Here is a 72089-nt window from a genome sequence, read left to right as displayed (position 1 = left end):
TGAAAAGTCTAACACGTGTCCCCCCCAGCTGAAAATGGGGAGCAACTACCCAAATTCATGGGAGTTCTCATCACTAAGGCAGAAGAACCTGGACAGACCATCAGCATTGGCGTGTTCTGTACCAGGACAGTGTTCCACCGTAAAGTCCATCCCCTGTAGGGAAATGGATCACCTTAACAGTTTTGGATTCTCACCCCTCATCTGCATTAACCATCTGAGGGGCCTGTGGTCGGTCTGAACTCGGAAGTGAGTCCCAAACAAGTAGGGTCTTAGCTTCTTCATTGCCTAGACCACAGCAAACACTGCATGTTCTATGGCACTCCACCTACGTTCCCTGGGTAGTAACCTCCTGCTTGTGAAGGCTGCGGGTTGATCTAGGCCCTCTTCATTAAGCAGTGAGAGTACTGCTCCAATACCATGCTCAGAGGCGTCTGTTTGCACAACAAACTCCTTGGAGTTGTCAGGTGCCTTCAGCACAGGTGCTGTGCACATGGCAGCCTTCAGGGCATCAAAAGCGTTCTGGCAAGCCTCTGTCCAGATCACTTTCCTGGGTTGCTTCTTAGAAGTCAACTCAGTTAAGGGGGTAACAGTGGTACCATATCCCTTAACAAACCTCCTGTAGTATTCTGTGAGACCTAAAAAGGCTCTCACTTCAGTCTGGGTCTTGGGAGGTTCCCAAGCCAGAATCGTGTCAATCTTAGGCTGTAGGGGTGCCACCTGGCTACTCCCCACCTGGTGTCTTAAGTGCACCAGAGAACCCTGCCCTATTTGGCATTTGCTCACCTTAATAGTGAGGCCTGCCTTCTGCAGGGCCTCTATAACTCTCCAGAGGTGTTGCAGGTGTTCCTCCCATGTGGAACTAAACACAGCAATGTCATCCAGGTAGGCGGAACTGAACTCATCCAGCCCAGCCAACACCTGGTTGATCAACCTCTGAAAGGTGGCAGGGGCATTCTTCATCCCTAATGGCATCACTTTAAATTGGAAGTGGCCATCTGGTGTAGAGAATGCTGACCTCTCCTTGGCCCCCTCAGTTAAGGCAATCTGCCAGTACCCAGATGTTAAATCAAACGCACTGAGGTACTTGGCAGTGCCTAACCGGTCAATGAGCTCATCAGCTCGGGATGGGTGTGCATCAGTCTTGCTGACCGCATTGAGTCCCCGGTAGTCCAAACAGAACCGGAGTTCTGGAGTGGCACCAGCTGCAGCAGTCTTTGGGACCAATACCACTGGGCTGGCCCAAGGACTGCTGGAGTGCTCAATAACCCCTAGGGTAAGCATTTTGATCACCTCATCCTTAATGCATGCCCTGACCCTGTCAGTCACCCTGTAAACCTTCTGTTTAATGGGTGTACTGTCCCCAGTGTCCACATCATGTATGCACAAGTGTGTGACTCCTGGAATCAGGGAAAATAGTGAGGAAAACTATCCCAACAAGTGCCGACAGTCACCTTGCTGCTCCTCAGTCAGGGAGGGGGAGAGGATCACTCCCTCCACTGACCCATCTTTTTCTCCTGCAGACAGAAGGTCAGGAAGAGGCTCACTCTCCTCTTCTACCCCATCATCTGTCGCAAGGAGCATGGACAGTTCAGTCCGCTCAAAGTGAGGTTTGAGGCGGTTGACATGCAGGACCCTTAAACGGTTCCTTGGAGACCACAAGTCCACCAGGTAGGTGGCTTCACTCTTGTGCTCCACCACCTCAAATGGCCCAGTCCCCTTATCCTGGAGCACCCTAAGCTCCACTGGTGCCATCACCCACACTTTTTGTCCAGGTTGAAACTCGACCAGAGTAGCATTCTGGTCATACCAGCATTTTATGTCCTCCTGGCTTGCTTCCAGGTTATCCTGAGCGAAACTCCTGAAGGGGGCAGTCTGGTGTCTCAAAGCCAGCATGTAACTGAATACATCCTGGGGGGTTTACTAGGAGTTTTCTCCAAAGCTTCCTTAACCAGACTCAAAGGTCCCCTCACAGGGTGGCCATAAATCAGCTCAAAGGGACTGAACCCAAGTCCCTTTTGAGGCACCTCCCTGTAGGCGAACAGAAGGCATGGCAAGAGGACGTCCCACTTCCGCCTCAAGGGCTCTGACAGGCCCATGATCATGTCTTTCAAGGTGCGGTTGAATCTCTCAACCAGACCATTACTTTGGGGGTGGTAAGGTGTGGTGAACTTGTAGGTTACCCCACAAACATTCCACAAAGACTTCATATAGGTGGATATTAAGTTTTTACCCCTATCAGATACCACTTTTTTGGGGAAACCCATGTGGGTAAAAACCCCCATCAGTGCACGACCCACCACAGGGGAAATGACTGACCTCAGAGCAATGGCTTCTGGGTACCGTGCTGCATGGTCCACCAAGACCAGGGGGTGAACCTGTGGCCCAAGGCTGTCTTGGGGTCCATAGGCCCCAACATGTCAAAGCCTACCCTCTCAAAGGGAGTACTGACAACAGGCAAAGGCTTGAGGGGAGCTTTACATTTCCTCCCACTCTTGCCACTTGCCTGAAAAGTTTGACAAGACCTGCAATGTGCATCTGATTGTCTGCACATTAGGGGCTAGTAAAAGTGGGTGACAAGCCTCTCAAAGGTCTTGTCCTGCCCCAAACGTCCAGCTTAAGGCACATCATGAGCCAACCCCAGTTGGAAGGCCCTGAAGCACTGGGGTACCACCAGCACACAGTCTGACCCAGGCTCAGGAAACTTAGGCTTGCTATACAGGAGGTCATCCTCCCAATAGATCAGGTGTGATCCTGGCTTCTTGCCAGCTGCCTGGTCTGCAGCCTGCTGCCGCAAACCCTCCAAAGTAGGGCATGTCTTCTGTGCTGCACAGAATGCTTCCCTGGTGTGGCCCCCTTCCTGCTGCCACTGTGACAGCTCAGGGACCTTCCCCAGTTCAGCCACCTGTTCCCCTGTAGGCTCCAGAGCATCACCCTCAAGGCTCTGTCTCCTCCTGGACCGTGGGAACTTCTGGTGCTGGTTTCCCACGCCCCTTGCCCTTCCTCTTCTTGGCGGTCCCCTGGGCCACTGTTTCAGGCTCCAGGGGCTCTTGATTACCCTGACGGGCTACCATTGACCGGGTGGATACGCATACCCACCCAGGCAGACCCCACATCTCCAAGTGAGACCTGTGTTCCACCTCTTTCCAAGGGGAATCCTCCAGGTCATTGCTTAGCAAACAATCAACAGGCATGATTGGACTCACAGCTACCTTCAAGGAACCTGAGACCCCTCCCCCCCCAATTTAAAGGGAACCTGCACCACTCTGCACAGGCGCTCTGAGTTGTCCACTGCAACTACTTGGTGAAGTACCCGGGGATCAATCTGCTCTTCAGACACCAGCTGACTCCTCACTGTAGTGACACTGGCTCCTGCGTCTCTCAAAGCCTTCATCCTCTGGCCATTAATGGTCACCCACTGCCTGCACTTCTTAGTGTTTTCAGGCACTAGGGGGTGAACCTGTGGCCCAAGGCTGTCTTGGGTTCCATAGGCCCCAACATGTCAAAGCCTACCCTCTCAAAGGGAGTACTGACAACAGGCAAAGGCTTGAGGGGGGCTTTACATTTCCTCCCACTCTTGCCACTTGCCTGAAAAGTTTGACAAGACCTGCAATGTGCATCTGATTGTCTGCACATTAGGGGCTAGTAAAAGTGGGTGACAAGCCTCTCAAAGGTCTTGTCCTGCCCCAAACGTCCAGCTTAAGGCACATCATGAGCCAACCCCAGTTGGAAGGCCCTGAAGCACTGGGGTACCACCAGCACACAGTCTGACCCAGGCTCAGGAAACTTAGGCTTGCTATACAGGAGGTCATCCTCCCAATAGATCAGGTGTGATCCTGGCTTCTTGCCAGCTGCCTGGTCTGCAGCCTGCTGCCGCAAACCCTCCAAAGTAGGGCATGTCTTCTGTGCTGCACAGAATGCTTCCCTGGTGGGGCCCCCTTCCTGCTGCCACTGTGACAGCTCAGGGACCTCCCCCAGTTCAGCCACCTGTTCCCCTGTAGGCTCCAGAGCATCACCCTCAAGGCTCTGTCTCCTCCTGGACCATGGGAACTTCTGGTGCTGGTTTCCCACGCCCCTTGCCCTTCCTCTTCTTGGCGGTCCCCTGGGCCACTGTTTCAGGCTCCAGGGGCTCTTGATTACCCTGACTGGCTACCATTGACCATGTGGATACGCATACCCACCCAGGCAGACCCCACATCTCCAAGTGAGACCTGTGTTCCACCTCTTTCCAAGGGGAATCCTCCAGGTCATTGCCTAGCAAACAATCAACAGGCATGATTGGACTCACAGCTACCTTCAAGGAACCTGAGACCCCCCCCCCCAATTTAAAGGGAACCTGCACCACTCTGCACAGGTGCTCTGAGTTGTCCACTGCAACTACTTGGTGAAGTACCCGGGGATCAATCTGCTCTTCAGACACCAGCTGACTCCTCACTGTAGTCACACTGGCTCCTGCGTCTCTCAAAGCCTTCATCCTCTGGCCATTAATGGTCACCCACTGCCTGCACTTCTTAGTGTTTTCAGGCACTAGGGTTCTCTGGACCATCTCACTGTCCCCTAGTGAGACAAGGGTCATCTCAGCTGGTTCCCACCCACCTGAAACTAACTCCTCCCCAAGCGCTACACTGGCTAAACCCTGGGACGTCGCACCAGTGGGTGCCGGTGTACTTTTGGGGCATTTGGGGTCCCCCCTAACATGACCCATCTGGTCACATGCATAGCACGTACGTGGGAGACCCCCTGCCACTGGCTTTCCTTTGGAGAACTGTAGGAGGCTGGACTGGCTTGTAGTGAGTACCAAGGGGTACTTCCACCTTGCACCAGGCCCAGTTATCCCTTATTAGTGTATAGGGTGTCTAGCAGCTTAGGCTGATAGATAATGGTAGCTTAGCAGAGCAGCTTAGGCTGAACTAGGAGACGAGTGAAGCTCCTACAGTACCACTAGTGTCATATGCACAATATCATAAGAAAACACAATACACAGATATACTAAAAATAAAGGTACTTTATTTTTATGACACTATGCCAAAAGTATCTCAGTGAGTACCCTCAGTATGAGGATAGCAAATATACACAAGATATATGCACACAATACCAAAATATGCAGTAATAGTATTAGAAAACAGTGCAAACAATGTATAGTTACAATAGGGATAGGGGCAACACAAACCATATACTCCAAAAGTGGAATGCGAACCACAAATGGACCCCAAACCTATGTGACCTTGTAGAGGGTCGCTGGGACTGTAAGAAAACAGTTAGGGTTAGAAAAATAGCCCACCCCAAGACCCTGAAAAGTGAGTGCAAAGTGCACTAAAGTTCCCAGAAGGACTTAGAAGTCACGATAGGGGAATTCTGCAGGAAAGACACAAATCAGCAATGCAACAACAATGGATTTCCAAATGAGGGTACCTGTGGAACAAGGGGACCAAGTCCAAAAATCACAAGCAAGTCGGAGATGGGCAGGTGCCCAGGAAATGCCAGCTGTGGGTGCAAAGAAGCTGCTACTGGACAGTAGAAGCTGAAGATTCTGTAGGAACGACAAGGGCTAGGAACTTCCCCTTTGGAGGAAGGATCCCTTACGGCGAGGAAAGTTGTACAAAAGTGCTTTCCTGAAGAAAGACCGCCAACAAGCCTTGCTAGCTGCAAATCATGCAGTTAGGGTTTTTGGATGCTGCTGTGGTCCAGGAGGGACCAGGATGTCGCCAATTGCGTCTGGGGACAGAGGGGGCATCGAGCAAGACAAGGAGCCCTCTCAGAAGCAGGCAGCACCCGCAGAAGTGCCAGAACAGGCACTACAAAGTGGAGTGAAACGGTGCTCACCCGAAGTTGCACAAAGGAGTCCCACGTCGCCGGAGGACAACTTAGGAGGTCATGCAATGCAGGTTAGAGTGCCGTGGACCCAGGCTGGAATGTGCACAAAGGATTTCCGCCGGAAGTGCACGGAGGCCGGAGTAGCTGCAAAAGTCACGGTTCACATTAATGCAGTCTGGCGTGGGGAGGCAAGGACTTACCTCCACCAAACTTGGACTGAAGAGTCACTGGACTGTGTGAGTCACTTGGACAGAGTTGCTGGATTCAAGGGACCTCGCACGTCATGCTGAGAGAAGACCCAGGGTACCAGTTATGCAGTTCTTTGGTGCCTGTGGTTGCAGGGGGACGATTCAGTCGACCCACGGGAGATTTCTTCAGAGCTTCTAGTGCAGAGAGGAGGCAGACTACCCCCACAGCATGCACCACCAGGATAGCAGTCGAGAAGGCGGCAGGATCAGCGTTACAGAGTTGCAGTAGTCGTCTTTGCTACTTTGTTGCAGTTTTGCAGGCTTCCAGCACGGTCAGCAGTCGATTCCTTGGCAGAAGGTGAAGAGAGAGATGCAGAGGAACTCGGATGAGCTCTTGCATTCGTTATCTAAGGAATCCCCAAAGACAGAGACCCTAAATAGCCAGAAAAGAGGGTTTGGCTACTTAGGAGAGAGGATAGGCTAGCAACACCTGAAGGAGCCTATCAGAAGGAGTCTCTGACGTCACCTGCTGGCACTGGCCACTCAGAGCAGTCCAGTGTGCCAGCAGCACCTCTGTTTCCAAGATGGCAGAGGTCTGGAGCACACTGGAGGAGCTCTGGGCACCTCCCAGGGGAGGTGCAGGTCAGGGGAGTGGTCACTCCCCTTTCCTTTGTCCAGTTTCGCGCCAAGCAGGGCTGAGGGGTCCCTGAACCGGTGTAGACTGGCTTATGCAGAAATGGGCACCATCTGTGCCCATTAAAGCATTTCCAGAGGATGGGGGAGGCTACTCCTCCCCAGCCCTAACACCATTTTCCAAAGGGAGAGGGTGTAACACCCTCTCTCTGAGGAAGTCCTTTGTTCTGCCTTCCTGGGCCAGGCCTGGCTGGACCCCAGGAGGGCAGAAACCTGCCTGAGGGGTTGGCAGCAGCAGCAGCTACAGTGTAACCCCGGGAAAGGCAGTTTGGCAGTGCCAGGGTCTGTGCTAGAGACCCGTGGGATCATGGGATTGTGCCAACTATGCCAGGATGGCAGAGAGGGGGCAATTCCATGATCATAGACATGTTACATGGCCATATTCGGAGTTACCATTGTGAAGCTACATATAGGTGGTGACCTATATGTAGTGCACGCGTGTAATGGTGTCCCCGCACTCACAAAGTCCGGGGAATTGGCCCTGAACAATGTGGGGGCACCTTGGCTAGTGCCAGGGTGCCCACACACTAAGTAACTTAGCACCCAACCTTTACCAGGTAAAGGTTAGACATATAGGTGACTTATAAGTTACTTAAGTGCAGTGTAAAATGGCTGTGAAATAACGTGGACGTTATTTCACTCAGGCTGCAGTGGCAGGCCTGTGTAAGAATTGTCAGAGCTCCCTATGGGTGGCAAAAGAAATGCTGCAGCCCATAGGGATCTCCTGGAACCCCAATACCCTGGGTACCTCAGTACCATATACTAGGGAATTATAAGGGTGTTCCAGTATGCCAATGTAAATTGGTAAAAGTGGTCACTAGCCTGTTAGTGACAATTTGAAAGAAATGAGAGAGCATAACCACTGAGGTTCTGATTAGCAGAGCCTCAGTGAGACAGTTAGTCATAACACAGGTAACACATTCAGGCACACTTATGAGCACTGGGGCCCTGGCTGTCAGGGTCCCAGTGACACATACAACTAAAACAACATATATACAGTGAAAAATGGGGGTAACATGCCAGGCAAGATGGTACTTTCCTACACAACCCCCCCCAAACGAAGGACAATAAGACTAGCCATGACCTGATGAGTCTTCATTGACTAAGTGGAAATATCTGTAGAGTCCATCTGCATTGGAGTGGCTACTCCCAGGTCTATGTTCCACTGTATAGTCCATTCCCTGTAGGAATATGGACCACCTCAATAATTTAGGATTTTCACCTTTCATTTGTTTTAGCCAAAGTAGAGGTTTGTGGTCTGTCTGAACAATGAAGTGAGTGCCAAACAGGTATGGCCTCAACTTCTTCAGTGCGCAGACCAGAGCAAAGGCCTCCCTCTCTATGGCAGACCAACGCTTTTCTCTAGGGGTCAACCTCCTACTAATAAAAGCAACAGGTTGATCCTGGCCCTCAGAATTAAGTTGTGATAGGACTGCCCCTACTCCTAATTCAGATGCATCAGTTTGGACATAGAATTTTTTAGAGTAACAAGTGCTTTTCAGGACAGGTGCAGAGCACATGGCCTGCTTCAGCTCCTCAAAAGCTTTCTGACAGTTTGCTGTCCATAATACCTTTTTAGGCATTTTCTTGGATGTGAGGTCATTAAGAGGGGCTGCAATGGAGCCATAGTTCTTAATGAACCTCCTGTAATACCCAGTGAGGCCTAGGAAGGCTCTCACCTGAGTCTGAGTAGTAGGGGGAACCCAATCTATAATAGTTTGGATTTTCCCCTGAAGTGGTGCAATCTGTTCCCCACCAACAAGGTGTCCCAGATAAACCACCTTCCCCTGCCCTATCTGGCACTTTGAAGCCTTGATAGTGAGGCCTGCCTTTTGCAGGGCCTCCAAAACTTTCCATAGGTGGACCAGGTGATCATCCCAGCTGGAGCTAAAGACAGCTATATCATCCAGATATGCTGCACTAAAAGCTTCCAGCCCTTGCAGGACTGTGTTCACCAACCTCTGAAAAGTGGCAGGTGCATTTTTCAATCCAAAAGGCATTACTGTGAATTGGTAATGGCCTCCAATGGTTGAAAATGCAGTTTTTGCTTTTGCATCTTCTGATAATTTGATCTGCCAATACCCTGCAGTCAAGTCAAAAGTGCTTAGATACTTGGCATATGCCAGTGTATCTATGAGCTCATCTGCCCTGGGTATAGGGTGAGCATCAGTTTTGGTTACCTGGTTGAGACCTCTGCAGTCTACACAAAACCGCATTTCCTTCTTTCCATCTTTAGAATGAGGTTTTGGTACAAGTACCACAGGAGAGGCCCATGGACTTTCAGAGTGTTCAACCACTCCCAGTTCTAACATTTTCTGCACCTCTTGCTTTATGCAGTCTCTGACATGGTCAGGCTGCCTATAGATTTTACTTTTGACAGGCAAGCTGTCTCCAGTATCTATAGTGTGCTCACACCAAGAAGTGGTACCTGGCACAGTAGAGAAGAGTTCAGAAAACTGACCCAGGAGATTTATGCAATGGTCTTTCTGCTCAGCAGTAAGACAATCAGCCAAAACTACACCATCCTCTAGAGCATCTTGTTCTGTGGAAGAGAAGAGATCAGGGAGAGGGTCACTCTCTTCTTCCTGTCCCTCATCAGTTGCTTTGAGCAGGGTGAGATCAGCCCTGTCATAGTAGGGTTTTAGGCGATTGTCATGGAGCACCCTAAGGGGACTCCTGGCAGTGCCTAAGTCAACTAAGTAGGTGACTTCACCCTTTTTTTCAACAATTGTGTGGGGTCCACTCCATTTATCTTGGAGTGCTCTTGGGGCCACAGGCTCCAAGACCCACACTTTCTGCCCTGGTTGGTACTGAACCAAAACAGCCTTCTGGTCATGCCATTGCTTTTGGAGCTCTTGGCTGGCCTGAAGGTTTTTACTGGCCTTTTTCATGTACTCAGTCATCCTTGATCTGAGCCCAAGTACATAGTCCACTATGTCTTGCTTTGGAGCTTTTAAAGGTTGTTCCCAACCCTCCTTAACAAGTGTTAGAGGACCTCTTACTGGGTGTCCAAAGAGGCGTTCAAAGGGGCTGAAGCCCACTCCTTTCTGGGGTACCTCCCGGTAAGCAAAAAGGAGGCATGGTAAAAGAATATCCCATCTCCTGCGGAGTTTTTCAAGGAGTCCCATAATCATGCTTTTGAGAGTTTTGTTAAATCTCTCCACCAGTCCATTTGTTTGTGGATGATAGGGTGTAGTGAACTTGTATGTCACACCACACTCCTTCCACATGGCCTTTAAGTAAGCAGACATGAAATTGCTTCCCCTGTCTGATACCACCTCTTTTGGGAAGCCCACCCTGGAAAATATTCACAGGAGGGCCTTTGCCACTGCAGGTGCTGTAGTGGTCCTTAGAGGAATAGCTTCAGGATATCTTGTGGCATGGTCCACTACCACCAAGATAAACCTATTGCCTGAAGCAGTAGGAGGGTCAAGGGGGCTAACTATGTCAACCCCTACCCTTTCAAAGGGAACCCCAACCACAGGCAGTGGAATAAGGGGTGCCTTTGGAGTGCCACCTGTCTTGCCACTGGCTTGACAGTTTTCACAGGACTTGCAAAATTCTTTTATGTCCTCTGACATTCTAAGCCAATGAAACAAGGGAACAAGTCTGTCCCAAGTTTTCATTTGTCCCAAATGTCCAGCTAGGGGAATGTCGTGGGCTAGAGTTAGGAGGAACTTTCTGTGCTCCTGAGGAATCACTAACCTCCTGGCAGTTCCAGGTTTAGGATCCCTTGCTTCAGTGTACAAGAGGTTGTCCTCCCAGTAAACTCTGTGAGAGTCACTGAAATCCCCATTAGCTTGTTTGACAGCTTGCTGTCTCAGACCCTCTAGTGTGGGACAGGTTTGCTGTGCCACACTCAGCTCCTCCCTGGCAGGCCCCCCTTCACCCAAAAGCTCAGCAGTGTCTGCTTCCAGTTCCTCTGGTGTAGGTTCTTCACAGGGTGGAAATTCTTCTTCCTCAGAAGAAGAATCCACTGTAGAGGGAGGGATAGTAGGTAGTGCTTTACTTCTACTAGCCCTAGCTTTAGGGAGCACTTGGTCCATTGTTCCAGGATCCAAGTTACCCTGTCCTTTTTGCTTTTTGGCCTGAGCCCTGGTTAAAGCAAAAATATACCCTGGGATGCCCAGCATTGCTGCATGGGCCACCAACTCCACATCTGACCAAGCTGATGTCTCCAAATTATTTCCTAGTAGACAGTCTACAGGTAAATCTGAGGCTACCACAACTTTCTTTGGACCAGTAACCCCCCCCCAGTTGAGATTTACAACAGCCATGGGGTGGCTAAGTGTGTTGTTGTGAGCATCGGTTACTTGGTACTGGTGACCAAGTAGATGTTGTTCAGGGTGGACCAGTTTCTCTATTACCATTGTAACACTGGCACCAGTGTCCCTGTAGGCCTGAACCTCAACACCATTTATTAGGGGTAGTTGCTTGTACTTATCCATGTTAAGGGGACAAGCAACTAAGGTGGCTAAATCAATAGCTCACTCAGAGACTAACACAGCCTCTGTGGTCTCCCTAACAAGACCAACCCCAACTAAGTTACCAAAAGTGAGCCCAGCTACTCCCTTGGATTGGCTATTAGTAGGTTTGCTCCCACCACCACTGCTATTAGTAGAGACACTAGTTGTAGCAGTAGGGGTTGTAGTGGTAGGAGGCTTGGTGCTTTTCTTTGGACAACTGGGATCTGTTGTCCAATGGCCTTTTATTTTACATAAATAGCACCATGGTTCCTTTTCTTTTTTTTTATTAGAAGAGGATTTGGGCCCACCACCCCCCACCAGAGTGTTTTTGTGGGCCTGATGAAGACTCATTTTTAGATTTGTCCCCACCCTTGTCAGAAGACTTACCATCCTTCTTCTTGTTGCCATCTTTGTCACCCCCTGTATGAACTTTTCTGTTCACCCTTGTTCTGACCCATTTGTGTGCCTTCTTTCCCAATTCTTGGGGAGAGGTCAGATCAGAGTCTACCAGGTACTAGTGCAACAAATCAGACACACAATTATTAAGAATATGCTCTCTCAGGATCAAGTTATACAGGCTTTCATAATCAGTAACTTTACTGCCATGTAACCACCCCTCCAAGGCCTTCACTGAATGGTCAACAAAATCAACCCAGTCTTGTGAAGACTCCTTTTTGCTCTCTCTGAACTTCATCCTGTACTGTTCAGTGGTTACATTCCATCCATCAACTGTTGTTTTTGCATTTGTCACCCTAAGTGGGAAGGGTATGCCCAGACGTGGGTCCCGTGCTCACTATGCCACCAGATTCAAGCTAGCCTGGCTGAAGAGGGGTGATACCCCGAAACCGGTCCCAGGATGTTTGTTTCTGGTCCAGGGAGGACATGGCCTGGCAGTTCGGGCTGGACTGTTCCTATTGGGAACAGGGTCAAGACTGATTTGCATATGGCTGGGTCCAAACTGGAACGGCATGGTGAGCAAAAAAACTGATGGATTAAACCCAGATCTGTGACTGGGGGTGAATGTTTGATTTGGTCTACATTCCGTCCATCAACTGTTGTTTTTGCATTTGTCACCCTAAGTGGGAAGGGTATGCCCAGACGTGGGTCCCGTGCTCACTATGCCACCAGATTCAAGCTAGCCTGGCTGAAGAGGGGTGATACCCCGAAACCGGTCCCAGGATGCTTGTTTCTGGTCCAGGGAGGACATGGCCTGGCAGTTCGGGATGGACTGTTCCTATTGGGAACAGGGTCAAGACTGATTTGCATATGGCTGGGTCCAAACTGGAACGGCATGGTGAGCAAAAAAACTGATGGATTAATCCCAGATCTGTGACTGGGGGTGAATGTTTGATTTGGTCTACATTCCGTCCATCAACTGTTGTTTTTGCATTTGTCACCCTAAGTGGGACGGGTATGCCCAGACGTGGGTCCCGTGCTCACTATGCCACCAGATTCAAGCTAGCCTGGCTGAAGAGGGGTGATACCCCGAAACCGGTCCCAGGATGCTTGTTTCTGGTCCAGGGAGGACATGGCCTGGCAGTTCGGGCTGGACTGTTCCTATTGGGAACAGGGTCAAGACTGATTTGCATATGGCTGGGTCCAAACTGGAACGGCATGGTGAGCAAAAAAACTGATGGATTAAACCCAGATCTGTGACTGGGGGTGAATGTTTGATTTGGTCTACATTCCGTCCATCAACTGTTGTTTTTGCACTGTTCAGTGGTTAAGCCATAACCATCCAGGAGTGCACTCTTAAGAACTTTGAAATCATTGGCTTCACTTTCTTTCACAGTAAGGAGCCTATCCCTACCCTTTCCACTAAATGATAGCCATAGGATAGCAGCCCACTGCCTTTGAGGGACATCCTGTACAGCACAGGCCCTCTCAAGTGCAGCAAACCACTTGTTAATGTCATCCCCCTCCTTATAAGGGGGAACTATCTTCTGCAGATTCCTGGAATCATGCTCTTTTGCAGGATGACTATGGGGAATACTGCTGCTGCCACCATGGGTTTCTAAACCCAACTTCTGTCTTTCTTTCTCTAGTTCTAAGGACTGTCTATCCAAATCCAGCTGTTGCTTCTTGAGCTTCAGTCTGGTTTGTTCCACTCTCAATTTATTGAGCTCCCTTTCTAACAATCTGTCATCAGGGTGGGTGGGAGGGACATGTCTTGAAACAGAAGTATGATGAGAGAGGACAGAAGGAGACCTGTCCCTAACAGAAGGCACCCTAACAGCTTGGCTCACAGAAACAGCACTTCTACTATGATGAGAAGGAATACTCTTACTGAGATGTGAGACCACACTGTCTGTATGATGTGACTCAACATCAGTTCCAACTATGCTAGGTTGTCTGCTAGGGGGCAGGCTTGGAAGTTTCCCTCCCACTTCTTTAGCTAGGGGAGCCCCAGAGTCAGAGTGGGAACCATCAGCTAACTTTTCAACAGGAGTGCCAGCTGTGGCCTTATCCTGTTCAACAAGCATATTCACTAACAGTTCTCTAGAAGGATTCTTCCTTACACTTAAACCTCTTTCTATGCAGAGACTCCTTGCTTCTTTCCAGCTAAGGTGATCATAAGCAAGTTTGGACAGATCAACAGTTTGGCCAGTGCCAGACATTTTGAGAAAGTGTTTAAGTGATAGAAAAAGGAAAAAAGTTTTTCAGAACTTTTAGAAAGACAGAGAAAAAAACCTTTTAAAACTTTTAAATAACTTTTTAGAAAGTTAGAGATACTTTTCAGCATTTTAGAAAAGAAGTGAGAAAAGAAATGCAAAACGTTTTGGTTAGGTGTACATACACTGAACTTGTTTTGTAAGTTTTTCTCTTATGCAAAGTACAATGACAAAAGTGGTAAGTAGTTACAGAGCACTTATCCCACCACTGCACAACCAATGTAGGAGGCTGGACTGGCTTGTATTGAGTACCAAGGGGGACTTACACCTTGCACCAGGCCCAGTTATCCCTTATTAGTATATAGGGTGTCTAGCAGCTTAGGCTGATAGATAATGGTAGCTTAGCAGAGCAGCTTAGGCTGAACTAGGAGACGAGTGAAGCTCCTACAGTACCACTAGTGTCATATGCACAATATCATAAGAAAACACAATACACAGATATACTAAAAATAAAGGTACTTTATTTTTATGAAAATATGCCAAAAGTATCTCAGTGAGTACCCTCAGTATGAGGATAGCAAATATACACAAGATATATGTACACAATACCAAAATATGCAGTAATAGTATTAGAAAACAGTGTAAACAATGTATAGTTACAATAGGATGTAATGGGGACACATAGGGATAGGGGCAACACAAACCATATACTCCAAAAGTGGAATGCGAACCACGAATGGACCCCAAACCTATGTGACCTTGTAGAGGGTCGCTGGGACTGTAAGAAAACAGTTAGGGTTAGAAAAATAGCCCACCCAAAGACCCTGAAAAGTGAGTGCAAAGTGCACTAAAGTTCCCCAAAGGACTTAGAAGTCGTGATAGGGGAATTCTGCAGGAAAGACACAAATCAGCAATGCAACAACGATGGATTTCCAAATGAGGGTACCTATGGAACAAGGGGACCAAGTCCAAAAGTCACAAGCAAGTCGGAGATGGGCAGGTGCCCAGGAAATGCCAGCTGTGGGTGCAAAGAAGCTGCTACTGGACAGTAGAAGCTGAAGATTCTGCAGGAACGACAAGGGCTAGGAACTTCCCCTTTGGAGGACGGATCCCTCACGCTATGGAGAGTCGTGCAGAAGTATTTTCCTGAAGAAAGACCGCCAACAAGCCTTGCTAGCTGCAAATCATGCAGTTAGGGTTTTGGATGCTGCTGCGGCTCAGGAGGGACCAGAATGTCGCCAATTGCGTCTGGGGACAGAGGGGACGTCGGGCAAGAAAAGGAGCCCTCTCAGCAGCAGGCAGCACCCGCAGAAATGCCAGAACAGGCACTACAAAGTGGAGTGAAATGGTGCTCACCCAAAGTCGCACAAAGGAGTCCCACGTCGCTGGAGGACAACTTAGGAGGTTGTGCAATGCAGGTTAGAGTGCCGTGGACCCAGGCTGGACTGTGCACAAAGGATTTCCACCGGAAGTGCACGGAGGCCGGAGTAGCTGCAAAAGTCATGGTTCCCAGCAATGCAGTCTGGCGTGGGGAGGCAAGGACTTACCTCCACCAAACTTGGACTGAAGAGTCACTGGACTGTGGGAGTCACTTGGACAGAGTTGCTGGATTCAAGGGACCTCGCTCATCGTGCTGAGAGGAGACCCAGGGTACCGGTGATGCAGTTCTTTGGTGCCTGTGGTTGCAGGGGGACGATTCCGTCGACCCACAGGAGATTTCTTCAGAGCTTCTAGTGCAGAGAGGAGGCAGACTACCCCCACAGCATGCACCACCAGGAAAGCAGTCAAGAAGGTGGCAGGATCAGCGTTACAGAGTTGCAGTAGTCGTCTTTGCTACTTTGTTGCAGTTTTGCAGGCTTCCAGCGCGGTCAGCAGTCGATTCCTTGGCAGAAGGTGAAGAGAGAGATGCAGAGGAACTTGGATGAGCTCTTGCATTCGTTATCTAAGGAATCCCCAAAGACAGATACCCTAAATAGCCAGAAAAGAGGGTTTGGCTACTTAGGAGAGAGGATAGGCTAGCAACACCTGAAGGAGCCTATCAGAAGGAGTCTCTGATGTCACCTGCTGGCACTGGCCACTCAGAGCAGTCCAGTGTGCCAGCAGCACCTCTGTTTCCAAGATGGCAGAGGTCTGGAGCACACTGGAGGAGCTCTGGGCACCTCCCATGGGAGGTGCAGGTCAGGGGAGTGGTCACTCCCCTTTCCTTTGTCCAGTTTCACGCCAGAGCAGGGCTGAGGGGTCCCTGAACCGGTGTAGACTGGCTTATGCAGAAATGGGCACCATCTGTGCCCATGAAAGCATTTCCAGAGGCTGGGGGAGGCTACTCCTCCCCAGCCCTAACACCATTTTCCAAAGGGAGAGGGTGTAACACCCTCTCTCTGAGGAAGTCCTTTGTTCTGCCTTCCTGGGCCAGGCCTGGCTGGACCCCAGGAGGGCAGAAACCTGTCTGAGGGGTTGGCAGCAGCTGCAGTGAAACCCCAGGAAAGGCAGTTTGACAGTGCCAGGGTCTGTGCTAGAGACACGTGGGATCATGGGATTTTGCCAACTATGCCAGGATGGCATAGAGGGGGCAATTCCATGATCATAGACATGTTACATGGCCATCTTCGGAGTTACCATTGTGAAGCTACATATAGGTGGTGACCTATATGTAGTGCACGCGTGTAATGGTGTCCCCGCACTCACAAAGTCTGGGGAATTGGCCCTGAACAATGTGGGGGCACCTTGGCTAGTGCCAGGGTGCCCACACACTAAGTAACTTAGCACCCAACCTTTACCAGGTAAAGGTTAGACATATAGGTGACTTATAAGTTACTTAAGTGCAGTGTAAAATGGCTTTGAAATAACGTGGACGTTATTTCACTCAGGCTGCAGTGGCAGGCCTGTGTAAGAATTGTCAGAGCTCCCTATGGGTGGCTAAAGAAATGCTGCAGCCCATAGGGATCTCCTGGAACCCCAATACCCTGGCTACCTCAGTACCATATACTAGGGAATTATAAGGGTGTTCCAGTATGCCAATGTAAATTGGTAAAATTGGTCACTAGCCTGTTAGTGACAATTTGAAAGAAATGAGAGAGCATAACCACTGAGGTTCTGATTAGCAGAGCCTCAGTGAGACAGTTAGTCATAACACAGGTAACACATTCAGGCACACTTATGAGCACTGGGGCCCTAGCTGGCAGGGTCCCAGTGACACATACAACTAAAACAACATATATACAGTGAAAAATGGGGGTAACATGCCAGGCAAGATGGTACTTTCCTACAAGAACCACGGCTTCTTTTCACTGGGGGGTTGGGAATACTTACCCTGAGAATCAGTTTGGGGCCCTTTAGAGAACTCCCCCTGTTTACCCTTACCCCCACTTTCTTCTGAGAGGGACCCTGCTCACCTTTGACGTGGTCTCCCCCATACCTTTTTTGGACCCTGGTGCTCTCCCAGCGGTCCGTTTCCTGCTCAAGCTTCCTGGGGTCAGTCAGATTGCTGTCAATCAGGTGCTGACGCAGCTCTGGAAAACATAAACTGTACAAGTTCTCCCAAGCAATCAGATTGTAAAGCCCCTCATACGTAGTTACCTTACTGCCCTTCACCCAACCATCCCGTGACCTGAAATAAGAATCAACACATTCCAACCATGTTTGGGATTCCTTCTTCTTGTAGGACCTAAACTTATCCTTGACCAGCTCAGGGGTAAGACCATACATTGTAAGCAAGGTATCCTTTATGCTAGAGTAGGTGAGATTCTGAGCATCCCCTAAGGCTGTCAGTGTATCCCTCCCCTCTACCTCAAAGTGCTTCCACAGATCCGCCCGCCAATGAGCTTCACGGACCAGATTCACGTAGAGAGCCGACTCATACTCCTTGAACCACAAGAATATGTCATCCTCCCTCTTATAATCTTTCACAAGGTCTTTATTAATGTGTACCCTCCTCTCAGGCTGCACTGTAGGGTTGCTTCCACCATCTCTACTGGACTGGCTTCTATGATCCATCTTTCTCAAGCTAAGCTCAATTAGCCATCGCTAACCTCCTCTCCTCAAGGGCTAGTCTTCTCTGCTCCAATTGGTACTCCCTTTCTGCCTGTCTGTCCCGTATATCTTCAGGTGCCAGACCCTTGGATGAGACACTGCTACCTGCCCTGGAGACCTTCTCCCTGGACATAACAGGCCCACCCACAATACCATTGTGTACTGAACACTCTTCCTCCTCCTCCTCATCTCCCTCATCCTCTGTGTGCCCTTCAGTGCTCTTGGCTGTCACCCAGGCCCTCAGCTCCTTTTGCAGCTCTTCCTTCCTGGATGAGCTCTAAATGGGACAGTAAAAGCTTTTACAGAACTGCTTCAACTGAGCCTTGGTATAACTCTCCAATTTCTCATAGTCTAAGTCAGCTCCAACTGATGCATCTCCAGCTTGGGTCATGATGAAGATTCAAAAACAAGTGCAAAGTTCCAAAGGCAGAAATTCAAGTTCGCAAATTAAGTTTCAAATAAAGTCAATCAAGGAATCAATGAAAAAATGGAAGTAGAACAAAAACAGTCCCAAAGAGAAAAAATCTAAAGATCACCAAACAAGTAGTATGTGGTCACGTAGTGGTCTGCACTCAAAATAGTAGTGTACACTTAATCACTGTATGTCACGTACAAATACAAGTCCAAATCCCAACCGCTGATCACCAATGTTAGAAATGGGGTTTTTAGTTGACAGTCAAGTTAGCCCCTGTTCAAGCAAGGACCCTCACTCTAGTCACGGTAAAAGAGAATCACCCTCAGCTAACCCCTGCTTACCCCTTTGGTAGCTTGGCAGAGCAGTAGGCTTAACTTCAGAGTGCAAGGTGTAAATTATTTGTACCAACACACACAGTAACTTAATGAAAACACTATAAAATGATACAACACCAGTATAGGAAAATAGGAAATATTTATCTAAACAAAACAAGATCAAAACAACACAAATCCGACATACACAAGTCAAGTTATTGATTTTTAAAGATTAAACTCAAAAATAGCGCTTAGAAACACAAAATGCTTCTATGAGGTGTTAACACGGTGTTGTGACGGAGTCGTTTCCAACAAGCCGACACCAGGGGTGCCGGACAAGGAGTCGCGTAGACCCCCAAGTACAGTACATTTGGTGAAGAGTGAAAACAAGTCAATGCGCGAAGTCGGGGATCGCGGCATCTGTGCAAAACATTGAATCCGCGCACTTCGAGCGGCGTCGGTCACAACGTGGTGCGGCGACTTCCACGGATTCGAGGACTTAAGCTGGGCTGCAGCGGCGTAGGGCCTGCGAAGGTCATCACGTTCCAGCAAAGATCACGGAGTCGATTGCAGGCAACGTCACCGGATTCAGCAGCGGCGTCGGTCCGAAGTCGTCCGAAGTCGATTTCCTTGGATTTCTACCAGCTTTCCCTTCAAGGGCCCAGGGACTGGATAGGACACCACTTGTCAGAGCAGGAGTCTCTCCAGAGACTCCAGGTGCTGGCAGAGAGAAGTCTTTGCTGTCCCTGAGACTTCAAACAACAGAAGGCAAGCGTTAAATCAAGCCCTTGGAGACTTCTTCACAAGATGGAAGGCACACAAAGTCCAGTCTTCGCTCTCTTACTATGGCAGAAGCAGCAACTGCAGGATAGCTCCACAAAGCACAGTCATAGGCAGGGCAGCACTTCTCCTAAGCTCTTCTCCAGGCAGAGGTTCCTCTTGTTTCCAGAAGTGTTCTAAAGTCTGTGGTTTTGGGTGCCCCTCTTATACCCAATTTCTCCTTTGAATTAGGCCTACTTCAAAGTAAAGTCTCTTTTGAATGCGAAATCCTGCCTTGCCCATGCCAGGCCCCAGACACTCACCAGGGGATCGGAGACTGCATTGTGTGAGGACAGGCACAGCCCTTTCAGGTATAAGTGACCACTCCTCCCCTCCCTCCTAGCACAGATGGCTCATCAGGAAATGCAGACTACACTCCAGCTCCTTTTGTGTCACTGTCTAGTGTGAGGTGCAACCAGCCCAACTGTCAAACTGACCCAGAGAGGGAATCCACAAACAGGCAGAGTCACAAAAATGGTATAAGCAAGAAAATGCTCACTTTCTAAAAGTGGCATTTTCAAACACACAATCTTAAAATCAACTTTACTAAAAGATGTATTTTTAAATTGTGAGCTCAGAGACCTCAAACTCTACATGTCCATCCACTCCCAAATGGAATCTACACTTTAATCAGATTTAAAAGTAGCCCCCATGTTGACCTATGAGAGGGACAAGGCTTGCAACAGTGAAAATGAATTTAGCAATATTTCACTGTCAGGACATATAAAACACATTACTATATCTCCTACCTTAACCATACACAGCACCCTGCCCTAGGGGCTACCTAGGGCCTACCTTAGGGGTGTTGGACATGTAAGAAAAGGGAAGGCTTAGGCCTGGCAAGTGGGTACACTTGCCAAGTCGAATTTACAGTTAAAACTGCACACACAGACACTGCAGTGGCAGGTCTGAGACATGATTACAGAGCTACTTATGTGGGTGGCACAATCAGTGCTGCAGGCCCACTAGCAGCATTTTATTTACAGGTCCTGGGCACCTCTAGTGCACTGTACTACGGACTTACTAATAAATCAAATATGCCAATCATGGATAAGCCAATTACATGCACATTTTGTAAAGGAGCACTTGTACTTTAGGACTGGTTAGCAGTGGTAAAGTGCCCAGAGTAACAAAAACAGTAGAATCAGAGTCCAGCACACATCAACAACCTGGGGAACAGACGCAAAAAGTTAAGGGAGACCACACCAAGGATGAAAAGTCTAACACTAGCTATGCCAAGATAGAGGTTATAGGGAGGCCTGGTGTGTTGAGGGATGGAAGAGGGGGTGGCTGGAGAAGGTGGAGAAGGGGAGGCGGGATAGGGATGAGAAGAGAGGGGAGAGAGTTGAGGAGGGTTGGGGGTTAAACCAAAAAATGAGAGTGCACATGTTTTATGTAAAATCCACTTTGGGGGGCGTACTTGGCGCCGTTAGGAGAAGGCCACCTTCTGTTAAGCTCTGCGACTGCGGCGGGAGTCGGAAGTGCCGGCAACTTCATTTGGACATATTTTATGTCCCTGCAGATGGCAGAACTCGGGGGAGCATGCCTGGTATGAAGTGCTCCCCCTGAAAGGACTTCAGAGGTACTTTTGCATCCTCTTTGATGATTTTTTATGGCGGTCCTGTGTGAATTTTCACTGCGGCCACCATTTTGTTTTTTCTTTTACCTCACATTTCACCTTTTTAGATATGCTTTGATGCCTTAAAGACTTTTGTTTTTTACATTTTTTGGCATACAGGTGTAGGCTTTTGTGCTCTCTACTCATTATGCTTTACTTTTTGGAGCAATTTTGTCCAGATTTATCTAATCTCTCATCTGAGGTCAATCTTCACTTTATAGGGCATATACTTTATGACATTTTGGGCAGAATTATATATTTGTGCTTATGGGCAGATCCAGGAACCTTCAGTTGACCAACAACAAAGTACAGTGGAACAAAAATCCTGATAATATTCCTCTATCAAACTCCTTTGCTCTTTTATCAAATATGGAGACTGCAGGAGCTACTTCTTTCGATGTTACACCTTCAACACCTGTTTCTCCTCCTGCTCTTGCGAATAAAGTTTTGTCTAAGCTTCCGGTAACGGTCTCGAGATCCACAAGTAAGAGGGTTAAAAAGGACCCTCCATCCCCTATTAAGGTGGTAGATACTTTATCTATGGAATTACTTCTTGTGGAAAAAAGAGCACTCAAACCTTATATGGAGGATACCAATAAAAAATTACAAATATTGGATGACAAATGGTCTCTTGTGGAGAACAGAGTCTCTTCTGTGGAACGAAGAGTGGAAGTGCTTGAAGATACAGTTCTATCAATATAATCTTTACAATCTGAAGTAGCTATACTGAAAAAGCATGCAGAAGATATAGAAAATCAGAATCGCAGGAATAATTTATGCATTTATGGTCTTCCTGAAGGAATTGAAGGATCAGACCCTTTATCTTTCTTTCAAGTTTTTTTGCCCAAGACTCTGGACCTGCCTATTTCTCCTGTTATGAATATACAACGAGCGCATAGGCTTGGTCACCCTTCACATTTGCCCTCAACATCAAGGAAACCAAGAGGAATAATACTGTTTTTTTTTGGAGTATACAGACTTGTTGAAGGTTCTCAGAGCAGGAAGAGCTAAGGGTCGGATCACATAGTCAGGGTCCAACCTTTTTTTTGCTCAAGATTATGCTAAATCGACGGCAGACAAAAAGAAGAATTTCTAGATATGCGTCCGGCATTGAAGTCGCTTAATGCCCAATATGGTCTTTTTCATCTGTGCCTGTTCAAGGTGACATACAACAATAAGACCACAACATATGAGGACCCAGGATTACTTCAACAGTTTACTGACTCTTGTAGAGGTGAAACAATGGACACTTCCAAATTATCGGAGAATAGATTATTAAATTACTTGTTTTTTTTTTTCTTTTCCCCCTTTTATCTTGCTCATATTTAAGGGATGTGTTCTTTCTTTGTTCAATTTAATCATAACAGTGTTCGATTATTTAAGAGATTTAAATGTTTCTTCTGTTTTCTCTTTTTTTAGATCTTTTATATATTCAGTGTCCCAGTCTTTTGTGGTTGCAACTTGTGTGGTAGGATCTCCCTTCCCTTCCGTGTCTGCGGTTATGGAGTGAGGGTTGCGTCGTTCTCCCTTTCTGGCTTCACCAACCTCAAGTTGTTTTTGTCTCATAGGTATGTTTTTATTATTCGTTCAATGTTATTTATGTAGTTTTAATGTTTTCTTCTATATTACACTCTCTCTGTTTTTTCAAATTTTATCCTCTCTTCATTTTCTTTCTTCTTTTCTCTCTTCTCTTTGTTCACTTGTTTATACTTCTATTATTCACTTTTCTTACACTAAATATTTACTTTTGGTCCAATTTCTACATGCTAATTGGTGGACTACATGCATTACTTTCATGTTCATAGTATTTATTTTCTATATTAAATGGCAATTAGATTTCTTTCATTGAATGTTAAAGCTTTGGGATCCCCAATAAAACATCAACGTTTTAAACCATATTTTAAAATTGAAAGCTAATATTGCCTTGTTACAAGAGACTCATATAACATGTGCTGAGATGGCCAAACTTAAAAGACAATGGGTGGGTCATGTTTTTGCCTCTCCGGGTTCGGGGAAAAGAAATTAGGTTACTATACTCTGTCATAAAGCTTTGAATATTTCTGATTTTTCTCAAGAATCTGATGAGCAGGGTAGATGGGTTATAGCCTCAATGAATATTATTAAAGTACCGTTTACTATATTTAAATATTTATGCTCCAAAAAAAACTGATAAATCTTTCTGGAATTAAATATTAGCTAAGTTAATGACTCTGTCATCTGATTATTTAATTTTTGGAGGTGATTGCAATATGGTTATAGATCCCTTCCTTGATCGTAAATCTAACTCTAGATCTGTACCATCCACCATATTTTCACAGTTTACCTCCATGATTGAACAAAGAGCATTAACAGATGTTTGGAGATTGTGTAACCCCACATTACAGGAATTCTCTTTTCTTGCTCCAGTGCATTCTTCCCAATCGACAATTGATTATTTATTTGTCTCACAACATCTCGTGCAACATGTTTTGAATTTTGAAATTGGTACCATATTAATATCGGATCATGCTCCAGTGAGTTTGGATCTTGATATTTTACCACATAAACAGTCAAGTATTAGATGGAGATTTAATAACTCACTACTTCTTGATACTAATGTTACCAAGCTTTTTTAGAAGTTTTCTACACAATTTGTTGTAGAAAATGATAATCCCCAGCTATCTGTTCAGATTATCTGGGATACATTCAAAGCAGCCTCTAGGGATTTTATTATCTCTTTTGTTGCCAAAAAACGCAAATTGGCTAATAAAAAGTTATTTAACTTAATGGATTGTATTAAACAGCTAGAAAAATTGTATTATTCTTCCAAGACTGAAAATAGTTTTAAGGAATTACTCCAAGCTAAATTCACTTTTAATAGAAATTTGACTGATATTGCTATTTCTTATCTTCTTAAATCCAGTGCTAAATATTATGGGTGGCAAATTAAATCAGGAAAACTTTTAGCAAACCATCTTAAAATGAAAAAAGATAGAACAAGAATTGAATCTATTTATAATTCTTTCCATCTTTTACTACACAGGAACGAAGTTATCTTAAATTAATGTATTCATTTTTTTACACAGTTATATACCCCTGAGTCTGTTCCCACGCAGGAGCTTATTGGGGATTACTTGTCTACTATTAAGGCACCTTTACTTCCCTCTTCTGAATTTACTTCTCTCGACAATGATATCTCTAGTAATGACATTCTGGCTGCACTAAATCTCATTAAAAAAGGTAAAACTCACGGCCCAGATGGCTTTACTATTGAATTCTATTTACATTTTTCTAAATTATTAGTTCCAATTTTTTTAAATCTTTTTACTTATTTTGTTAACACATCTTCTGGAGGGTCTTTTCATGAGGCTTTAACTGTCCTTATACCGAAAGATAACAAGGATCCAAAGTTTTGTAAGAATTATAGACCCATATCTCTGGTGAACTTAGACTATAAAACTTTTGCTAAAATTATCGCTATGTGAATTGAATTGATTCTTCCTAAGTTAATTGGTAAGGAACAGTCTGGCTTTATTAAGGGACGTCTATTATCAGATAACACACGTCTATTTTTTAACATATTAAGTAAATCTGTGACATATAGAGATTCACTTTTTGCAATTGCTCTTGATGCTGAAAAGCTTTTGATCGTGTTAACTGGTTCTTTATTTTTTCAACGCTTTCATAGTTTGGCTTTGGAACTAAATTTATAAATCTTATCTTATTACTACATTCCTCCCCTAAAGCTGCTATCTATTTGAATGGTCTCATCTTTCCTTCGTTCTCACTTCACAGAGGAGTTTGTCAGGGTTGTCCGTTATCACCGCTTCTGTTTGTTCTTGCCTTGGAACCCTTTTTATTGAAACTTAAGGCTAATTCAAATTTATATGGTTTCTGGTTTGACAGATATAATTTTCAGCTTCTGCTGATGATATTTTACTTTTTATGTCAAATCCGAAATCTTCACTTCCTTCTTTTCTTTCTGAGGTAGAACATTTTGCTTCTATTTCAGGGTACAAGTTAAATAAAGAAAAATGTGAAATTCTCCCCTAAAATAAATTTTGCCTTCCAGATGACTTTAAATCTTCTGAATTTCACTGGAACAACGACAAAATTAAATATCTTAGTCTATGGTTTAAATCTTCATTTCAGGATAAGATTTCTTCTAACTTCTTGCAACTATTCTCTAGCCTTGAGTCTCTTATATCTAAATGGAACCCTTTATTTGTATCATGGTGGGGAAGATTAGATTCTCTAAAGATAATGTTACTTCCAATCATTCTCTTCTATTTATCAAATATTCCAATTAATATTCTGAATACTTATTTCAAAAGGTTGAACTCTATTTTAACTAAATTCTTACGGAATAATAAGAGACCCAGAATGTCTCTTCAAAAATTAATGAGACCTAAAATTCAAAGAGGAGTTAATTTTCTAAATCTTCGCTCTTATCATATGGCTTTTTCTCTTAAACAGGCTTCCTGTTTATTGACCAAGATGTTTCCACTTTTTTGCCTTTATGGATTGAGGTTGAAAAAACCTTTGTTGCTCCTTTTACGTTTCCAAAAGTATTAACTCTGTCAAAAAAGCCTTCATTTATTTCCCTCCCGATTTTGAAAAAATTATGCAGAATTCTGCAACCTATTTTTACTTCATATGATGAAGCCAGGCTGCAACTTCTGAATTCGTCAATCTGGTACAACAAACTCATCATGTTAAATAATAAAACCATTTACTGGAAATCGTGGCATTTGAAGGGGATGAAGTGGGTCCACCAACTTTTTGACTATGATTCCCCTCTTTCTCTTGAGCAAGCACGTTTTCTTTTTTCACTTTCACCCTCTTTTAATAAGAAATATAATGCCCTAATACATGCTATAAATACTTCTTATCAATCTTTCTCAGTTCAGCAAGTTCCATTGGTTAGTTCTTCTCCAATTAAGAACTTGTTGCTGCACAGCTTCCCGTATTTACCAAACAATTACAGCTCTTTCTGTAGATAGACCTAAATCAGCAATAGAAATACAATGGGAGAAAGATTTGGCTATTTCACTTTCTCCCTCATTATGGAATAATTTGGGGATTAAAATACGAAAGACCTGAAGAGCAGCTAATGCAAGTCAAACTTTATTCTTATTTATAATAGACTAGTAATTACACCTTCATCTTTACATAAAATGAATTTAAACCTTTCGCCCGCATGCTGGTCTTGTAGTGAACTGGTTTCAGATCTTAAACACATGTTCTTTGAGTGCCCATACACTTTTCAATTTTGGATTAAGGTTTGGAATCAGATTAATATAATTTTTAAAACTCAAATCTCTTTAACTTTTGCAAATATATTTTTAGGCAGCCTTGCCTCCGACTGGTCAAGTTTAAAAAAAAACTTTATTGTAATTTTGGATCTATTGTTGGCTGTTGGAAAGACTCCTCTCAATTATCCGTTCAGGCTTGGTGGTATGGTATATGATATAACCATCCGTTGGATAAAACGTATGTTTACCCTGTGTCCCTGGGTATTAAAAGAGACATGTTATGGTTGCCTATTAGGAATTGCCTTAACTCTTTGGCTTACTCTGCATGCAATCATTTTCCTAGAAATGAAGAGGTTTCTAACTCACCATGAACTGTTTCTCCTTATTTTTTATTGTACTTAACCTACTGTTTATAACTTTTTCTACTGATATATTTAAATATAAAATCCACTTTGTTTTGGTAAATGTTCATGCACTTAATAATCGGAACCCGCAATTTTTCACTAATATGACGCTATAATTTAGCAATGTTAATTTAGCTATTGTCATCATTGGCAATTTCAATTGTATTCTGAACCCAGCAATTGAAACGACCCATACTTCTCACTTAGCTGGAGTGGGCAGTAGTAGAACCAATATATTAGATATAATGGCCAACCACAATTTGCTCAATACCTGGAGAAAGCAAAACCTTGAACTTTAGTACTTCACCTTTGTTTGGCGTCGTAGAAAATATTATTGCATAGACATCTGACTGAGCAACGTCTCAATTTCCTCAATCTGCAAAAACTAGATCTTGCATTTATTACACTTTGATCACTCCACCATTGAACTAAAGTAGGAAAGTAATTTATTTTTTAATATCAATCCACGTTGGTTTTATTTCCACAAGCATGCATTAGATCGCTCTGACTATATCGAGGCCCATATTTATACTTTTTGATGCAAAACTGCGGCAACGCAGTTTTGCGTCAAAAAAATTAGCACCGGCTAACGCCATTCTGAAGCACCATGCGGGCGCCGTATTTATTGAATGACGTCAGCCGGCGTTAGCCGCCGGCGCCGTCTGGTGTGCGTTAAAAAAAACGACGTACACCAGGCAGCGCCGGCGTAGGGGGATATGGGGCTTGGGCGTCAAGAAATGGGGCAAGTCAGGTTGAGGCAATTTTTTCACCTCAACCCGATTTGCGCCATTTTTTTTCACTCCCAACCCCCATAGAAATGACTCCTGTCTTAGCAAAGACAGGAGTCATGCCCCCTTGCCCAATGGCCATGCCCAGGGGACTTCTGTCCCCTGGGCATGGTCATTGGGCATAGTGGCATGTAGGGGGGCACAAATCAGGCCCCCCTATGCCACAAAAAAATAAACAAAAAAACACTTACCTGAACTTACCTAAATGTCCCTGGGATGGGTCCCTCCAGCCTTGGGTGTCCTCCTGGGGTGGGCAAGGGTGACAGGGGGTGTCCCTGGGGGCATGGGAGGGCACCTCTGGGCTCCTTCAGAGCCCACAGGTCCCTTAACGCCTGCCTTTTGCAGGTGCTAAAAAACGGCGCAAAAGCGGCCGTACGTCATTTTTTTTGACCCGCCCACTCCCGGGCGTGATTTTTGCCCAGGAGTATAAATCCGACGCACATGCCTCGGAGTCGATTTTTTAGACGGGAACACCTACCTTGCATATAATTAACGCAAAGTAGGTGTCCACGCTAAAAAATGACGCTAACTCCATGGACTTTGGCGCTAGACGCGTCTAACGCCAAAGTATAAATATGGAGTTAGTTTTGCGTCGAAATTGCGTAAAAAAAAACGACGCAATTCCGGCGCAAACGGAGTATAAATATGCCCCCGAATATCTATGCACACTCACACAGGAATTTGTTGTTGCAAATCAAGGATCATCTTACTTCTTTGTGATCTGGAATATGCTCAAAGCCTATATTAGGGGAATATCTACATCATTTATTGTTCAGATTTTGAGGGCCGATAGCGAAGAAGAGAAGTCTATGCGGGGTCAGCTGAATAATTAAATTGAATTGCACATGATACAGATTACTTCCTGTTCTGGGGCTGCTCAAGCTATATATTTACAAGTTATAGGTCTGCGAGGCTGCATTTCTGCCTTTAATAACAGCTCGCATAAATAAAAAAGCTTTTCAATATCGAACCCTGAATTGTGAAATTAGTGGGAAGTCAAGGAAACTGCTGGCCTGTATGTGTCAGGCTGATACCCCGATTATACAAATCCAGGTGGCTGCAAGGAGGGTTTGCACTCAACACTCAGAAATCTTATCGACTTTCATGGCCTATTATTCTGGTTTGTACCAAGGAGATCGGAGTGCAGTCTTGCAAATATTAAGGATTATCTTGCCCCCTTAGACCTTCACAAACCAGCAATGAGATGAATTCACAGCGAATGAATTGAGAAGTCTCATTGCTAGTTTACCAGTAGGAACAGCGCCAGGGCCAGGTTACATTCCATCCGAAATATATACAATTCTGGCATCCATAATCACTTTTGGAGGTGTTACAATAATCCTTTTGGGATGATACCACCATCAGAATATGTCTTAAAAAAGAAAAAGCTCCAACTGAGTGCAGCTCATACCGGCCTATCTCATTTCTTAATTCTGATTCCCAAAATAATTACCCAGCCCTTGATCAATCAAATAATACAGTAATTTCTACCCTTGTATCTTCCGAACAGCATGGCTTTATTCCAGGGATGGATAAAACCTCTCATACATATTTAATTACCACATTAATAGATCGCGCTGAGATTCTCCAGGAACCTCTCAACATCATTTTATTCAAAGCAGAGAAAGCATTTGATCACCTATCCTGGACGTTTCTTCAGGAACTACGTGTGAAGTTTAATTTCAGGACTAGATTTATTAATATAGTAAAAGCTATTTACAAGGCTCCTAGAGCTTGGTTCAGCATACAACAGAAATTAACACCTTTCAGTTCTATTTCACATGATACTCGACAACCCTTTTGGCTCTGTATGCACCATATACGGAGCCATATATCAGGCTTTTACACAGAAACATTCCCAGCAATCCATATTTATCACTTGTCTCCTCCTTGGCTGTCTTGTCAAATGATGTATTAATATTCTCTCACTGCTCCGAACCTACGGTTACATGTGTTGGGCGTATTGCACTAGACGTTGGCCAGACTTCAGGGTACAAAATAAATGGTTATATAATATAATTGATCCTAGCTAGTGGAACTATTAGTTGCGATAAGCAGGTGACAACTCTAGCAGGGTATTTGGGCATTAATTTGGCACCTATGATTAAACTATACTATGAACATAATTACACTGCACCACTATAGCAGATAAGACTATTATTGGACAAATGGATGCAATTACCCATCTACTTAATTTGGCAAATTAATTTAATTAAAATAAATATTCTTCGCAACATCTTGTTTCGCCTTCTAACTTTACGTTTGTACGTCCCCTTTCAGTATTTAATATGTTAGACTCCATAGTTACAAGATACACACGGCAGAAGAAGAAAGAGCAGCAATCTTGAAAAACTTTAAAACTTTCAATAATTTAGGGCGGTTGGGCACTTCCTGATTGGCGTTTTCATTAATGGGCTAGTAGGGTTAACCTCATTCCAGTGCTTAGTTTGTAAATGAGAAACGTGCCTGTGTCAAAACCCTCCTCTGAAACACGCAGCCGCTGCAACTACGGCCCATATTTATACTTTTTTAGCGCTGCATTAGCGAGGTTTTTCGACGCAAAAGTGGCGCTAAAAAAGTATAAATATGGAACTAAGGGCCAGATGTAGCAAAGGTTTTTCCCCATTCTGTGTCTATGTGAAAAAGTGTTCGTACATATGGCCCTAAGTGCTGCAACACAGAATACTGAGACAGCGTAATCCTGAAGCCGTCTCGGGCCTCTTCAATCTATTTAAAGCCGCTCCTTGTCCATTCCGCTCAGGACTGCAGCTTTCTGCCATCTCTCTTTGTGACGCTTTTTCGTATTTCCCTTCCTCCCTTTCCCATAGGTGTCTTTTGCTCGCAGTGAATGCTCGAGGAAGAAGAATAAGCGCCGGCCCTCAAAAATAAGTGCCGGTGCTCAGCACCGGAAACAACAAGCACAAATTAAGCACTGCAGCGCATTCGTATTTTGTATGATGCATATCTAAGAAAACAAAGGCTAATTTGCTGCCTGTCTGAGGTGGTGTGGTGGGCAAACAAATGGTGGACTGCATTTCAGCACAGAGTAATTAAGAGTCACAGAGATAAATTCAAGCAATCTAACCTCTACTTTTTTGTATTCATCCAAATTAAAACAAAGGTTTACAAATATGACCTTGACTTCAGCATGGAACACTAGATTAACCCTATAATGTACACCTCTGTGACCATATGACAACAAACACAAGATGTGTTTGTGTACACAAGCGTTAGCTGGCCATCCAGATTTATTGCGTCTCTTCAAAACAGAACCTTCCATGTATTGCCTCATTATAGAACACACATCTATCAGGCACACAGCCTTGCGCCCGCACCTTTCATTTGTTCACATTGTTGCACTGCTTTCTTCAAGCAATATTATTTTAAGGTGTGATTCATTGCAAAGTGCTTAGCATACAGCATTTCAATAGCAGATGTCGTGAGGTGGCGACTGTTATTTCTTTCCGAAGTGTACATCTTCTGAAACTATCAAAAATAAACCGTGTTATTTCATCATTCTTGGCCAGGAGGTAAAGCACTCGAGCGTGCCTCACTGAATAACAATAACCATGTATTTATTGACCCAAGGGAATTTACTAACATAGTTTGTCTGAAATCCGAGAAACAGTGCTGCAGTTCGAAATTCAGTTTCCACGTGTATATATTGAGATAGGCATATATACCTGGGTAGCCTGAACGACAGGCAGGAAAAGCAACAGACAGATAGTTAGACAGACAAAAACTTATCAGCAGCCAGACATGTATAAAAACAGAATGACAGCTAGAAAGAAGATTGAGTGAAAGGTCTCTTAGCCTCTAGGGGGCATATTTACGAGAGTGTTGCTTGACGTTTGTGCCAAGCAAAGTGGTACATGCGTGGCACAAGCCTCTATGGGAATACTCCATTTCAACCATGACGGATATCCCGCCCGCCGTATTACAATCCCATTATATGCTATGGAGATTGTAATAGGGTGTATGGGATATCTGTCACCTTTGTGAAAGAGTATTTCATCCTCCAACATCTAAATCAGGCCCTAAGTCAAGTTTATGAAGCCACACAAAGCCACTTTGCATGGCTTTTTAGTAGCCTCATAAATCTGGAGTAGCGCAGCGCAGCACAAGTGGCTGCGTTGCACTACTTTGCCTTGGGTAGGCGTTCCCTGGGCATTGGGGAGGGTGTTCCCACGCAACTCCCATGAATTTTGATGCATCCCCAGATTTACAAGACCTTGTAAACCTAGAGATGTGCCAAAGCCTTACACCTCTACAGAGGAGGGGCAGAGAGGAAAAATATCACCATAGCTACTGATTGCTTCCTCTTTCTATGTGTGCTGACACACGTAGAAAGAGTTAAAAACCTCCCAGGATTGCTTTTTGTGTAGGAATGTGCCCCTTCCTGCAGAAAAAAAATCCTGCATGCACATGCACTGTAGGCATCCTTGCACCACGGTGCAAGGGTGCCTGCTTTGGCTCTAGTCAGACAAAAGGGTGCCTGCACAAGGGGAAAGGACAGGAATGTGCAGTATTGGATAAATATGGTTCATTCCTGCCCTTTCCCTGTGACCCAGGGCAGCGCAGTAAGGTGACTTGCTGTGCTGCCCTGCGCAAAAAACTTGTAAATATGCCGCTAAGTGTAGAAGGATAGCACTCCTAGTGCCATATTTATGGCCAAGTGATGCAGCGCAGCACAGCAAGCCACCTTGCTGCACTGTACTGCATCACAGGGAAAGGGTTGGAATGTGCTGTACTTGATATAATACAGCACATTCCTATGTTTGTCGCTGTGCTGGTGTCTTTTTGGCAGCCTAGCACTAGCGCAGGTACCCTTGCACCATGGTGCAAGGATGCCTGTCTGGTAAGGTGGATTGTTTTTGTGCAGGTTTTTGTGCAGAAAAGGGTACCTTCATGCACAAACACAATCCCCTGAGGGATTCTCCTCTATGTGGGCCACAGAATGCAGAACACATGGAAAGAGGAAGGATCAAGGAGAAGTAAAGATATTTCACTTTGTTACACCATACCTAGGGAGGTCCAGCATTTTGGGGCATTCCTAGGTCTACCACTTCTGGTTTTTAGTGATGTTTGCTCTTTTAGCATCCATTTTACCAAGGTATTACGGTGAGGAAGGGTTTCGCCTTATGACCACACCAGTTTTTGTTTTTTTAACTTGTGTTCCTCTTTTTTGTGTGACTCCTATTGAGCCTTTCCCACTATAATTTTGGTAAAACCGGTGTGAGCTGTATCCTCCTGGGCCCAGCTTTTATAATAAGGTCACCTCCTAAGTAAGGGGATAGAGGGGGCTGAGGCTGAACTCATGCATACATGTTTGTGCACAACGGCAGGCTGAGAACGGATACCTGTCTTCTGACACAGATTCACATCTGTGCACAGGTAGCACTGTGGCACTTGAGGCATATACCCAATTGTTAGGAATTAAAAGGAGAAAGGAGAGGAAGCATACTATTTTGCCTCATAAAGATTTTTTTTTCTGAATACGTTATAAATTGAATTTTGCTTAAACTGTACCTTCAGAACGGTATATGGTATAAAGGACAGCATCACTGCCATGTCCATTAAATAGCTGGTCCCAGTATCTAAATATTAGGCCAGTTTTGACATACCTAAATGTCTTAATAATATATAGGAGCCTACTCTTGGTGATCTGCTATAGCTAATCAGTGTGGGGCAAAGGTGCACCTATTTTGGGGGCACACATTTGTAATGAATGTCCTTGTGCCCTGATGTAATTGCCTAGCACTACGTCCTAATATGCTTATGGCTTTCTTGTATTTGTACAGAGTGTACATATTAAATGTTACAAAAGCTCAAATGACACATTTTTCCTTTTTTTCCTTTTTTGCACTCACATTGTGCTATATCAACAGAATATGTGTGATACATGTTGTTTTGGACAAGATTCTCAACCCTACTCTGCTCAGAATTTAGTTCAGGATGAGTTATGTGCAGGAGTTTACTTGCGTCAGGATCACAGGGTGACGATTAATCTGTTTGGTGCTGGTAAACCCAGTCCCCAACCCCTCTATGTTTCTGCCCACACACATGGGAGCAAGATGCTGATGATAGGAAGCCTGGGTCATAGTGAAGGGTTGTCCTGTGGCATCACTATGTAGCTACCCTGAAGTGTCTTGTCCATAATTTGTGTATCCTTTCTAGGATGATTTTTTAGGGGCTGTGATGTGTTTTTTATTTCACGCAGTGTTTAGCAACAACCGACCCAAGACAAATAAATGTCCACTACATGCAGTTGTTCAATATAACAATTATTTGTTTATTGGGTATTTTATTGGTAAGAAGTTGTGGCTGGAGTGTTCAAAATCAGTACATATTCCTATGTGCTCCCTTGTTTGTTGTGATTCTGTCCCTGCTTCCCAGCAGGGATCTAGTTGAAGTGACTGGAGAGGAACAAATAGATTAGAATGTGTTGTGATTGTCTTAAATTGGCATTTTCCTCATTTCCTGAGTGTACTGTCATGTGTAATCCTATCCAGAATGCAGAAAAGGGTATCGGTGATCTGGTACCACAAGATTGCAGAGGTGCTACACCAATCATAGGAAACATCCACCTCCTTATTTATGTGCCCACAGAGTTTCAATAATTGAGGAAGAGCTTCCAAGAAATGAAGATGAATTTTACTAATAAACCCCCTTCAGGAATCTGAGGACTCCTATTTTCTACTCTGGACTTTGTAGATTCTTTCCAAGGCTTGTCACAATAGCTCCCTGATTCCCACACAGAACCATAGTAGGTTCAACATGCTCTGAACGTTGTAGGAGGGTCATGGGCATCTGTTAGACCTTTTATATGTGCCCTATAATTATAGGCACCAAACTCTATGAGTTGCACACAGTCACTAAGGGGCATATTTAAGAAAAGTGGAGCTGCACTGTGTGCAGTGCCACTTTGCATGCGCCATTTACCACCCCCCTTCTGCCACTATGTGTGAGACGTATTTAAAATACGGCATACCATTGTGCAGGGTAGGGGGCAATAGCCTACTTTTTCATGACATTATTGAAGTACTATGCAGGAGTAGCACCAACAGTTTGTCACTACTCCAGCAGAGTACACAGGGGCCCATTATAAAGAATGCAAGCTGCTTTTAACACCTGCTCTGAGCAGGTGTTAAAAGTGCTGTAAAATATGACACAAGGAAATATGTTAGATTTCCTTGCACCATTTTTTCGTCCCCCACTAACTGTGTATCGCCCCCTTTGCATACATTATTCCTGGCACCGGCATAATGTAGTACAAAGGGTTACAAAGTTGTGCAATGCATGCATTGCATCACTTTGTAAATGCAGCGCAAGGATTTTGGCCTCGATGTTGCTGTAAAAAAAATGACGCTACTGTAGCAAAGCTGGCGCTAGAGGCTTATAAATATGCTCCTAAGTGTTAGAAATAGGGTCTCTAATTGCCAGTCAGTTTATGCCCTGTCCAAGTAGGAAACCTCACTCTAGTTAGGGTAAGGAAGATACACAGCTCAGATAACCCCTGCTCACCCATTTGGTAGCTTGGCACAAGCAGTCAGGCTTATCTCAGAGGCAATGTGTAAAGTATTTGTACCAACACACACAGTAACACAGTGAAAACACCATAAAAGGACTCCAAATGAACGTAGAAAAATAGCTAATGTTTAACTAAATCAAACAAGACCAAAATAACAAAAATCCAACACACACAAGCAACAAATATGATTTTTTAAAGTAACAAAAAGAGTCTCAATCCATAGAAATCAATGGGTGCATTGTTTTAGCACAAAGTACTTGGCATGCATCAAAAAGTAAAGCCACATGTACTGGCGTGCATTGGAAAAGCAAGCAATGCGTCAATTCCTTACTCGCAAGTGAGGCCGTGCGTTGATTCTTTCTCCAAAGGGCAAGTGATGCATTGATTATTTCCTCGCAGAGAAAAGATGTGTCACTTTCCGGACAAGCAGCCTCAGGTTGGTGCAGTGATGTTGCAGGTTTCGACACCCAGGGATGATGCATGGAAAATCTGGATGCACAGTAGCAATGAACAGCTGTGGATCTGGCGAGTCGTCGATTTTACTTTTGATGCATTGATTTTTCAGCTGCTGTGCAGGCGGTGCATTGATTGTTCTGCCGCTCTATTCTGGTGTGCAGATTTTCACCTTGGGTTCACCCGCTTCTCCTTTCAAGGACCCAGGGACTGGATGTGACATCACTTGGAAGAGTAGGGGCCTCAACAAGCAAGCCCAGGTGCTGGCAGGATAAGTTTTTGATGTCCCTGAGATTTCAGAAGAGGGGGAAAGCTCAGTCCAAGCCCTTGGAGAAATTTCACAAGCTGGTTTTCAGAAAGCAAAGTCCAGTTCTTCCCCTCTTCAGGCAGAAGCAGCAGCAGCCGGCCAGCAGAGCAAAGCAACAGGCAGAGTGGCATGTCCTCCTCAAGCATCAAGCTCTTCTCCTTGGCAGAGATTCCTCTTCATCCAGGAATAATCTGAAAATCTGGGGGTTGGGGTCCACTACTTATACTTGTTTTTGCCTTTTAAGTAGGCAAACTTCAAAGGAACATCTCTGTTGTTCACAAGAACTTGTCTTGCCCAGTCCTGGTCCCAGACAAAATCCAGGGGTTTGTAGACTGCATTGTGTGAGGACAGGCACATCCCTTTCAGGTGTAGGTGTCAGCTCCTCCCCCCCGACTCTAGTCCAGGAGACTCATCCCTTTGTGTCAGTGTCTAGAGGGAATTCACAAACAGCCCAACTGTCAGTCTGACCCCGACGTGGATTCCACAGACAGGCAGAGGCACAGAATGATTAAGTAAAAAAATGCCCAATTTCTAAAAGTGGTATTTTCAAACAGACAATCTAAAAGCCAACTCTACCAAAAGATGTATTTTTAAATTGTGAGTTCAGAGACCCCGAAGTCCATATCTCTATATGCTTCCAATTGGAAACTGCACTTAAAGTATATTTAAAGGTTGCCCCTATGTTAACCTATGGGAGAGATAAGCCTTGCAATAGTGAAAAATGGATGTGGCAGTATTTCACTATCAGGACATGTAAAACACACCAGTACATGTAGTACCATTGAAATACACTGCACCCTGCCCGTGGGGCTACCTAGGGCCTACCTTAGGGGTGATTTACACATAGTAAAAGGTAAGGTTTGGCCCTGTCAATTGGGTACACTTGCCAGATCGAATTGGCAGTGCAAAACTGCACACACAGCACTGCAGTGGCAGGTCTGAGACATGTTTACAGGGCTTTTCATGTGGGTGGCACAATCAGTGCTGCAGGCCCACTAGTAGCATTTGATTTACCTGCCCTGAGCACCCATCGTGCACTTTAATAGGGACTTACCAGTAAATCAAATGTTCCAATCATGGAAAACCAATTACCAATATCTTTTAGACAGAGGCACTTGCAGTTTATCACTGGTTAGCAGTAGTAAAGTGCCTAGAGTATGAAAACCAGAAAAACTGAATTACAGCACAGGGTCCAGAAACAGGAGGTCAGAAGCAAAAAGTATGGGCAAACCAAGCCATGAGCTGCCAGGTCTAACATTAAGTAAGACCTGGGTGGGCTGGAATTTAAGTTAAGGATGCTGGTCTGCCAGAGATGTTCTTGGGGATGCTGCCAGGAAGACCTAAGGTCAAGCAGTCAGTGACCCAGGAGGGCAGGTCCAGCTGTTCTGGCTATAGTAGTAGGAAGTGGTAGTGTAGGACACTAGCAGGGCATGTGAAAAGATTCCTGGCTTGATAGTCCATGGTCAAGAGGCCCTTGAAGAATGGCCCTTTGGCTAGAGCAAAACAATGGGAAGAGAATGTTACTAACATTATTCAAATCCTTTCACTGGCATACCGGGTTGCCAACTTTTCTCCACAATTGGGTTTCAGCCCAGTCATGACGGCAGTGGTTCAATCTTCCTGGAAGGCCCCTCTGGCATACAGGGTTTTTGAGTCTATTATTCAGAGGGCTACAACCCACTTAGTATGGCCCCCTTGACACACAGCCCACTGACTGTTTGGCAGTTGACAATTCTGGAGGTATTGAGCTCTCCTTCTTATAGTCCATGCACAGCCACAAAATATGGGTTAGTGCATGAGTCTTTGAAGTTGTGTTAGAGCCTACTTCCTTTTGAAGTGCACACTCCTCTGCTCTGCCCTTCCACCAGTAAGCAGTCTGTCACATTAGATATCTCCCATTTTAGAGGCCATGGGAGTGACTAGAGGTTCACATCTGAATGGCAGCCACAGTGATATGTGCATTAAAGGGCCTACTCTTTATGATCCTCTTATCAGCCCATCTTCTCTCTATTATGTGCTCGGACTCATCCCAGTGACCTCTCGCTGAATCAAAGAGCACCCTTTGAAGTGTAGACCCTGGATCCTTCCTCCAGTTGTCTCCCACCCAACTTCTAGGAATGCATCAATCACAGGGGAACCTTCTGCCTCCTCAAACATCTCCAGTCAGTCCTGGGTCTCCCAAAATGGAACCAAGGGTTTTCCATGTATTGTACGATTCACAGGCACACATACACCCAGCACATGCCTGCAACCACATGCGCGCTGTTCAGAGCTACATGCTAACTTAATGTAGGCCAAGGGTGATTTAGGCACAGAGCAGAGGAACTTTGCATGAGTGGGCCTCTATGCCTCACTTCAGTGACACAGGTATGGCCTATTTACTCCCACTGATCACGTTACGGTATGTTGCCACCACTGTGCTTGTGCTACTTACCTCCTGGTGAAGGCAGGACCCTTTCACCATCATGAAAGTATCTCTTTGGCCATACCTCCTGGTCCAACAAGACATCAATCTGTGAGACAGGCCTTTTTTATGGCGCACACACATGACCTCTGTTCAATCATGACAACAAAAATCTGCACTATGAATACAGATATCTTTGCAGCTAGAGCACTCAGGGCAGGGGTACACATCGGTCATCATACAAGAGGCTTTTTTGTCCCAAAAGATGCCCCTCCCATTTCATACTACCCTAACCAACCTGAAAAACTTTTGTGGTCAGACTGGTAAAACCATCGGGAAATCCCATCAGCATTTACATGGCTCAATCTGGTTCTGTGCCCTACTACAAAATGGAACCCTTGCTGAGAAATAGACCATGTCAACAACTTTGGATTCTCTCCCTTAAGAGCCATCACTACTTCAATTTCTTATGGTCCATTTGCATCACAAACTGAGGAGCTGATTCACAAAGGCAAACTTAGGCCCTTATTTATACTTTTTGGTGCAAAACTGCACTAACTCAGTTTTGCACCAAAAAGTTTTGCACCGGCTTGCACCATTTTTTAGCACCAGGTGGGCACCATATTTATGGAATGGTGCAAGTCATTTTTTGGAAGTGGAAACCTACCTTGCCTTAATGAGATGCAAGCTAGGCGTTCCTGTGCAAAAAATGACTCTATGGCCTCAACGCCATATTTATACTCCCGGAGGAGGGGTAAAAAAATGGTGCAAAGCTTGCTTTGCCCCGTTTTTTAACTCATGGGTCAGGGCAGGTATTAGGGGAACCTGAGGACCTATTTCCATGGTGGAACACCATGGAATAAGCCCACAGGTGCCCTCCCCAGGCCCCAGGGTCACCCCCACCCACACCAGAGGAACTCCGGAGGATGGGGGACCCCATCCCAGGAAAGTACAGATAATTACAAGTAAGTATCGCATTTTATTTTTTAAAGTCCCATAGGGGGCCCTGAAATGGGTGCCCATACATGGCACAGGGTGCAATGGCCATGCCCAGGGGACCCTTGTCCCCTGTGCTGGCCACTGGGGTGGTGGGCATGACTTCTGCCTCTTCTAAGGCAGGAGTCATGTGGCATAGTAGGTTTAGCACCATAAAATGATGCTAATCTGGTAGAGTCATTTTTTTTTTTACTCTAACCTGCCTAAAGTCGTTTTTTGTTGCTAAACTCCTCCTAACTCCACATTTACGAACCTTATGTACTACATAGGTATAGAAAATTTAGGGGCATATTTATACTTGTTTTGCGCCGAATTTGCATAATTTATTTTTACGCAAATTCAGTGCCAAACTAACTCCATATTTACACTTTGGCGCAAGACCTGTCTAGCGTCAAATTTATGGAGTTAAAGTCATTTTTTGGACATGGAAACCTACTTTGTGTCAATGAGATGCAAAGTAGGCAGGCGTTCCTGTGCAAAAAATGACTCTATGGCCTTAGCAGCATATTTACCCCCTGTGCTAAAATCACCCACGGGGGAGGAGGGGTCAAATAATGGTGCAAAGCTTGCTCCCCCTACATGGCACTGGGTGCAATGGCCATGCCCAGGGGGCCTGGGTCCCCTGTGCTAGCCATAGGGGTGGTGGGCATGACTCCTGTCTTTTCTAAGACAGGAGTCATGTGGTATGGATGGTTTTGCATCAGAATATGATGCTAGGCTGGTTAGAGTCATTTTTCTTTAATCTAAACTCCCTTCTTGCATACCACCACCCCCACCCGGCGAATGTTATTTTTTTTTTACACTAGCCTACCCTTTTCACCGGCTTGCACCATTCCATAAATATGGTGCCTGGCTGCTGCTCAGAAATGGTGCAAGTTGGTGCTAAACATTTTGGTGCAAAGCTGCGTTAGTGCAGTTTTGTGCCACAAAGTATAAACCAGGGCCTTAATTACCTGAACATATTCATAAAATGATGTCTTTGATATTCTATCCCACCAATATTATGGGTTCAAGATTCAGGGGGCACACCCTGTATGTCTGGTAAAGCAATGCCCCATTGTATGTTCCTCTGATCAATTTCTTTAGAGCAATACATGGTTGTCCCTCCCAAAGCAGCAATCTTACTTTAGAATTTAGTTTCCTGAAAAAACTTCTGTGGTGCCTAGTAGGGAGTATATGGTAGGAATATAACTTTTTAGGTAGGACTACCATTTTTAAATGAGCTGTCTGTTCCAAAAGGGTCAGTGGCAGTCCTCACTAGTTTTGCTCACCCTCCCTAAATCTGTGTAGCAGTGATATATGTCACCTGGTGAGTGTGTGACATATATATCCCAATATACTTAAATCCTTTACCACTAATAGTAAGGGTGCATTTAGTCTTTTCAGGTAGGGAACATTCGCTTAGTGGATACAATACAGTTTTCCCTCAATTAGTATGTATTTACCAGATACATCAAACATTTGTAGGGCCCTGTCTATGCTAATATCGGATTGTGCCCAGTCATGGCTCGCGGGGGTTGCAGAGGGCAGGGTGGCATGGGAGGGGGGAATTAATAATATTTTCTAAAAAACTTTTTAAAAAACAACTTAACTGCATGCCGTGCCAAGCCGCCGCTCCTCCATCTCCTCAGCAGCTGGCAGGCACAGGCTCCCAGCCTGCTCTGTGGCCAATCCTGACGCTGCTCAGAACAGCTATAGGAATGGTTGGGAGCACCTAGGCAGAATGTGTCAGAATGCCTGTCAGAATGTGTCAGAGTCACCAGATCCTCGGGCTCTGCGCACGTTCCCAACACATCCACGACAAGACAGCTCCAATATTCTGATTAGAATTTCACAGAGTCTAAGAGAGTCCAAGTGGGGAAAAGGGGATTAGGTAGGGAACAGCTGGGAAGGAGACCTGTAGGAAGCAAAAGGTTAAAACACACAATATCAAGATTATATCACATTAATCATTACTAGACTATGATTCTAAGCATTGTTATACTAGAAACATGGATAACTTAAGCATGGACTAAATAGCTAGGACTCAAGATGTCTGGTTACATGTGAAGGAATCAAGAAGGATTAATATAACGGATGTACGACGGAACGCCGACTGACAAAACAACGGGTGCCTAAACAACGAGGTTGGAACACCGACCTCGTTGTTACTACTAATGCCTTTACCACGAATGCCTTAACAATGATATTTCTTTGTGAAGGCATTCCTGGTAAAGTCATTAGTAACAGGCACCCATTGATCCTGCATGCCTCACCCCACCCCCCCAACCCCACCCAAAAAACCAAAAATGCCCCACCCCCCCAACTCCACTCCAAAACCTAAAATCCCCCACCCCCCACCCCCTCCCCAAAACCAAAAACGCCCGACCCCCCAACCCCACCCCAAAACCTAAAACCCCCCACCCCCTCCCCAAAACCAAAAACGCCCCACCCCCCCAACCCCACCCCAAAACCTAAAACCCCGACCCCCAACCCCCTCCCCAAAACCTAAAACGCCCCACCCCCCCCAACCCCACCCCAAAACCTAAAACCCCAACCCCCCCACCCCCTCCCCAAAACCTAAAACGCCCCACCCCCCAACCCCACCCCAAAACCTAAAACCCCCATCCCCCACCCCCTCCCCAAAACCAAAAACGCCCCACCCCCCCAACCCCACCCCAAAACCTAAAACCCCTGACCCCCCACCCCCTCGCCAAAACCAAAAATGCCCCACCCCCCAACCCCACCCCAAAACCTAAAACCCCCCACCCCCCACCCCCTCCCCAAAACCAAAAACGCCACACCCCCCAACCCAACCCCAAAACCTAAAACCCCCGACCCCCCATCCCCTCCCCAAAACCAAAAACGCCCCACCCCAAAACCTAAAACCCCCGACCCCCTCCCCAAAACCTAAAACCCCCCACTTACCTGAGTCGTCGCCTCGTCATCTGCGTCGTCCTCCTCAGCCGACTCCCTTGTTTGTACCTTAACCATGCATGTTCGTTGTTCAGGATATGCGTGGTTAAGGCACAAAATAACGAAGTCGTGGTTAAAGAAAGCGTTGTTAAAAGTCGGCATAAAGGATGTTTCCCAATACAACTGCTCAAATGAACATCTCAATGAAATGTTACACATGGATTAGTAAACATCAGAACCTTCTAGAATTACGTTTTCGAATTCAAACATAGACTTTGCATGAGGACAAGAAAATAATCTGAATGCATTCTATAACACCATAGGAAATGTACTTAAGGGACTTATTATGCACACACAATATAACATCTAGAATTCTAGCACTTTAGTTTCTTAGAATGCAGGAACATGAATTGCGCACACTGCGGATTTCCACAAGAGTTTGTAAATGCCATAACAATGGTTGCGCACAATGAATGACATGAATTAAGCTCAAGAAATGAATCGCGCGTCTTGCCGATTCAAATGTCACCACGTAAATGCCAGGAAATGGTAACACACAATGACTATCAGGAATTCAGCACAAGAAATGAATTGCGCGTCTTGCCGATTAGACGGCCACCATATGGATATCATGAAATGGTAGCGTACAATGAATAACATGAACTAAGCACAAGAAATGAATCGCGTGTCTTGCCGATTCGAATGCCACCATGTGAATGCCATGAAATGGTAGCGCACAATGAATAACATGAATTAAGCACAATAAATGAATCGCGCGTCTTGCCGATTCGAATGTCACCATGTGAATGCCATGAAATGGTAGCGCACAATGAATCACATGAATTAAGTACAAGAAATTAATCGCGTGTCTTGCTGATTCGAATGCCACCATGTGAATGCCATGAAATGGTAGCGCACAATGAATATCAAGAGTTGTACACGAGAAATTAATCGCGTGTCTTTCCGATTTGAGCGTTCAGCATGTAAATGCCATTAAAACTCCAAGCGCACATTCACACGCACAAGAACCAAAATGTTTCATCATGCAAATTAGGCCCAAGAACTCGAAAGCCTTCGAGAACGGGATCGGGGGCCCAGCCCGGCCTCCGTCTTACTACCCGGATCAAGAATCACCAACAGAGTGAAAGGGCAAGGCCTGGAGGATCAAAGTAGGCCTCCGGAACAGGAGCTCAGGAAGTTGCTGCTGCTCTGCACTGGGACCTCTAAATAGCGAGCACGTGGAGCTGGGCTGGCTCCCTTATATAGAGTCTTGGCCGAGCCCACAAACCACACCCAGGCATGTTGCAGAGAAAGCTTCTAGAAGGCCTTGGAAAGGGACCACACCCTGACACACTCTGAAAGCCTGCAGCAATACACTGCAAATGAACAGTATTTATAAGCACCTTGAAAATAAGTCTTCAGGATTCAACTCTGCAATGCAAAAGGTTAAACAACAGCATATCAGCACAATGCATAAATTACGTTATCTTGAAAGTGCTGGGTTTTTGCATTCTAGTCTCCCGTAGAGCGCGCACTACCATGATGTTGACAGTACTCCCCTCTCCCAGACGCACTCTAGGGCCTGGTTTGTCTGGATTGGGATGATGAAAGCGCCTCACAAGTACTGGAGCATGAACATCAGATGCGAAAACCCATGAGTTACTCTCAGGGCCATAACCTTTCCATGAGATCAAGTACCATAGGTTGCGCCCTTTCAGTTTGGAATCCAACACCTTCTGGATTTCGTATTCTAGTTCCCCCTGTACTAGAACTGGAGCTGGATGAGGGCAGACCTTCTGAACTGCCTTTTTTCAAAAGGGAAGTGTGGAACACTGGATGAATCCTTAATGATCTTGGAAATTGCAGTTTATAGGTCACAGGATTGATTTGATGGAGGACAGTGTAGGGACCTATGAATTTGGGATTAAACATGTGCTTCTTCTTGAAGTCTATATGTCTTGTAGAAAGCCACACTTTATCACCTGGTTGATACTGCAGTCCCTCACAATGTTTCTTGTCATAATGCTTTTTTGGCCTTTTCTAAATGTTGTTGAATCAATTTCTGGGTTTGATGAAGATGTTGGATGGTTTCTGACACAGCTGGTGTAAGAGAACTTTCTTGAGAGATCGTGATGGGCAAGGTGTCAGGATGATAGCCAAACAAGCCAAAAAAGGGTGTAACGCCAGTGGAAGTGTGGAATTAATTATTGTAGGCTAACTCCGCTAACCAGAGCATTGATGTCCAAGAATGAAGTGCCTTTTCCGCGTAAGCACTCAGGTATTGCTTCAAAGTCTGATTTAGTCTCTCAGTTTGACCATCTGTTTGAGGATGATGGCTAGTAGATAGTGTGGATGTGACTTGAAGTGTTTTGCACCATGTCTTCCAGAAATTGGAGGCAAATTGTGAATCTCGATCAGAGAGGATCATTTTAGGCAGCCCATGATAACGGACCACTCTATTCAGTAAAATAGTTGCCAGTTCACTGGAGGTGGGCAATTTCTTACAGGCAAGGAAATGTCCATATTTCATGAGACTATCTACTACCACAAGGATTACTGAATGTTGTTGAACCACTAGTAGCCCTGTAATAAAGTCTAAAGAAATGTGCTCCTAAGGACGACTTGGAGTTAGGAGTGGATGCAACAACCCTTTCGGTTTCGTATAACTTGTTTTTATACGAGCACAGACTTCGCAGTTGTTTACCATTTCTTTTACGTCTTTTGTCAAGGTAGGCCACCAAAAGTAGCATTGGATTAATTCAAGAGTTTTTGGAGTACCTGGATGGCCTGCTGTAGGTATAACATGCAACCAATGAAACACTATCTTGCGAAGTTTGGTAGTGGGCATGAACAAGCGAGCGTCATGGAAAGGTAGTCCTTGCTTGTTTGACCTTTTGGGATCTGCTTGGGCCCATGTCTACCATTTCTCAATGGTGAATGAATTACAGATGTCTTCAAAGAAATCTTCAGTTTTTATGATGCATAGGACTTTGTCTGAGCAATAATAGCTCTGGAGGTTTGAACTGCAGGCAACGTGGTAGACTCTTGGCGGGACAAGGCGTCAGCTTTGCGATTGTCTTTACCAGGACGGAAAGTTACCACAAGATCAAATTCGGAAAATAACAGCATCCAGCGTAATTGCTGAGGAGTCAAAAGTCTGGCGGACCTCATGAACTGGAGATTGCGATGATCAGTATATACTGTGACAGTATATTTGGCACCCAACAAATTATGTCTTCATTCTTTAAAGGCATCACGAATCGCCAGAAGCTCTTTTTCAGCAATGACATAGTTTTGTTTGGCTTCGTTCAGTTTCCGAGACATGTAAGCCACAGGATGAAGTTGACCAGTGTCTTTAGTTCACTGTGACAAGACTGCACCTATTGCCACATCTGAAGCATCAGCTTCCACTATGAAGGGGCGGTCCGCATCAGGGTGTGTCAAGACTGGGGCTGTGGAAAAAGCTTCCTTCAAGGTTGAAAAGGCTAGATCAGCTTCTGGGGACCATACACATTTTTCTTTATTTCTTAATAGTTTAGTGATTGGGGACACTGTCTGGGAAAAATGATTTATGAACCTCCAGTAAAAGTTTGCAAACCCCAGGAAACATTGTACATCACAAACAGTTTTTGGGGTGGGCCAATCAGATACAGCTTGTACTTTCTTCTCTGCCATCACCATACCTTGAGGGGTAAGGATAACCCCTAAAAACTCAACGGTGGTAACATGAAACTCACACTTGGTTAGTTTGCCATATAAATGGTGCTTGCGAAGGGCTGCAAGGATTTTCTTGACATGTTGCACATGTTCATTTTCATTGTCAGAGTAGATCAAAATGTCATTGATGTATTCTATGGCAAATATGTCGAGGTACGGTCTAAGAACGTCATTCAAGAAAAATTGAAATGCTGCTGGAGCATTACACAGACCAAAAGGCATGTCGGTGTATTCAAAGAGGCCATATCTTGTCTTGAACGCTGTTTTCCATTCGTCACACGCTCTCATTCTGATCAAATGATAAGCGCCTCTTAGATCGAGCTTCATGTAGATTTTAGCTTTCTTTACTTGTTCCAGTAAGACCGGAATTAGGGGCAAGGGATATTTATTCTTGATGGTGACCTTGTTCAAACCCCTTTAGTCAATACAAGTTTGAAGATCTCCATTCGCCTTTGGAACAAAAAAACAAAGGAGAGGCTGCAGGAGACTTAGAAGGGCAGATGAAACCATTCTCCAAGAATTGATCTAGATACTTTCGTAAAAGTTGATTTTCATGTTCTGACAGGGCGTATACACGACAGTTGGGGAGTATCACACCTGGGACTAGATCGATTTGACAGTCATAAGGTCTATGAGGAGGCAAGGTTTCTGCTTCTTTCTCATCAAAAACATCTTCATAGGATGAATACGGTTTGGGCAATTTAACTTCTTTCTCCGCAGCAGTGGCTATGTACGAGTTGCAGACTTTTGGTACTTGAGACTTTTGGAGGCATTGTTCTTTACATAGTGCTGATGAGAACACAACCTTTTGTTCTGCCCAATTAATACCAGGATTGTGATGAGTTAACTAGGGTAAGCCAAGGATAATTCCATACTGGGGAGCATGGATCACGTAAAGGACGATATTCTCTTTATGTTTATTTCTTTGGCTCTTACCCTCACTGATCACTGACAAGGGAATAGTCTGAAGACTTACCAGACCTCCAGTCAAGAGTTTTCCATCTACTGCCTGGATTATTTCTGGAGTCTTCTTTTCAATACATGGGATCCCCCATGCACAAACCAATTGGGGGTCAACAAAGTTCCCGGTAGCCCCAGAATCTACTAAGGCCTTCTTGAAATAGGTCTTTTTCTTTACTTGAACTTTTATGCCCAGCTTGAGATGTCTAGATTGTGAAGGGTCCACGGTAACACCCAAGAGCAACCCTTCTTTACATCTTGGGTGTTTTAGTTTTCCGACTCGACTTGAGCATTGGCTGCAATTTTCTGGACAGGACCTCGTTTGTTCTTTGGTTTGATTGGACATTCTTTGGCAAAATGACCCTTGTGCCCACAATAAAGACATTGTCCATTCTTTCTACATAGGTCTTTTTCGTCTTCGTCAAAGGTCCCCTGATTGCTCCAATTTCCATAGGTTTTGGCGTTCTTTCTTTCTGAGTTCTTGATTCTCTATTATCGTGAACACGCCAGGAATATTTTTCAGTCTTTTTGCGTGTTCCCCTTCGTTCTGCTAAGAGATGATCCAATCTCAACACAAGGTTTATAAGGTCTTGACAGTCTGAAGGCTGCGGGTCTATTTGAGCTAGATTATCTTTTAACTCCTCTCTGAGTCCCTTGTAGAACAAGCCTGCTTGCTTTTCTTCAGGCCAGGATTTCTCGGCTACCAGCCGATTAAAGTTGGCTAAATATGACTCTTGGTTTCCTTGTCGTAAGTCACATAATTCATGACCTGCCGACAATGTTACAGTTCTACGATCAAATACTCGTTCAAACTCACAAACAAAATTTCTCCAGTTGTAAAGCAGGGGACTGTCTACGCACAAGAGGGATAGCCCAGGTAGCTGCATCCCAGGTCAGGTCTGATAACAAGAAAGCCACTTTAGATTGGGCATCAGGGAAAGTTTGTGGTCGGCAGATGAAGTGTAATTCCACTTGAACCAGGAATGATTGCGCTTTCATGGGATCGCCTGAGAAACGTTCTGGAGGAGCTAAAGGAATGGCTGAAGGAACATTGAGGGAAATGTTTGTTGGATTACCTCCAGAAGTATGAGAAGAAGGACCTTGCCAAGACACACCTGTGGGATTTTGTTCCTTCTCCTCTACCTTATCCTGTAACTGACTCACTCTCTCAGCTAGGCTAGTTGCCAAATCTTTTGATGATACCACCTCTGCTTGGAGTTGCGTAATAGCCTTGACTAGCTCGTCCAATGTGGCCATGCTGAGAACATACGCAAACCAGGAGGATCATTAATTTGTGGGCTCACTATTCTGTCAGAGTCACCAGATCCTCGGGGTCTTCTCACGTTCCTAACACATCCACCAAAAGACAGCTCCAATACTCTGATTAGAATGTCACAGAGTCTAAGAGAGTCCAAGTGGGGAAAAAGGGATTAGGTAGGGAACAGCTGGGAAGGAGACCTGTAGGAAGCAAAAGATTAAAACACACAATATCAAGATTATATCACATTAATCATTACTAGACTATGATTCTAAGCATTGTTATACTAGAAACATGGATAACTTAAGCATGGACTAAATATCTAGGACTCAAGATGTCTGGTTACATGTGAAGGAATCAAGAAGGATTAATAGAACTGTTCAAATGAACATCTCAATGAAATGTTACACATGGATTAGAAAACATCAGAACCTTCTAGAATTACGTTTTTAAATTAAAACATAGACTGCATGAGGACAAGAAAATAATCTGAATGCATTCTATAACACCATAGGGAATGTACTTAAGGGTCTTAGTATGCACACACAATATAACACCTAGAATTCTAGCACTTTAGTTTCTTAGAATGAAGGAACATAAATTACGCACACTGCGGATTTCCACAAGAGTTTGTAAATGCCATAACAATGGTTGCGCACAATGAATGACATGAATTAAGCTCAAGAAATGAATTGCGCATCTTGCTGATTCGAATGTCCCCACGTAAATGGCAGGAAATGGTAACACACAATGACTATTGTGAAATCAGCACAAGAAATGAATCGCGGGTCTTGCCGATTCGACTGCCACCATATGGATATCATGAAATGGTAGCTTACAATGAATAACATGAATTACGCTCAAGAAACGAATCACGCGTTTTGCCGATTCGAATGCCACCATGTGAGTGCCATGAAATGGTAGCGTACAATGAAGAACATGAATTCAGCACAAGAAATGAATCACGCATTTTACCGATTTGAATGCCACCATGTGAATGCCATGAAATGGTAGCACACAATGAATAACATGAATTAAGCACAAGAAATTAATTGCGCGTCTTGCTGATTCGAATGCCACCATGTGAATGCCATGAAATGGTAGCACACAATGAATATCAAGAGTTGTACACGAGAAATTAATTGTGCGTCTTGCTGATTCGAGCGTTCAGCATGTAAATGCCATTAAAACTCCAAGCGCACGTTCACACGCACAAGAACCAAAATGTTTCATCAGGCAAATTAGGCCCAAGAACTCAAAAGCCTTTGAGAACGGGATCGGGGGCCCAGCCCGACCTTCGTCTTACCGCCCTGATCAAGAATCACCAACAGAGTGAAATGGCAAGGCCTGGAGGATCAAAGTAGGCATCCGGAACAGGAGCTCAGGAAGTTGCTGCTGCTCTGCACCGGGACCTCTGAATAGTGAGCATTTGGAGCTGGGCTGGCTCCCTTATATAGAGTCTTGGCCCAGCCCCCAAACCACACCCAGGCATGCTGCAGGGAAAGCTTCTAGAAGGCCCTGTAAAGGGACCACACCCTGACACACCCTGAAAGCCTGCAGCAATACATTGCAAATGAACAGTATTTATAAGCACCTTGAAAATAAGTCTTCAGGATTAAACTCTGCAATGCAAAAGGTTAAACAACAGCATATCAGCACAATGCATAAATTATGTTACCTTGAAAGTGCTGGGTTTTTCCATTGTAGTCACCCGCAGAGCGCACTGCCCTGATGTTGACAGAATAGGAGCATGTGCCTGCTCTCTCCAGCCTGGCAACACAGTGCCGGGCTGGAGAGAGCACAGTGCGCATGTGTGTTTGGCTGGTCCGAGACGGCCGGGCAAACACACATGCACACTGAGGAAAGTGCACAGTGCACTCACCTCAGTGCTCGTCATCCCCAATGCCCCACCCCTTTAACAACAAAACTAAGATAAACTTAGTTTATTATCCTTTCGTTCTTAAAGGATTTGCAACAGGTACTGCTGGAGGGGGGATTGATTCTCCCTCAGCTGGTTGTGCCACATATCAGAGAACATCATCCATAGACACAGAGATTTTATCATCCCATGTATCATCCCATCGCAGATCTTGAACTAGTGCACCCTCACAGATCCAGCGGTCCAGCAGTTCCATTGGCAGCACAAAAATCATGAGTGATGGGACATTCCTACCTAGTTCCCTGCTGTAACTGGAAGGATGAAGACAGGACTCAAATAACCTTGACACTCGCCAATGGTTTGTTATAAAGTAGTTCTGGGCACTAAAAGAAATTTGCATCCAAAGCCCTTGTTCCATAATATTCAATAGCTATACGGCCATTTCAGGGATTCAAAGGCTTTGGCCATTGTCTAACAAGAAGATCACAGCTGGTCCTTCCAATTTTTCAGCATATGCCAGGTAACTCTGTAGCTGTGAGAGATTAAGGCCCTGAAATAGGTCTTGGCAGAGGGGAATACTCCCTTCACAAAGATGACTTATTTCCCGTCTGCCTTATTACAATCCCCTAATAGCCTGTGGAGATTGTAAAAGGCAGATGGGATATCCGTGATGTTTGTGATGGAGTAGTCCCTCCTTTAAGAACTAAATCAGGCCTGTAGTCTGGTACTCCTTTGAAGCATAAAGCCATATTGGTCCAGGTTCACAAGAGAGTTAATTATTTCCTGGCATTGGGTAGCCAAGATTATTTAGAGAAGCTTGGTCTCAACATTTAAAAAGGAAATGGCATGTACGGAACACACATATTAAAGGGTTCAGTTGTCACTTTTGTTGCCACTTGCAGATCATAAGGATGCATCCAGTCTCATATATCTTTGATGTACATACTTAGGAAATGGGATGTCACCTTATCCACAATTATTTTGTACAGATCAAAAGGTATGTCAATGGGGCCTGAGGCTTTTCCTCACTGCATATCTTTAATAGCTTGCTTTCTCTCTTCAATTGGTATTTCTAGTTTTAGTGCACCTTTATCAGTCTCCAAAGCCAGGGATAGGTTCATTGTACAGAAATGCCTCTTTTTAGATGATCACCCCCTAGGTTTCAGACTGGTGCTGGTAGTTTTTCAACTCAGAGAGTGCACTGAGGCCTGCTAACCAGACCCTTGTACCAGGGTTTTAAATCTCTACAAATTGCAAGTCGAATTGGCTAGCCCCAATTGACATGGGTTAACTTACTGTTATGTCCCTAGTATATCTTACCAAAGTACCTAGGCCCTCTAAGTAAAAATGTCCACACAGGGCTGCAGCACTGTTTATGCCACCCTGAATATGACAAACTACAAAACGGCTCCTAGCCTGCCACAGCAGCCTGGGAGAGCACTTTTAAACTGCTAGTTCGACTTTGTCATTTAAACCAATGGCACCCTCCACCCTTCTCTTAAAAATATATATGTCCCCCTTAAGGAAAGCCTATTGAGCCCTGAGGGAGGGAGCTGTATATTATTATTAAACAAGACATATATGTCCTTAAGTCCTAACAGTAAAAGTCCCCCATGTGTTTATTTTACTGTGGAACTACCATTTGCCTGATTGGCAAGTACAGGGTTGCAGGCTGACATTTCAGCACTGCTAATGTCTGAATAGGAGTATTAAAAATAGTACTTTGAGGTATCAAATTAATAGCGACATTAAACCCAACTTGATGCTCAAGTTGAATTTAATGTTATTGTTAAGGAAAAGGAACTTTTAGTTGGCAGTTGTCACTCTGCTGTCCTATTTTTCCAGTGGCGACCACATTTGCTGGCCACCTGACAGCCTTCTGTCCTCCTATGAGTTGTGTGAATGGCTCCTCAGCCATAGAACAATAGAGACACCTCCCTCTTGTAGGAAGCCCCACAAAGTGTTGTCCCAGAAGGTGAACTTCAAAGAAGAAGCCATCTGTGATAGGCAAATGGCAACCACAATCAAGAGGGGCTGCCCGTTTGTTCAGGTAGATGGGCTGGCGGTAGAAACAGACAGGAGAAACCAGTTGCCAAACCTGCCAAACCGTTTTTGAGTGGCCACATCTCTAGGGTGCACTACCCAGCTCTGCATACAAGAGAAGGGTTCTGCTATCTTGGGAGTGGATACAATAGTGCACTCTGGGATACCTAGATGCCACAAATAGCTGGAAGTCATCAAAAGACACGAAGGAACCTGGTAGCCCACTGGTTAGTGGCCACATCATTCCCCCAGGGCACTTCCTGGACATAAATAAGGCACCCTTGTTACCCTGAACCTAATATCATATATAACACACCACAATCTGCCCTACCTTATATCCAACCTTATAGAGTTTCCTTTGAGATATCAATCATTGCTTTCTGGCCTCATTATCTGTCATTGCTTGGTTTCTTATTTTTTTAACTGTGGAGAATGTCCAAGGTCAGGGTCAGCTGTCTGTAGAACTCATCGTTCTAAGTCAAAGATATCCTTCCTAAATGATCGGCCTCTACCCCACTCCTTTCTTAAGAGTGGCTGATAGGAACATTCCTTGTCCTCTAATCACTGCATTGAATGCTTCCCATACAGCTGCCTCCAAGGAGTTCCTATTTTAGTATTATAATTTGCCCACATAGTGCATCCATCATTCCTCTATCATGTAGCATCCATGTGTCTAGTGCTCGGTTTGATTAGCTCCCTGGATGTCTACTGGTTACCTAGGTCCATACTGGTACGTGATCAAGATTTCCCTGGATCAAATCTCTGCATTTTGGAAATTATGTACTGGATCATAAGTGATAAAATGTAACTGATTCACATCTGACATTGCTAAGTTCATATCTACCCTGACCACCAGAACCCCATCTCAAACTTCACCAATAGAGGACCAAATTTATCAAGAACCAAGTGATAGCAATCAAGGCTCCAGGTATACAGACCCAGGGTGAGACCTTCTCCACACCATGTCTCTTTTACTATTTGTTTTTCACATCATTTTGTTGTTTTTTAAACAAAGTACAGTTTTGAAATTAGTATAAATTCAATGAACAGTGATACAGACATCATCATACAAGAAGAACATAAGCATTAAACAGTGTTGAAATTCAAGTATAAAAGACAATCTGCCTGTTTCAAATGGCACATTGTGTTGCATAATAAGCTGAGTAAAGTTATTTTTGATGTGTCTGAGTGCAAATAACTTGGGTAATACAAGATAACTGAAACTGTCTTTGTTACTACAGTAGAAAATCCCTGTGAATCAATCCAGATGTTTCTCAGCTTGAAGATGTTCTAAAGCGTATAGTCTTTCCCCTGACCATGAACTAAACTCTTAATTGGTTTATGCCCCTCCTCTGCATCCTCCAATTTTTCCCTTTTAAGTGTGCCTCTTATAAAACGATTAGATCCGAGCAATGCCTGTGGAAGAGACATCTTGAATTAATTTATTTCATTTGCATTCCAAGCCAATAACCTAATCCCTTTGTCTTTGCGACTACCATATCTATTTATGTTTTGTCACACTCAACACCCTCCTCTTATTCACCTTTTAGCCCTTCTAGGTGGGCTGGAATTTAACAGTTAATGCTACTGTGGCTGTTCTCACAGCATTGTCTAACAAGCATCTAAAATTGCCCCTCTGCCCAAATCACCCACCCTGCCTCCTTGTGCCAAGGGTTTACAGCTGCCAGCAAACCCAATTCAGTAGGAACCTTTCACCCCACCTTTCTCTTGCAAACTCATACTTCAATGAACTCAACTTTTGAAGGGACATCCATTTGTCTCTCAGCTTTACAGCAGTACACATATATTTTCAGGCCATCTCAGATAAGCAAGACCATATCTCCATAGCATTGTATGTGAGGCCTATTAACTACTCCCCTTACCTTAACCTCTTTCCCTCCATCTATCAAAAACACAAAGGGTGATGGGAGAAATGTTTGCAATTTGACTAACCACTGGCAATCATTTAGAAGAGCACCCCGACCCATTGTTCTTTTGCTCTCCATTACACCTCAGTTTGTACCCAGCCATATGCAAATCAGCCCTTATCTTGCTACTTATAGGAACAGTCCAACCCAAACTGCCAGACCACGTCTTTATTGACTGGAACACAAGCAATCAAGGACCGGATTAGACCTATAAAGGGATCTTCACCCAGGTATGGCTTGCTTCTAGTAGCACATCTGGACACACCCTTGCCACTTAGGGTAATACATCAAACACACAAAATGTGATGGGGGAGTGCTTTCAATTCATCTTTACATCTTTTTCCCTCAAGCTTTGTTTGACTTCATTAATGCTACATCCTTGCTTCTGTAGATCTAGCATGAGGTCTTGACAAGGTTTTCTACTGTGGTGTTTTTGTACTGAAGATTTCTCTAATTTCTGGCAGTCTGCAGTATCACTTCCTAATCTCCATGGTTAAAGATCCTGGTGATAATTATCTGTGGAGGCATACCAGGTTTTGGAGGCAGGACTGGAACACTACAGTATAAACCCTTTCCACTGAAAACAAAATTGACAGTCCTTTGGGCTTGAGTATGTTTAACGCCCATTCATAATAACCATCTTAACATGGTTCCTCCTTGATCGACCATCTGCATCTTCAAGTCTTGCATCTTCTTTTCTTCTGCAGGTGCTAGGCCATGATTTGCAAGGTCCTGACAGCTGCCTGCATTCCATTGTGTTTGCTCATTGCTCGTAACTCTTTCAATCATTTTTCTGAAATCTACTCTTGATAAAATTATCTTCAATTGTCACTGAGTATTTTGAATTCTAAAGTGGTCCGAGTATCTCAGACCGCTATAAATACATCTTTTAACATAGCATCTGAGTAGTCTCTTTCATCATTCAAGTCTGATGGCTCACCAATTTTATTTTGTGGCTGAGGGATGCCTATTTTTTTATTACAGTGGGCACAGTGAAGCTTTCCAGTGTACTTTGCAGGGTAGCTTGGCCACTTCTGTTTCAACTTATATGGTTGGCCAGGATGTTGTCTCTCAAGGATGGCCCTAGCAGTTTCACTTTCATTATTGCCACTTTTTGTCTCACAAGGGGTCTGCTTCCAGGCATTTTCCAAATTCAACAACCCAGCACTGCTGTGCCAAAGGAGTAGCAGCTTAATGTACTCCCTGCTGCCTATCTGGGTATGTGGCCAGGCAGTTTTCACCCATTGCCTCCATTCTCATTAATCAGTGTTTCTGGGGCCGATATATTATCTGCAGAAAGCTCTGGCTCACCCTCAGCACTCCCTCCATGAATCTTATAGTCCTTGCACTGAGCATTTTTCCTAGAGAGGTGTTGGTCAAGGGAAAGGCCCAATGGCGACTAGCTACAGGTCTGGTCTTATTACACCACCTTACCAAAATCTGCTGCTTCCTGTAATCTGGCCCAATTCACCCAGTTTCTTTCTGTCTGCCCCACCTCAGTCTTTCTCCCCAGTTCTCCAGCCCTGCCAAATATCACAAATCAAGCATGAGTCTAACACATTTCAGTGTTGTGGTCCGCATCACTGCACTGAAATGGAAAATTACACATTATAGTGCCTCCTGAAATGTTAAGGTGAGCACGTCATAATGCACAGATCAACTGTGAGCTTCAGTGCTGGGCTGAGTGCGCTGTGCGCTGCCTGCTCTCGGCAGGCTAAGGGCTGCTGGCTAGCTGTCAAGTACATACTCTGTGTAGTGTTACAATGTATCTAAAGTGAGGTTAGTGTGAACAGAGATACAGTGATCCACATTCGCCCCCCACCCCTGGTCCATTTTGTTTGGCAACAACCACAAGGAAGTTTATGCGCTGCTGCCGCCGTGCAGGCTAAATCCTCCTCCAAGCACTTCACTCGCTGCAGTAGGCCTTAATAGCGGCCGGCGGTGATGGGGGGGGGGTTTGGGGGGGTTGGGGGGGTGAACCTCAGTCAGAACCGCAGGTTGGATCAGTTTCAGTGGGAAATAAATAATTAATTTTTATCCTGGGACCTGCCGGCGGGGCCCCTCGCCATGACTGACTCTGGTCTTTGGTGCTGTGGGCAGCCAGGTGAATTTAGAGCTGGCCATGGCCCGTATGGGTCGGCCACGCTGAGTCAACTAATGTAACACCACCACAGCCCCAGGAGAAAATATGTTTCCCCACGATGATTCATAGATTCCTTCCAGGTCCCCCTCCGTGCAGTACTCGTATCCTGACCCCGACAGTAGCCGGCTAAGAAACTGGCCACCACTGACTTCGGAGTCAGTAAGAGCTCTTCCATTTCTGGTGTTTTGCAGTAGATTTACGATCTTTTTAGAGTTTCTCATTGCTTAAATGGGTGTAATATCTGATATTTTCATGTTTCTCCCGTTTTCATTGCTTGATTTTACTTGCGAGGAAGTGCCACTCATAGTCGTTGAAATATAACTCATACTTTCACTGAAATGATGATACTGTCACACATACCAAACTGAAACCTTGGCAGCTATGGTTCTCCATGTTCAGGCCTCTCACAGGTGACCCTAACTGGGGTCCTCAGGCTGCCATCCAGCCTTCACTTTTGGACATGTTGAGTATCTGTCCCCATCACCTATCCACTTCTGTCAATATATCTGTCCTTTCTGCGAGTAACCCATTCCTCTGGTTTCCACTGATTTCTTTGTCGTCTCTTGATGTACCTCTTCTCATTGGGAGACACTGACACTACTATGCAAGCAGGCCTCATGGAGCCTGGTATCTGCACCCTCCTAGGCGGTCTTTTGTGTTTTTGAACCAGATGTCACTCCTTCAGGTTCCTTGTCCGCCTTATTTCATGTTGGCACGTGGCTACATTGTTAAGGTCAAATATTAGAAACAAGTTTAGTGCAAAACCCGCAAAACCGTAAATTTTAAATGATCCTCCGTCCTAAGATATGTTGAATAAGTTGTTGATATGCTATATGTGTAGATCATTTATCTCGACGGAACATGTCAATATATAGGCACTCCGTGTTCTGATAGTTCGAGTTTAGTACTTTGCCTTTGGAAAACTTTAGCTCTAAAGCCTGATTATGAGTTGTGCAGTATTTGAGTAAAATACATATACAAGGAAAATACCCGTTCATACTGGTAAATCCATGCACAGGACCCCGTGTTTCAAGCTTTTCCCAGGCCTGGTAGTATCAGATTTACAAGCTGAAAGCTCTGCGCTCCCATTAGACCCAAATTGTGTTATTATGGGGTAAAATCTGCCTGTATTGGTAAATAGAAACAAAGCTAATGTTCAACCCAAGTAATATGTAAATTTGAGTTGTCTGCTTAGCTGCTATTACAGAAAATATAATTTTGAAAACATCCATGTGTTGATTGTGTACTCTGTGGGTCATATTTGTTCTATTCATTGCTTGAAGTCAGTCTCTACACCCTCATCATATTGGTCAGTATATTTGGAAGTACATCCATTACAACCCTACATCATCACCAGCCATATAGGTATGAAAATCAGCATCTCATCGGAAAGTTGAATTATAGTGAGGCCATAGCATAAACACTTGCAGACCAAGAGAGCAGCCGTGTTTGTTGACTATTTTATACAGACAACCAGTGCCCAAGTGAGAAGTAACAAATAAGAGCAGTTCACACAAAAGGTCAATGTAGTCTCCTCTCACTCCTAGACAGAGGAGGATTGTAAAAATAGCTTTGATGGCCTTAAGAGTGAGCGTCCAGGTATTATTATGCAAATACAGATGTGAGAGTCCTGTGACTGCAGGAGGGGCAGCAACATACCTGAGCTTGAACACAGTAGAATCATCATCAGCCTGACAAGTACTGAGGGCTTACAAGGTGGAGCTAAAGTTAGTGGAGTTGAGGATCTAGGGGGTGTCTCCACACCTTTGCTATAACTCTGTTTATGTCAGAGAAACACAATGAATTCCCACATGTATACAATGCAACCCACATTTTATATGACAGATGTCCACTCATCATAAATATGTTACACTGTACCTCATTCAAAGTATGAAATAGCAACATGCAAGCACAATGCAAGTAGCTCATCCTCATGAGAAAGAAATAACACTATATAATGCTAGAGAGGCATCATACACACTGTCCCAGCATTGCCTTAATGATGTGGATACATAGAAACAATGTGCTTAGTGGGAAGACAGCAATGAAAAGAGAAGGGCACGCAGAGTCCATTGGTGGCAGTATCCATAATATCAGATATTCCATAAATCAGTGCCTACAAAGGTCAGGCCCTGATGTGGTAACACATTTTCTTGTTGCAAACTCTGAGATTCGCTAAATAGCATGGTTGGCAACAAGAAAATTTATTTTTGAATGCTCTGATCCCATTTAGTGAGTCAGTAACCCTTTACTGTATTTATAAATGATTTGAGGAAATCAGAAGGAAGTACTATTTGTTTAGGCATTTCTTACAAATAGCAATTCCTCATGGTATGGGTTAATGTTTTACAACTGAAATGCAGCCGCAAAACATTCATATATTACCAACACCTAAAAGGAGATGGTAATCCACTCACAGAAGGGAAGGGGCTCTAAGAGAACTACTTCTCCCTTGTGAATGGTCTAAAACATTTTTAACAGTAGGCAGTGCTTCATGGAACCACTGCCTACTCTTAAGAACTGTTTTTTCAAACTTTTCTCTTTTTTGTAAATGCATCCCAATTTCCTTTAAGGAAAATGGGCTGCATTAAAAAAATAGATCGCTTAATTTGTGAGCAATCAAAGACATGGCGGCCTGCTGATGTCATCAGGCCCCCATGCCTGAGATGCTCACGAGGTAGGTCAAATTGGGACCTATTGTGATTTGCAATTTTGTGAACTGAAGTTTTAGTTCATAAGTTGGTTGACAAAATACCTTGGATTTCACTAATAGTTGATTTGCAAATTATGATCACTTTCAGAGTACTCCTTTTATGTACATCTTGTACAAAATGTACTGCGACTGAGCTTTGTTGTCATAGATAAGGCATTTAATTTTTTTTTGCTTCATGCAAGCCTTCAGTTGCTATTGTCATGTCACTAAATAAGATGATCTAACTAACCTTACAATTGATACAGTACAAGCATAGAAAGAAAAGCCTTCTAAAAGCTATGCACAACCACCACCACCCTAAATTAGGTCAAAGGGTAGGTTATCCCTCCAAACCACAATGGTCACAATGACCACGTCTGGAAGTATTTACTCTATCATCACCAGCGAAGCAAAAACAACCAGCCGCATGTTAAAACCACTGTGACAAGTGCCCTGACATCACCTATCCCCCACCTCTTAACCACTGACCTTTGTGCCCATAACATGTGTCAAACCCACAGCAGCGGAGGACAGAATTACAACAGAAACATCCAGTACATCTATCTCCCATCAATCCCCTGCTGTACATGGAGCGCCAACCATTCTTAATTATCCTCATAACATCTGTTGCGGCAGCTCCTATTACGCTTCCATCTGAACATGAAACAATGCAAGAAGGGGGAGGCATGGAAGAAGAGGACATGTGTCAATGCCTGACATAGGGTAAGGCGTGTTGGGCTGGAGTCCACATAAAGGTACTCAGCCACCACCACCAGCAACATGTACAACTGAAGCCAGAAGGAGCAACATTGTGCCATAGACCATGGCACACATCTCTTGAGAGATCTCTACAACATAGGTTGGTCATGTGCAGCAACAGACCAGCTCTAGAAATGCTATGGGGACATTTCAGAGGTGGGAAATTGATTCTAGAAACGTCTTGTTAAGAATGGCTATTTAGTCACAGACAAGCAACATGAATTCAACTCTTCCATATGCCCTAGTATTCAACCGTGCCATAACATCTGTGCTGCCAAAAAGGCAACACTTAGTGGGCATGACAGAGCAGAGGGAAAACTGAGGGGCCATTCACTGAATAACACAAGCTTGACATAAATTTACAAGCCTGGTCATATAGCCATGTTAATAGTCATTGAGGCTTATACCAATGCTCTGCAACAGGAACACTTGCATCATTTGGCCAGAACTCAGATGCCTGTACTAGCCAGCAATAACAGCATTGCATGGGCAGCACAAATACATGACACAGCCCCTTCCCTGGCCAAAAAGCGAGCACTGTAGGTCCTCTGATTATACTAGTATATAGTTTATGCCAAAATGGGTAAGGGGTGTGATAGTAAATTGGTGCTAGAAATTAGTTAGGAGTTTAATTAGGTTGCAGGTTCAAGAGCAACATTGCTGTTAGGGATTGGGTGGAAGATGGCTAGTTGGAGGCAAAAGCATGGGCAACTTTGGGCATGGTTGGGTTATTCGGTTGGGCAGCAGGTATTTGTTTTGTGAATTACTAATGGGTATGGTCTAGGGGTATCTTGTAATTGGGAAGAAAAGTTTTATATGGTTCCTATGAATCAAGGGGGACTGTGGATCTGGTCAACATCAATATATAGGGACTCAGTCTACCTATATCATCAGGAAATGTTGATGCAGTTCCTAGCTAGCCCACAGTGCCCCATCTGAACCCTCAACACACCAGGGTACCCAGTGGTATTTGCAACCTCACAAAAAGACTACCACGATTCCCAAGGAAATTGTGGAAACAGATCTACCCTTTCATTGTCATTCTGCATGTCCAAGATGAGACACAAGAAAGATGCAGAAATGTAATTTCAAACACTTATTGCAACAATTGTATTCTTCATAAAAGCATGAGCTCTGATTATTGGACAAACTAGATGGCTACTAGCATTACAAAAATAGTGAAAAAGGGAAACAGCTAATCATTGGTAATGCCTTTGTGTTAGTACAATCTTATCCATTGCTACTGACACTATTGAGAGTGAAGTGGGAGTAGCCTCTGTCAGATCAATTGGAATGACCCAACCCCCATACCTGGATAAGATGTATTTGGAAACCAGAGAGCAGGTCTGGTGTAGTGCAGGTTATTGACCTGTGCAGGGTAGAGGTCAGAATCAGTGTCAGAGTCAGCCAGGTTGTATCTTGGGGGTGGTGTGCAGTGTTCCAGGATAATCCCCGCAGAAGTGTTCCTCTGTAGGACAGGGCACAGAGGCAGCTTTTTATAATACATGCACCATTTGTGTCACAATGTGTCAGAGGTGCAGGCCTGACGCTATGATTTGTCTACAAATGTGAAGTTGTCTCCACAGACAATAAGAATACTAAGGGCATCATGTTCTATGTGCTTAACCTTGGATGGAGTGTACAGATTAGATGGCATAAACGCTTTCAAGAAACAAGCTGAATGTTCAGTGATTTCTCAGTACGTTTTCGCATGAGTGAAAAGCTATGTAAAGGGCCACCATCAGGAATGAAATGCTACCTTAAAATGTGTATTTCAAAATGGAGGCACTAAGTAGGTCCTATCATGCTTTACCACAAAATGAGCTCTATTTGTTTACAGTTTTGTATCAACGAAACAAAAATAATTGTTCACTGATTTTCTGTGAAATTGCTATTTCATATTACATTTCCAGGTGTACAGTTAAGTGATTACAAATAATCATGAACAAAGTTGCCTTCCACCAATATGAGCCTGAAGCTCAGTCTCATTGTCTTCCAAGTCTTCCTCGGTATACAAGTCATCCCTGGCCATGGGCAGAGTTCTCCTCAACTCAAATGTTGTGTGGCAACATATGAATGTAAAATTGCACACCTTAAGAGGGGTGGAGACCTATGCTCCCCTGGTCAATGAAACTGAAATGCACCCATAGTGGACTAAAGGTACGTTAAATAGTGTTGTACATTGAGATGTGTATGTGATTACATTCTCTTTCCTGCTTTTACAGGATCCTACATTTGAGTAATGAATAGGGATGAGTGAAATCATAATTTTCTATTACAAATGTATGTGGAATGTCCGCAAAAGTGTGTAAAATTATGCAAAATCTAAAATTGCCATTTGGTACTATAGTTCAGAATGAAATGTGTCCTCATTCTAAGTCTTTCGACAACTCAAATTCACAGACCTGTGCTGTGATCAAATATTGAAGCCAGACTTCTTCTGGGTCTTTCCCACCATGATCCTATCACATAGGCTTAGAAATCATTGTCCTGCCTTCCAGTGTATATACTTAGTAAGTTCACTAAATGTGTCTATTTCCTCAATTCTGACTTGAAAAACCTTTGACATGTCAATTTAAATTGTATGTACGATGTTGTATCCACTGCACATCACAGTGTTCCAGTCTTTAAAAAGGAGACATTAGGAGGTAGAGTTTTTTTAGAATCTGTGGCCCTGCTCTACAAGATGCTTCCTCTGTGACTTCAGGTGAAGCCGACCTCTTGTGACAGTGGAACCACTTCAAAAACTTGGCTATACCTGTAGTTTTTCTGCTGTGCTACCATGCTTATTGCAATCATTGTTAACACTCTGATTCACACACTTTCATATTGAAGTAAAGCCTGTGTGTGATAGTCACACTTCAACAAACCAAACACTTTAAACAAAGTCAGTTACTGTTGTGAAGAAATGAAATAGGAGGCTTTATATTTAGTATTATGAGCTTCCACAGCACCCTAAATACATCTATTCATAATGAGATGTGCACTTAATGTGTCTAAACTGATAACTGGTGTTAGTCTTGGGATCCTTTGCATTGTCTTCTGTTTTTTGCCTCTGCTTCCCATTTTCTGACTGTGCGCTAGACTCTGTTTTTGCTGTTTTTGCTATTCTCGGCACTTTACCACTGCTGACCAGTGCTAAAGTGCAAGTGTTCCCTGTGTGAATTTTATGTGTAACTGGCTTTTCCATGATTGGCACATTTGATTTACTAGTAAACCCATAGTAAACTGCACTAGAGGTTCCCAGGTCTTGTAACTCAAAAGCTACTAATGGGCCTGGAGCACTGGTTGTGCCACCCACATGATAGGTCCTGTAAACATGGCTCCGACCTGCCACTGCTGTGTCTGTGTGGGCAGTGTTAAACTGCTAATTCTACTTGGCAAGTGTACCCACTTGCCAAGCCCAAAACTTTCCTTTTTGTACATGTAAGACACCCCTAAGTTAGGCCCTAGGTACTCCATGGGCAGGGTGCAGTGGATGGTAAAGGCATTACCTGTACTGAGATGTTTTAAATGTCCTAACAGTGAAAAACTGGCAAATTCAGTTTTCACTGTTGCAAGGTCTATTTCTCTCAGAGGTTAACATAGGGCTCGCAGTTAGAGATATGGAGGTTGGGGTCTCTGAACTCAGAATTTAAAAATACATCTTTTAATAAAGTTGGTTTTTAAATTGTCTGTTTGATAATGGCACTTTTAGAAAGTGAGCATTTTCTTGTTTAAACCATTCTGTGACTCTGCCGGCTTGTGTATTCCCTGTCTGGGTCAGACTGACAGTTGGGCTATTTGTGAATACCCTCTAGTAAGTTACACAAAGGGAGCTGGGGTGTAGCCTGGATATCCTGATGAGCCATCTGAGCTAAAGTAAAGGAAGGAGTGGTCACTTACACCTGAATGGGCTGTGCCTGCTCTCACACACTGTAGTCTCCAACCCCCTGGTGTGTTTCTGGGGCCAGGCCTGAGCAAGGCAGGATCTTGTGAATGAAAGAGACTTTCCTTTGAAGTTGGCCTACTTTAAGGGCAGAAAGGGGTATAAGTAGTGGACCCAAACCCCCAGATTTTTAGATTATCTTCTGGAACCAAGAGGAACCTCTGCCGAGGAGAAGAGCTGAGGAGAAGTGCTGCCCCTGCCTGTGACTGTGCTTTGTTGGGCTATCCTGAAGCTGCTGCTTCTGCCTGAGGAAGGGGACAATGACTAGACTTTGTAGTCCTGCTTGTGAAGAGTGTCCAAGGGCTTGGACTGAGCTTGCCTCCTGTTTTGAAGTCTCAGGGCCATCAAAAACTTCCTCTGCCAGCACCTAGACTCTCTGCTGAGACTCCTGCCAAGGGGTGCCCTATCCAGTCCCTGGGCCCTTGAAAGGTGAAGGTGGTAGAACAAGGACTAAAATCCATGCACAGGGAGCCGTGATGGGCAACTTTTGATGCACCACCTGCAACTTTGCTTTAAAACTGAGGCGACACCTGCCCCACGGCTGAAATCCGTGTACCACCTGCATCGCGGCAGGGAAAGAGATGCATCACCTGCATCACGGCTGGAGAAATGACACAACACTCATTTGCAGCAGCTGAAAACAACACAAACCCTATGCAGTGTGGTTTTCCATCACTGTGCAGCTGGATTTCTCATGCATCATCGCTAGGCATCAAAATCAACAAAAACCTGCACGGACCCGAGGAAAACAGCGCACAGCCTCACTTGAAAGTGAGAAAATGATGCATTGCTGACTTTTTAGACGCACGCTCACCCAGGCAGCATATTTTTGACACAAACCAGGTACTTTGTGTAACAACAATGTATTCATTTTTTTCTGTGGAGTGAGGCTCTTGTAATTTTAAAAATTCATATCTTTATTTGTGTATGTTAGATGTTTGTAATTTTGATCTTGCTTGATTTAGATCAATCTTGGCTATTTTTCTAAACTGGTGTGGTTTCCATTTTGTGGTGTTTTCACTGTATTACTGTGTGTGTTGGTAAAAATACTTTACAAATTGCCTTTGAGATAAGCCTGACTGCTTGTGCCATGGTACCAAGGGGGTGAGCAGGGGTTATTTAAGTGTGCATCTCTATTGTCCTGACTAGAGTGAGGGTCCCTGTTTGGACAGAGTGCAAACTGAATGCCAAGCAGAGACGCTCAGTCAAGCTCAGCTGTAACATATCTGAGGTCCAGATGAACCATAGTGCTGAATGGCTGCATTGAGGGGGAAATTGTTATTTGTGCAGCAAGGAACACCTTCCTGCACAAAAACAGCCTTAAATGATTAGTTCTCTCTATGTGTGCCTTAGAATGCAGCACAAATAGAAAAAGCAAAACATCTAGGAGAAATGTAAGCATTTCTACTTGTTTTGCACTGCTAACACCACTCATGGGCTGATGTTAGATTTTGGTGCTGCTACTGGTTTGTGAAAAGTCATAAATCTGAGGCAGTTTCAAAACTCAATGGGTGTTCCTGTGGTACACCCACAGCTACACCAAAGGCACACACCTTTCACACAAAGTGCTGTGTGTCAAGGGGCTATATATACAAGGTGGAGTTAAGGCACAAAAAAAGGCTTTCAGTCACCTTGTATATATGGGGCAGGGCATTGCGCCACCGGAGCCTCACCAAAAGTGACACACAGGAGGCACTCAGGGCATCTAAATATGCCCCAAAATACCTTGACCCATGTGTGATGCACAATGCAACACATAAATACAACTGCAACCTTGAGTCAGTAACATGTCACTGAGCTTCCAGTGGCAAATAAATGATGTGCCATGTCAACAGCCACAACAATCTAAGATTGACTTTACACTATCTCATTGCAGAGGATGATGGCTTATCTCCTGCAGAACTGCCTGTCCTTGATTTTACAGATGACATGGATGACCAGCTTCAAACTGTCATTGAACAGACTCTCCTGCTAGCCAGGACCCCAGTGCCTATAGTTTTTGGCCTGCTTGTCAGTATGTTTCACTGTTTTTGAAAGTATGTTTGACTGTGTCACTCGAGTCCTACTAACCAGGATCCCAGTGCTTATGCTCTCTCTGTTTCTAAATTGGTCACTACATACAGGTAACCCAGTATTTCACTCCACATTGGCATACTGGTCACCCCTTATAAATCCCTAGTATATGGTACTTAGGCACCCAGGGCATTGGGGTTCCAGGGGATCCCTACGGGCTGCAGCGTTACTTTTGACACCCATGGGAGCCCATGCAAAGGCTTCTGCAGGACTGCCATTGCACCGGTGCTGCAATGTCTGGCGGACCACCCCAGCAATGGGGATGGTGCTGTACCAGAGGCAATTTGCCAGGAAGAGGTCTGGAACGAATACTGACTCAGAAGATAGAAAGAGTGTAAGTGTGTAGGAGAGAGTGAAACAATTTAAATTAGCTCTGTGCCTTAAACATCTGACAGTAGAAAAGAAGAGTGAGGTCACTCAAATAGTGGACCTAGTGTAGGAATGTAGCCTCTTTCTAGTACAGTTACCCCCACCTTGGCCTGTTTGTGAGTGTGTTTTTACTGTGTCACTGGGATCCTGCTAGCCAGGACCCCAGTGCTTGCAGATAAAAACATATATGTCAGTGTGGTTTGCCTGTCTCACTGGGATCCTGCTAGCCAAGACCCCAGTGCTCATAGTTTGTGGCCTAATACGTATGCCTGTGTAGTGCGTAACTGTGTCACTGAGGCTCTGCTAATCAGAACCTCAGTGATTATGCTCTCACTGCTTTTAAATTTGTCACTTTAGGCCAGTGACTTAATTTACCAATTTCAATTGACATACTAAATCCCCCTCATAAGTCCCTAGTATATGGTACCTAGGTACCCAGGGCATTGGGGTTCCAGGAGATCCATATGGGCTGCAGCATTTTGTTTGCCACCCATAGGGAGCTCAGACAATCCCTTACACAGGACTGCCATTACAGACTGAGTGAAATAGTGCACACACTATTTCACAGCCATTTTCACTGCACTTAAGTAACTTATAAGTCACCTATATGTCTAACCTTCACTTGCTGAAGGTTAGGTGCAAAGTTACTAAGTGTGATGGCACCCTTGCACTAGCAAAAGTGCCCCCACATAGTTCAGGGCCATTTCCCCAGTTTTTGTGACTGCGGAGATGCCATTACAGGAGTGCACCACATATAGGTAAATATCTTTATGTAGCTTCACAATGGTAACTCTGAATATTGCCATGCAACATGTCTAAGATCATGGAATTGTCCCCCCTTTCCAAATCCGGTATTGGGGAGCAAATTCCATGCATCTTGGGGGCTCCAACATGGATCCCCAGTACTGCCAAACTAGCTCTCTGATGCTTGCTGCCACCTCACAGACAGAGTTCTGCTCTCCTGGGCTCTGGGCAGCCCAGTCCCAGGAAGGCAGAACAAAGCATTTCCTCTGAGAGCAGGGTGTTACACCCTCTCCCTTTGGAAATAAGTGTTATAGTCTGGGGAGGGGTAGCCTCACCCAGCCTCGGTAAATGCTTTGAAGGGCACAGATTGTGCCCTCCTTGCATAAACCAGTCTACACCGGTTAAGGGACCCCTTCTCCCCTGCTCTGGTTGGAAACTGGACAAAGGAAAGGGGAGTGGCCACTCCCCTTTCCATCACCACCCCAGGGTGGTGCCCAGAGCTCCTCCAGTGTGTCCCAGACTTCAGCCATCTTCATTTGCAAGGTGTGGGGGCACTCTGGAGGGCTCTGAGTGGTCAGTGCCAGCATGTGATGTCAGAGATCCCTCCTGATAGTTCCATACTTGATAGGGTAGCAAATCACCCTCTCAGGGCTATTTAGGGTCTCTCCTGTGGGTCCTCTTCAGATTCTGCTTACAAGTTTCCTTTAGGAATCCTCTGTAACAACTTCAAAGTCTTCTGACCTCAGATCAACCGCAGCCTGCTCCAAGAAACGCTGTATCTGCAACAAAGTGTCTACATGAGACACTTTTCTTTAGCAACCTCAGCTCCAAGTCAGCAACTGCAACAGTATCCATGATATGCACTCTCTGGGGACTCCCTGTCTTCATCCTGCACCAGAAGAACTGAAGATATCGCCCGTGGAGTGACGGAGTCACTCCCCTTCTCCAAGAAGGCACCTTCCAAGACGATGACCAGTACCCTGGGACTCCTCCCACAATGACAAGCGTCCTCCTAAGGACAAAGAGGGTGGGCACCATCAACATAGGCTGTCCTCAGGTCCTGCTGACGCAATTTGGAGGAGGTAAAACCTTGCCTTCCCCGAGAATGATGGTACCGCTGTGCACTGTGTCTTCTTCACCTCCTGAGGCTTCTGTGCACTCTTTGCAAACTTTCTTCATGCAGAACCTGGCCCAGGTCCCCAGCACTCCATCCTGTGACGCTAAACTCGCTGAGTTGTTCTCCGGCATTGTGGGACCTTCTTTTGTTGTGCTGCATCAACCGCATTTTGCACTTCCTTTGAACCCGGATCCTGTGGCTTTTGGGGGTGCTGGTTGGCATCCTGAGGGCTCTCTAAAGTGCTGAGAGCCCCCTCTTCCTCCTCATGCAGAGTTGAGGCCCCCAGGTCCCTCCTGAGTCTATCCAGTGCCTTTTTGATTCAAAATACACTTTTCTCGTAGCCAAGGCTTGTTGGTGTCTTCCAACACAAAATCTCATTTGCAACAATCTTCACGCAGTGGTGCATCTTTTGCATCATGCAGAAACCCACTGCCATCTTCCTAGGGTGCATTGCTGCAGTCTTCAACTACCCTGGGACTCTTCTTTTGCACCCTCTTCTGGGTTGGCAGGGGCTCCTGTCCTTCCTGGAACTTCTTTCGACTTCTAGACTTGGTCCTCTTCTTTTGCAGGTCTTCAGGTCCAATAATCCAGCAGTTGTTCTTTGCAGACTTGATTGGCTGCTGCAAAATCCCAAAAACGAGGTGTAGTGCGCCCTAAGGAAAGTTGAAGTACTTTACTCCTGCTTTTCTGGGCTCTGGGGTGGGGTAATTTACTTACCTTTACTGTATTCTTACTCTCCCAGCGATTCTGCACACACTACACTTGTCTAGGGGGGAATTCGGGAGTCACATTCTACTTTCTTAGTATATGGTTTGTGTTGGCCCTAGACCTATTTTCTCTCTTTGCATTCTATAGGATTTCCTATTGTTTGCATTGTTCTATGACTATTTACTTGTCTAATTTTGGTGTCTAGTGTATATATTGTGTATAATACTTACCTCCAGAAGGAGTATTGCCTCTAAGATATTTTTAGTACTGTGTCACCCAAATAAATACCTTTATCTTTGGTAAGACTGAGTATTGTCTTTACTTGCATATAAGTACTTTGTAACTATAAGTGGTATTGCATAAGATTTACATGTCTCCTAGTTCAGCCGAAGCTGTTCTGCTATAGCTACCTCTATCAGCCTAAGCTGCTAGAACACTACTACATTCACTAACAAGGGATAACTGGACCTGGTGTAAGGTGTAAGTACCCAAGGTACACACTACAAACCAGGCCAGCCTCCTACACCTAGGCACTCCCAGAAGTCCTCTATGAGTACTTCATGTGAACCACTTGAAACCTCACTATAATAGGACAGACTTAAACCTACTCATGGCCACTGATGAGGGACTGGAGGAAGAGAGTGACCCTGTTCCTGACCTCATCTCCAACACTGCAGCTGATGGCTCTGTGGAAGGAGTTGTCCTTTCAGACTGCCTTACAGAAAAGCAAAAGGAGGATTGAAGGAATTGCCTAGGTCAATTTTCTGAACTCTTTTCTCTGACACCTGGTCAGACCATTTGGTGCGGACACACCATAGATACTGGAGACAGTTTGTCTCTCAAAAGTAAGATTTATAGACAGCCTGACCATGTCAAGGACTGCATTAAATCAGAAGTTCAGAAGATGTCGGACTTAGGAGTGAATGAGCACTCAGATAGCCCCTGGGCCAGCCCAGTGATGCTAGTACCAAAGCCTCATTCTCAAAATGGGAAAAGGGAGATGAGTTTTTGTGTAGATTATAGCACACCCTCTCTCTCGCCACCGTCCCCCGCATCTGAAGAACGACCACAGGAGGCAAATCCTTCTCCCACCCCGCTGCCAAGACCTGGAACACCCTTCATTTGCCCCTATGACAGACCAAAGACCTGCTGACCTTCAGGAAGCACCTCAAAACCTGGCTATTCGAGAAGTAGCTGCACCCCCCCACCATCAGCACCTTGAGACCCTTAGGAGTGGGTAGTGCGCTCTACAAATACATTGATTGATTGATTATAGAGGGCTCAATACAGTCACCAAGACTGATGCTCACCCTATACCCAGGGATCTGCCAAGTATCTGAGTACTTTTGACTTGACTGCAGGGTATTGGAATATCAGGCTGTCAGAAGATGCATAATCTAAAACTGCATTCTCTACCACTGGAGGGCATTACCAATTTACAGTCATGCCCTTTTGTTTGAAGAATGTACCTGCCACTTTCCAAAGTCTGGTGAGTACAGTCCTCCAAGGTCTGGAAACTTTCAATGCAGCATATCTGGATGATATTTCTGTATTCAGCTCCACCTGGGATAACCACCGGGTCCACCTGTGGAAAGTTTTGGAGGATCTGCAAAAGGCAGGGCTCACTATCAAGGCTTCAAAATGCGAGATAGGGCAGGGGAAAGGGGTTTATCCAGGACACCTAGTTGGTCAGCAACAAATTGAACCACTGCAGGGGAAGATCCAGACTATTTTAAACTGGTCTCTCTCTACCACTCAGACCCAGGTCAGAGCTTATTACTACAGGAGGTTCATTTGGAATTATGACTCCATTGTAGCCCCTCTTAATGACCTAACTTCCAAGAAAATGCCCAAGAAGGTATTATGGACAGCCAGCTGTCAAAAATCTTTTGAGGAGCTTAAGCAGGCTAAGTGTACTGCACCTGTCCTGAAAAGCCCAAACTATCCTTAGAAGTTTATTGTCCAGACAAATGCTTCTGAGGTAGGGGTTGGGGCAGTGTTATCACTGCTGAATTCAGAGGGCCAGGATCAACCTGTTGCTCTTATTAGTAGAAGGTTGACCCCTAGAGAAAAGCGTTGGTCAACCATAGAGATGGATGCCTTTGCTATGGTCTGGACCCTGAAGAAGCCAAGACCCTACTTATTTGGGACTCATAGTTCAGACAGACCACATACCTCTCTTACGCTAAAACAAATGAAAGGTGAAAACCCTAAATTGTTGAGGTGGTCCATTTCCCTACAGGGGATGGACTTTACAGTGGAACATAGACCTGGGAGTAACCACTCCAATGCAGATGGACTCTCCAGATATTTCCACTTAGACAATAAAGACTCATCTGGGCAAGGTTAGCCTTATTGTCCCTCATTTGGGGGAGTTGTGTTGGATAGTACCCACTTTTTGGCATGTTACCCCCAATTTCTGCCTGATGTCAGTGTGCTTTGACTGTGTCACTGGAATCCTGCTAGCCAGGACCCCAGTACTTCTGGTTTTTGGCCTGCTTCTCAGTATGTTTCACTGTTTTGAAAGTATACTTGACTGAGTCACTGGAGTCCTGCTAACCAGAACCCCAGTGCTTATGCTCTCTCTGTTTCCAAATTGATCACTACATACTGGTCACCCAGTATTTTACTCCAAATCGGCAAACTGGTCACCCCTTATAAGTCCCCAGTATATGGTACTTAGGTACCCAGGGCATTAGGAATCCAGGGGATCCTTATGGGCTGCAGCATTACTTTTGCCACCCAGAAGGAACCCATGCAAAGCCTTCTGCAAGACTGCCATTGCAGCCTGCATGAAATGGTGGATGCACCTTTTCACAGCCATTTTCACTGCACCAGGTCACTTATAAGTTACCTATATGTCAGGCCTTAAAAACCCTGAAGGCTGCATGCAAAGTACCTGTGTATGATGGCACCCCTGAACTAGCAGAGGTGCCCCCACGTCATCCAGGACCATTTTCCCGGACTTTGTGAGTGTGAGGACGCCACTTTACGCGTGCACTGTACATAGGTCCCTATGTCTGGCTTCACAATGGTAACCCAGAATATGGCCATGTAAGGTGTCTAAAAACTGGGAATTGTACCCCAATACTGATTCTGGTGGGGCACTCTGGGAGCATCTGAGTGGCCAATGCCAGCAGGTGACGTCAGAGCCCTCCCGGGGTAGGTGCTTAACTGGTTAGGTGACCAATCCCCCTTTCATGGCTATTTCGGGTCTCTCTCCTGGGTGTTTCCTCAGATTCAGATTGCAAGACTCCAGCAGGAATCCTCTGCATCCTTTACTTCACCTTCTACCAAAGGAACCACAACTGAACCCTCCACAAACTCTACAAACTGCAACAAAGAAGCGAAGACAACTTCTGCAACATTGTAACATCTGCTCCTGCCAGCAACTGCAACCGTTTCCAGGTTGTGCATCTTCCGAGGACTGCCTGTCTTTAGTCTGCACCAGAAGAACCAAAGGAATCACCCGTGGAGTGACGGAGTCCCTTCCCTGCTTCTGCAGGCACCTCTCAGCAGTGACGACCGGTGGCATGGGTCCCCTTTCCTGATGATGAGCGTGGATCCAACAACAGGGGTGGTAGACTAAAGTTACCTTGACAGTTCCAACATCCAGCTGTCCAATTTTGGTGTAGGTAACAGCTTTCCTCCCCAGGCAAGACAGTATCCCCTTGCACCATGTGACTTGCAGTTGCCAAGGCTTGTGTATGACCTATCAAGGAGTTCTTCATGCACAGCACAGCTTATGCCCCCAACACCCCATCCTGTGATGCACAGCTTCCCAAGTGGTTGGT

The sequence above is a fragment of the Pleurodeles waltl genome, chromosome 2_2 (genome assembly GCF_031143425.1).
Source record: "Pleurodeles waltl isolate 20211129_DDA chromosome 2_2, aPleWal1.hap1.20221129, whole genome shotgun sequence".
NCBI classification, from domain to species: Eukaryota; Metazoa; Chordata; class Amphibia; order Caudata; family Salamandridae; genus Pleurodeles; species Pleurodeles waltl.
The sequence above is the reverse complement of the archived record's forward strand: the minus strand, read 5'-3'. Positions refer to the sequence as shown.